The sequence below is a fragment of the Misgurnus anguillicaudatus genome, chromosome 19 (assembly GCF_027580225.2).
Source record: "Misgurnus anguillicaudatus chromosome 19, ASM2758022v2, whole genome shotgun sequence".
Taxonomy (NCBI): domain Eukaryota; kingdom Metazoa; phylum Chordata; class Actinopteri; order Cypriniformes; family Cobitidae; genus Misgurnus; species Misgurnus anguillicaudatus.
In genome coordinates this window covers 31,747,592-31,808,539 of record NC_073355.2, presented here as the reverse complement: position 1 = coordinate 31,808,539, position 60,948 = coordinate 31,747,592, and the positions used below count along the sequence as shown (strand labels likewise).

At 38.2% G+C, this 60,948-nt stretch overlaps 1 protein-coding gene across 2 annotated transcripts; it reads right to left on the bottom strand.

Moving 5' to 3' along the window:
• Nucleotides 1-2,708: 2,708 nt before the first annotated feature.
• On the bottom strand, nucleotides 2,709-39,581 carry LOC129436354 (neurexophilin-1). 2 transcript variants are annotated; one of them, XR_008641784.2, is made up of 3 exons: nucleotides 39,441-39,581; nucleotides 7,867-9,128; nucleotides 2,709-3,585 (listed from the first exon to the last, which is right to left on the bottom strand). XR_008641784.2 is itself a non-coding variant. In XM_055194447.2 (2 exons), the coding sequence occupies exons 1-2, from the start codon at nucleotides 39,492-39,494 to the stop codon at nucleotides 8,331-8,333; spliced, it is 852 nt and encodes a 283-aa protein (XP_055050422.1). In that variant the 5' UTR covers nucleotides 39,495-39,581; the 3' UTR covers nucleotides 2,709-8,330. The 2 variants fall into 2 exon arrangements, 1 of the variants encoding a protein (XP_055050422.1); XM_055194447.2 differs by having other exon boundaries at nucleotides 2,709-9,128.
• Nucleotides 39,582-60,948: the final 21,367 nt, after the last annotated feature.

Below are 60,948 nucleotides of genomic sequence, written 5' to 3'. Positions count from 1 at the left end.
TAATAAGATCCCTTGGAAGGGTCAGTGTGATAGCATGACAGAAGCTTGATCCTGTCATGTCAGAAAAAGCAACAGCCGGCAATTTTCCTTCACCCGAGGGCCTCTCGCGTCAATTATTAGATGTTGATGGCTTACGTTTCTTTCCCATCACAGAAAACCACCACAGGTTTGTCAATGCCATCAAAAGTATTATTTTGTTTTTGATTGTTTGTTGATCACGAATTACAAAGTAGATAAGAAAAACTAGGATTCTGTATTCAATGTGCCGCCATTGTTGTTTGCCAATTTGCCAATGCGTGGAATGGTGCGCTGTGATTGGTTAAGCGGATTTATTGCATTCTGCAGAGAAGGAAGGTTGGCGTTTATCACATTTTGGAAAAAAGGACAAAAGATGACATGATGGATATCGAATTTTGCATAAAATGAAGAATTTACTTTTAAATACTAACCTGATACAATACTGATTTTGGCTGTATACACATATATATATATATATATATATATATATATATATATATATATATATATATATATATATATATATATATATATATATATATATATATATATATATATACATATATATATATATATACATATATATATATACATCATCAAAATGTAGTAGTACCTTAAGAACATCTAAACCGGTAGACTAGTATAAACCTGAAATATTACCTGCTCGTATTCCTTTAAAAATGATTTTCTAAAACAATTTGCAATTTTATGATATCGGTAGCACAGTTTAATGGATTCATTTCACTCACAGTTTAACAGATCTTGTCTGGGTTTTCAGAAGCACTAAGGAGAACTTCACAATAGCACATAAGTCGTATTTAATGTCTACAACTCTTTTCCCAAAAGGATTACCTAAGACCTATATAAAATTTTTGAAAGTTTTAAAAGCCTCAGAACACTCGTAAGTTGATTTTGGAGACGAATAGATATAAAAAACAATAATAATTCAAGCCAATTTCCCAAAGCAACTCTGTATCTGAACTCATATCCAAAGCTTTATAATGTGCTCCTATAGCTCAGTGGTATATGTTAGCAGCACAAAAGGTCATGGAACACAGGGAACACACTGTTAAAAAATTGTAATGCACTGGAATTTGCTTTGGATAAAAGTGTCTGCCAAATGCATCAATTGTTATAAATAAATTGATATTTTGCTGATGCATGACACAAATAAACAAATTAAAACTTTATATGTAGACCTACTTTTACAGTACGGGAAAACTAAATAATAAAATGCCTGTTTATATTTATTTCACTAGACACCTGTGACCCTGCAATAGTTTTCGCACTTCATAAATATTAATGAGCACCTCCCACTCTCTCTCTCTTCCACATTAATCAATATCTGTATGCTACGATCTACGTTTGGGACACAGGTGTTAATCCATCTTAAAAAAATATAAAGTAAGTAGATATTCGGTGCGGGAAATTGCAATGTTATTGTGAAACCCAGAGAAAGTTTTTGCAAGTTTATGAATGAGTAGGCACATGCCTCTTATGCATATATGCCTATGAATTCAGCTGAGGGGGCTGTAGCCCATACTCTAAAAATGCTGGGTAATTTTCAATCCAAAATGCTGGGCTGTTTTAACTCTTTACACAATCAGATTGCTTTCCAATCAGAAAAATGCATAAAGTGACTGGACATATACCCCATTAAGAGGAAAAATGGATTGAATTGTATTGGATCCAGTTTAGCACATTTTCTAAAATATCTTACAAGCATTGAATAATCATTATATTACACACAAGTGAATGATATATATGGCAATTTATTAACTCGGGTGGCCTGTTAACATGCTTTTTGTCTAATAATTTTAATGAACTCCATCATTACCTCTTATTATTCACATTAAGCATTCACAGCCTTTGAGTCTTTTATGTGCTTTTCTGTCTGTTATATTCGCTCTCGCTGTGTGATGTGCGCTGTGTGAATACTCCGTTACCGTCGGGTTGAGAGGAAGCGCGCTTAAATTAGAGCAGCTTCATCACTATCTGCAAGGTTATCCCCAGGCAGGCTGTAGTGGAGGAGATAAGAGGAAGGGCGGGGGGTTAGGGACGGTAAAACAAAAAGACTGGGGGGGGCTGCTAAGGTTGCTGTCAGCTACAAGATTGTAATTGATCTGCTTTACGACGACATCATTCTTTGCCTATTTAAGCTCATCTGCATGCTATAGGAAGTCTAATTTAATTACGAATCTGGACAGATTTAATGTGAATTATGGGTATGAGACTATGTACGACAGGAGGAATAGAGAGAAACGCTATAAACTTTGGGAGAAATGGGAGGATGTAAAAAGAGATTAAAGAATGGGAAAAAATGTATAAGAAAGAAGCAGAAATTAATGCAAAGGAAGAAATGGAAAAACAAGGCAGCAACAAATGAAAAGATGAATGAAATAAAGAAACAAACAGTGTGATAAATCCTAACCATTATGCAGCAGTAGACAGTTTGAGTTCACGTTTGACAGTATGTTAAGAGCAGTTTATTGTATAGTAATGCAATGTTTCTGTAACTCTGCCATCTGTGTCTGTGTCCCCACGGACTGCCGTTTCCTATTTCCCCGCTTCTTGCCATGGGCACAGAGTATAAGTATGCAAATAGATAGATAACATAGACTTTCATGTCATGCTCATGTCACCCGCTGTGTCAATCACCAGTCAAAACAAGACGAGACCCGAGACGTCAGTTACTTCAACTCTGAGCTTGGAAGCCAAACTCAGTGCTTCCTTCTAATTTATTCAGTTTTTTGTCAGATGTCAGTAAACCACAATAAACGCCACCATTTTCATCCATACACTATATCAATATGACACACACACATAAAATAAACAATATAAAAAGAGAGAAATGAACAGATAAACCTCAGATGAAGTCCACTGTATGTCTGACAGACATGTAATACAGCTTCATACAGTTCCCAAGAGTTTGATTGATTATTGTATTTATCTGTATTCATATACATATATATATATTCATTTATATATATTTATCTATTTATATATTCATGTGCAGTATATGTCTATCCAGTACCAGGATTTGCTGCTTACAGAGCCCACTCGCTCACTTCTGGTTCTATTGACCAGGTGTCCGATGCTCTGTCCAAGCCCAACAGGCCATCCGAGGAGCCTGTCGCTATGACAACTGAAGAGTTCCTCCACTTCAACTTTTATCCTTGCCTTGGCAACGCCCAGCAGTGCGTGACAGTGTAGTCTACTTATCCCTCTATCTGCAGTCAGAGGGAGATTTCGGCGTTGTTTTGAAGGCATTTCCTTTGAATGTAATGTGTCTGTTCTTGTAGGGATTCTGCTGTATACAGGGATAAACAGATTGGCAGCCAGCTCTGTGGTTAAGTTGCTTGCGGTATGGTACTGCTACAACTGTTAAGTCGTTCAACCCTGTTGTGCTCAGCAGTTTATCATAGACGCACACTAATCAGCAAACTCCTGTTGTAGAGCGCCAGGGGAACACTTAATGTTTTGATGATAAGGCGAGGGGCGAGGGTGGTATTCATGTCGTTTTTGTGAACAGAGTGCTTGCGGTGTATGTTTCAGAGGATAAGAAAACTAAAAAAAAAATGAAAGTGAGTTAGACAAAACAATCAAATGAACAAGTGGCTAAACAAAACAAATAAAAGAACAAAACAAGTCGGTGAAACAAAACTAAAAACAGCATGAAAAATGAAAAAAAGATGATGAAAAATTAAACAAAAAATCCTACTTAAACAATTACACCATACACTTTCATAAATAAAGGTACAAAAGTTGCCACTAGGGCAGTATGGATGCATAACGATTAATCGTGATTAATCGCAATTAATCGCTAGCAGAATAAAAGTTTTTGTTTACATCATATATGTGTGTGTGAACTGTGTATAATAAATTTGTATAGATAAATGCACACAAATGTACGTATATATTTAAGAAATGTTTACATGTGTATATACATTTGTATATTTATGTATAATTTATATTATATATATAAAGATTTAATTTGTAAATATATATTTTTTCTTAAAATTATACATGAATGTGTACATATTTATACATACATAATTATAATACACAGTTCACACATATATGATGTAAACTTTTATTCTGCTGTAGATTAATCGCGATTAATCATTTTGCATCCCTAGGCAGTACCCATTCAAAAAGTACACCTTTGTACCTAAAGGATGCAAATTAGTACCTCAAAGGTACATATTTGTAGGGCTGTCACGGTTATGAAATTCGTCTGATGGTAATTGTGTAATAAATTATGACGACTCATTGCCTGTTTTAGGCTTTGAAGATTGTTATGAATAATTGTCTGGTTTATTGCTTTGACATTTAATTCTCATACAGTAAATTTTTTTTGTTTGTTCATGAAATAATTTTCATAGATTGTTGTGATTATTTAAATTAAACACAAAGTGTCTGAAAAATAACAGAAAAAAAGCTCAAAATCAAAATAAACTGACTATACCAGAACAGGCCTTAAATAGTAGCCAATACTAGACAACATGTCTGTAGTAGCTGCAAAAAATAACTGTCTTACAGATCCTTAAGAATAGCATCCCTCGCTAAATTTGGAATTGCTGTTTTGGAAATATATGTTTTACCTGCCAGTTCATACTGCAGCCTTTCATTAAATGAGAGCCATCTGATACTGTCTCATTTATACAGGCGCTGCATTGCCCCTTGTGTTTTCTAGAGAGATGTGCAATCATTGCGGTAATCTGAAGTCATCGCGATGAGGTAAAAAAAATGAGATTGAGAAATGAGACGATTATTTAATAATTGTGACAGCCTTACATATTGGTACCTCAAATTTACTGTCTGTGCCTAAATGGTACATATTAGGGACATTATAAAGGGTACCGTCCAAGTGACAGCTTTTGAACCTTTATTTCTATGATGCGCGTCTGTGAGAAAAGGTGTGTATATATGTGTGCATCTGTGAGCGAGAGTGTGTTTGTTTGTGCGTCTGTGAGTTCCTGCACGGGCACTGGTGTAGTTAGACTGCAGGAGATTAGGAGCTCAGTCCAGGCGGACACCTCAGGGAGAGGAGAGCAGAGAGCTATGAGCCGTACTGCACAGTTCAGCAGCGGGGCAGACTCACTGCACTTTCCAAAGCCTGGCAAAGGGGTTTATTTCCACGTGTTTGTATCGGTAAGAGAATATGTAGCCAGATTCATAAGACCAGGCTGGTCAAATGTGGTTGCATGTTTTAGCTGTTAGATCAGTCATTACATCCCTGAGTGACTCTTTCTCTACCTGCTTCAGAACCCAATGGGTCTCGTTCACTTTTGCTAAATTTCCTCCAGAATGACAACAGGTGTGTACAAATTGAAATTAGCTTTTTGTAATGTTGATGATTCTGGATTATTACAGTATAAATGAGACTTAGAATGCCCAATTCCATTTCTACCCCTTACTCCTACACTTTCCCTTACCCCTCCGCTTAGCGCGTTCATGTTAAGGGATGTCCCAATTCTCTTTTAGTTGCAGGGGTAGGTTCAAATAGCCCTTCAAACGAAGATTTTTCAGGACCCCACTTCAAACGAAGGGTCAACATGGCTGCTCATGTGAGTATAATTCAAGTCTTTTTTTAACATTAATAAAGTTTTTAATGACAAATAATCATTTGTTTTATGATACATTCAATATATTCATTGTGCATATTTACAGCCATGTTTTAAAAGAAATGTTCACAAAAAATCACTAAAGTTCGCTAACATATCCCGTATTTACTAATTGCACAATAGTACAGCAACACGTCAACAAATGTAACCTCCGGAGCGCGCGTCCTTGTTTCCCCATCTGATCGCGTCCTGCTCCCACTCCGGAGGCGGCACACCGGGGAAACTCCCGGTTCTTCAGATTCCCAGTCTACTACAGCGATTGCAAACAGACCGTGGAAAATACGGAGGAGAAAAGCATCTGATTCGCTAACAGAGGGGTGTTGCTTTTGGGCTTCCAGGGCCACTGTAACTAAACTTATATGACTGCAGGTGAAAGTGGCAATGTGATAAACATTGCATCTACTTTGATGTAGGACGATGTCATATGCCGGTGTAGTAGTGGAGTCCCATTTTTATGCTACGTACACACCAAACGCAGGGCATCGCGTTACTCGCTCTAGATTACTCGCGGGATTAAACTTTGTGTCATGCGAATTTTTCGCTCGAGTTGAATATTTCCAACTTGGGCAAAGACGCGTTTGAGACGAATAGTGCGTGTTTTCGCGGCCAACGCATCGGCCATATCATGTCATTCGCATCGCCCCACGCAAGGGATGAGTCTTGCATTGACATTGTATGTAATCTACTTGCGCAAATCATTGAATTCGCGTCTGGTGTAAACGCACAGTTAGGGGAATATATATTTCACTCTTGTTCAAGGGGCAAGGGGAAGTCTTGAGGGGTAGGGGTATATAATAGAATTGGAATTGGGCCTTAATGTCAGTAAGTAATTCAGATAAAGCACGGAAATCATGAACACATTTTATACAGGTATGACTTGCTGAATTGTTACCTGGAAGTAACTGAGACTTATTGTGATGTCACTCGTTATTCTATGAAATCATTATTTTTTTCTTATATTGAATAGTACGGTTCGTGAATGTACTCGGTGACAGTGGTGCACGGGGTATTGTCGATGTGTTATAGTGCTTTGATGGAAAGCAGAGGTGCAATGAAAAGGCTTTGTAGGAATTGTGTAATGAGCTTGTATGTAGAATAATGAATTTTAGATTAGAGGGGAATAAATAGTGCGTCTTTTAAGAACATGGATTAACAGATCTATCCCGAATATTTCCGTCCTCATAACTCACTAAATTACACGGAACCCCGCAGGGTAACATTCACTGTGCCGAATTTAACTTTAGGCAAAAGGTTTATTCATGGGCTCATAAAACGCTGCTTTCCTGTGAGACACTTTGATGTTTCATACTGTGCTTTTATGTTTCTCTATTTAGCAATGCGAGTTTGTTTTTCTGTCTTCTTTTGTATCTCTCCTCTGTGTCCTTTTCTCATCTGTGTTTCCTCATACATCCCCATGTGCGCGTTTGCTTATGCCGTGCGTCACCTGTTTTCCTTTCATATCCTCTTTTGCTCCATCACATACATATCCCCTGTTTCTGTCTTGCCCACCTGCTTGTCATTGCAGACGTCATGAACACCCACTGCTGTCTTTTACAGTACGTCCCATCATACTATTCCTTTTTCTCAATAGTCCCCATATGACTTCAGGTTACCCGTCCTGTTTCAATTTGTTCTAGAGCTGGCTTTTATTTAATTAGTTAATCATTATATAAATATTTTAGTGAATTACATTAATGATTGTTTTCCTTCGTTGTAATCACCGCTAAACTGTGTTTTCACTCAAGGTCAACTTGACTTCTGATTCTACCTGAACATCCAGAGAAGACCTGAGTCTAATCTTTAAATCTGCAATGTGATTAAATAATGCAAAATTAACATAAGATTTTTGTTTTGTCACAGACTGCAAGGACGAAGGAATCCTGCATTCAGCGAATCTATTATCACAGCACAAATTCAGGAATCCTAAGCCAACATAACGTCTTTTCTGCCCTTCTGTAACAATAGAGAGTTTGGCTCAATGCAGACTCAACATCTCTCCAGTTTTTTTAATTAAAATGCTTACTGTCCTGCTTTTGCTTTCTTTCTCTTTCATTTCTGTTGTTATCTTATTTTCAAATCTGGACATTTTGTTCTTGCACTTTTGTGTACTACCATTTTTTGTTTTTTAATATACAAAGGTGGAGACAGGTGTCGCTGCGGCATGCTGCATGTGTGTGTTAAGATAAAATAAGCCTCTATGTCAGCTGGGCCACCTTTTTACCTCTGCATAGTAGTCAGTGTGTTTTATTGTTTGCAGGCATTTATTAGATGACTGTGACACTGAGCACTGATGAGGGCAGCCAATCAGGGAGTCATTCCGACAGACAGGCCCCTCCCACCCTGAGCAGCAAAGACTGTTCACCTGGGCCTGACAATTTGGTTTTGCATATATGTTTTGCAGGTCACATTTGCCAGGTTGTTCAAGAGGTTCTTCAAGACAACAACTGCAGCACATCAAATACTGTACATTCACCTTTGTGGAACCACCTGTGAAGGCCACAGAAGAAGGTTCGGGTCATAATGGGGCATTCCCATGTCAGCTCAATGTCCCTTTAGAGTCTTTTCGATATATATATCCCCAAGAGATCTTTGCATTTATATTCATGTTCCCTTGTCCATTATTAAACTCTTTCTATACCCCTTGACCAGCCCTCATCACCCCTCTGGTTTAACGCCACCTAAGCGCTAACCAGAGGGTAGGTAGGGCATTTCGTTGTGGTAGTTATAATCTGGACAGACTTTCTGCACCAACCGGTAGTCTGTGCTGTAGAACGAAATGTAGATGCAAATGACCTTAAAGGGTTTGGAGCAGATCCAGGACACGTGGCTTTGTGTCTGCTCCTGGAAGCAGGTTTTGGAGGGGTCGTAGTTGCAGAGCGAGGTGCGTTTGCTGCGGTCCACCTTCTCGTAGTCTACGCGGCAGTTGAAGATCTTGGAGTCTTTGGGGTAGACCACGCTCTGGCGCTCTAAGTCAAACTCCACCGCCTTCACCGGAGGCACCAGGCTGACGGAGATGTTCCCCTGGCCGGTGGAGTTGTGACGGAAGTAGACGCTGAACGTTCCGTTTCCGTGATCCACAATCTTACCCGTGATGAGCAGATTGAGGCGCACCGTCTTGATGTTGGAGTAGAAGTCACCCCAGCCGAACATCTTCTTAAATTTGCCTGTTTTGACGATGGGAGGGCGACGCTTGACGCGGGAAGTCCCCAGGGCGTCTGTGTCCGATTTGAGGAGGTCGCTACCCAACATTTCCCAGAATTCCTGTTTGGAGAAGGGAACGGGTGAGCGGTAGGGCAACTCCATCGTTGAAGTGTTGGCAGCACGGCCACGGCTGTGCATTACCCAGCGGCTCAAAGGGGAAATAGAGCCCGGAGATCCCAGAACCCCTAGAGTTTTGGAGGAGTCTGAAGGGGGGGAGGACTTTGATGCAGATGAGGGAAAGGAAGAGGAGGAGGAGTGGGTATCTTTCTGTCCTAGAGCCAGCTGGAAGAAAGAAAACAGGAGTGAGACGGTAAGAGACAGCATAATAGAGAGGATGAAAAAATGTGACATTTAAAGTAGAGAAGAGGTTACACAGACAGGAATTTGAATAGAAACTAGATTTGCATTTCCTAAAGGAATACCAGTGCTTGCAAGGCAGAGAGAAAATGTTAAAGATTTTATGCTTTAGTTGTTTATTTTTTAGTTTTGTAGTTTTTTTGTACATCTGTGTATATGACAATCAGTATGTGAAGTGGGTGCTTTTGCAGATGTAACCATAAACATTACAAATCAAAAAATAAATGCAAGAGAGGACAACTGCGTTTCATTATGAAAAGATTAAAATGACATAATCGCTGTCTGAGTCTGCAAGTCCAAGGAAGACTTCTAAACTTAAATCAATGTTTTTTCAACGTTTATGAAAAACATAGATAGCATACCAAAGGCTGCAATGATCTGCAAAACAAAGTTTAAACGAAGTCTGTATGCCGAGAGGTTTGCGATAAATTAATTACAGAAGACTGTGGCGATGGAGCTACACGATATAAACAAATAGAATGTTTGAGGAATATCAATACATCGCTGCTTTATGAGCACTGTAATAAAAAGTACAGCAATTTCAAAACAGCACTTGCCTTGTAATAAGACATGATTTGCGTGACTCAATAAGAAAGAAAATGAACAAAGTGCTAAAAGAAAGCATCACAAGCATTTAAATGAACCCTCAGCAGCTTATCATGACACTTCACTCAAATGTCCAAACCACATTAGGCTCCCATCAACAGGAATTAATCTGTGCAGTCTGACCTGTCCTCCACACTTCACAGTTCATTATATTGCTTTTGATATTGCAGGGGAATGGTTGGATCCCTTTATGGCTTATCTGTTTTTACAGGAGATCCATATGACTCCCAGAGCTAATTTGACTAAGAGAGAGAGAATTAAAATCTCAGTGCTGTATCCTTAAGAAAAGAAACACAACAGCTTCATTCGAAAAACCTGGAGTGCTGCCTTGAAAGGCCATATACTAACACTCACAAAGCGTAATAAGTAAAAGTGTGACATGTTTGTCAAGTATGGAACTAGTACTTGAAATGTGACACGTGCTGCAAGTCGTGAACACACACACGCGCACACACACCTGGAGCAGTAGGCAGGTATTACTGCAGCACCCAGGGAGCAAAGGGTCATAGGTGCCTTGCTCAGGGGCACCTCAATCGCAGCCTTCCGGCTTTTAGACTCAATCTGGTGACCTTCAGGTTTCAAGTTAAGCTCTCTAATCACTATGCTACAACTGCCCCTAATAGGTAGACGATTTGGAATGCTCTATATTTGAAGCAACCCCATATTCTACACAATGAGCACTTTGAATGGAACTAACTCTAAATAGAGTTTAGCATTAGCACATTTCTGCAGTATGATAATGGATCTACTAAGGCTGCACGAGTATGACCTTTGGCCTGCAGTTGTGTGCACATCACAAACTATGAAAAATATAAAGTAGAATCTCTCCCAGCAAGATGCCTTTAAATTCGTGTGAATGCAAAAAGTGAACGAAACTGATATCAGTGATGACCTGCTGGCTTGGGGGCAAGATATTCTCTCTTATGGTCACTCAAGGTTGCAAAAAAGTATCAACCTGCACTATCAGATGGAAGTGCTACACTGTAAAAATGGGTGGATTATTTTTTCCCATAATAGGTAAATATTGGACAGAACACATGTTGGGTTAAAATTACCCCATGCTGGATTTAAAATGACCCAATGTTGGGTTGTTTTTATGCAACATGTGGTATAATCAGTGTTGGGGGTATTGCATTACAAGTAACGTGCATTATGTAATAATATTACTTTTCTGAAGTTACAAGTAAAATAACGCATTACACATTAATATTTGAGTATTTTTTTTTAAAGTAATGTGAGTTACTTTTTAGTTTAATTCATAATTTATATATATATTTTAAATCAAATGATGTATTAAATTAAACTGAACATAGGTAGAATTCCACATGCATGCGCGCCTGCGGGAACAGTTTAAGTCAGAAACGGAGATTGCTGTCCAAATCTTGAAATTTTTGCAATTGAAATATGCAATTTCTGAATGCAGAACTTCTCAGTCATAAAAAACACCTGCAAGGCCTGAAAGAGATCAACCCTCAGCCAAGTAAGAAAAAGTAACTCAAAAGTAACCAAGTAATGCAATTAGTTACTTTTTGGGGGAGTAACTTAATGCATTACTTTCAAAAGCAACTTTCCCCAACACTGGGTATATTAACCCAGCAGTTGGGTTAAAACAACCCAGCATTTGGTCAATTTTAACCCAGCTGTGTGTTCTGTCCAATATTTACCCATTATGGGTCAAAAATAACCCAGCCATTTTTAGACCATACAATAAATAAACACGCACATATAGGCACTGATCCCCTGGGTGCTCCGGGGCTCTGCTTAAGCACCCACCGAAATGGCCAAGCACATAATGCTTAATTGCTTTACATTTAGCATCTTAAACCACACAGAAAACGTGACCCCTTCGCTTTCTGTCTCTTCAAAGTGTTTGAGCGCTCCAGAGCGTCTGTCGTTGCGAAGTGACCTAAGCATTGCTTGACGTTGTGGCGAGCACCCACCGGCGGGAAAAAATCACCGCCTATGAACACGCACGTTTGTTAAGAAACGTTTATCTGATCCACGTCTACATTTGTATATATATGCATTATATATAAGACCTATATGCACCAATGTGTGTGTGCACATGCCCCCCCCACACACACAAACATTCTTTAACCACTGCGGTACATTGGTGCATTTCCATCGCAGTGGTAAAATACTGCCACCGCCACAGCCTTACTTGGCGGTTAATAAGCTTTACAATGAAGTTTTGAAATGTTTTAGCAGCTCCATGGTAAATTCTAAACATCCAAAACTAAATAGTATAATGTAAATAAGAAATAATTATGGAAGTTATGTTGTTCGTAAAAAAATCCAAAGTGAATGGCTAAAGGACACGTCAGCTTAACAATTTAAAAATCTGATTCACCACTGTTTTTGGTGCCCAAACATACTGCCGAAAAGCACAGAAACGAGCACAATTGGACAGATTATGTAATTGTTTCACCCATTATTGTAATCCTGATTAGTTTTTCGATTAATTTTGCAGCTCTGGGCTCTACTGTTGTGAGCATAGAAATGCACAGCACAGAAATATCAAGTATAATAATGCAGATTTCATGGCACGGCTATATGCATATTCCATTCATTAGTAATGAATGGAATATGCATATCTCAGTCTGTTAAATTCCAGCCAAATTCATTTTTTGTTATAATGTATGGTTTTGTACATGAAATCATATAATACAATGTAAAGAACATTCTGTGAAAATATAACCTTGATATCTTTGTTATTGACTGAGTAAGGAGATGTCCAAGATTAAAATCAAACTATCTCAAAAAAGATTTTGAGACTTTAGCCTGGATTTCACACGTCCATTTAATACATTTTTTTGTAAATCTGTATTAACAAAAGCATAAAACTTCAAGGAGAAAAAAACTGCGAAGGCGCGAGTCTAAAGTAAAGGAAGAAACAAATGCAAGAGGGGTGAAGAATTTTGTTAAGCATGCATATGAGTGTGTTTGTACATTTGGTGTGCGTCTCAGTGTTTCTACGCAGTTGCAGAGGTGGATGAGATGTCTCTCTGTGTGGGCTCATGTATGGGTGAAGAGCCCCAGAGTGGGTGTAATGGGTAATTACTATATGGTAATGATTTATTTGATACGCCGTATACAGACATAATCCAAGAGGAGCTCTAAACCAGATGTGACTCTTCATATGTTTGTGTGTTGTGGAGTGCCAGAGAACAATGCCACTTTGATGTATTGTTTATTATCTGATAGGCTTTAAATTCTGTTTGGTCTGTTTCTCTGAGCCCATGGACCTGAGGTGCAGTGTATCTGCACGGTCAGCTTCAAAGCTAGAATTCCCCAAATAGAAACTTTGCTGTATAGAAGCTTTCCAAATTAGCCAGATACTGGTTTGTGGTTTGCAGAAACCTTGCGAATTACAGCTACTTGGACAACAATCACAACATTAACGGCCACTGCCGATGGTTGAAGCTAGCTGACATCATCTCACACCCCCTATAGTTATGTGACCTCTTGTCTTTACCTCCATCTGTTTCAGGGACATGATAATGTAACCTGTGGAGTGCCACTTAATATGATTTGTGGTATTTCTATCCAACTGTATGACTAGATGATAGTACAGTATGTACGGTCTGGCTGTAACTTTTCAGCAAGTGTGATAAAGACATGTATGCTTTCAGAGAAATGTTAGAGGTGTGCTCCTAAACTGGCCCTTCCTAATTACTTTGTTTGATGATGAATGGAGAAATGTACAGGGACATTCTGGATAAAAATCTGCTGCCATCTACTGTACCAGAAAGCTGAAAATGAAAAGAGAAGGCCAAGGAAACAATTAAGTGGTTTCAAAGAAAGAAAATCAAGTTGCTTGAACGGCCCAGTCAATCACCTGACCTAAATCCCATAGAAAATCTATGGAGAGAACTGAAGATCAAAGTTCATAAAAGAGGCCTAAGAAACCTTCAAGATTTAAAGACCATTTGTGTGGAAGAATGGGACAGAATCACTCCTGAGCAATGCAGACAAAGTATTAAATAAAGTGTGTTCAATACCTATCATTTCACTTTATTTATTATGACTCAACTTGTATACTTAAATTTATTTGTATGAATTCAATATTTGGCTTGATGGCTACATCTGGTGGAAATTGTGTGTCAATAGCCCACTTAGAAATCCCCTTACTGATAAAAATGCTGATGTGTCAAATACTTATTTTCCCCGCTGTTTGCCAATCGACTTTCACAGAGTATGCATGCAATAGCTTGTGATTGAGGATTCTGTTCATATGTGTATGTATTTTCATACAGTGTTTAAGTGTCTGTGCTGTGTGTATATGAGCTTGTTCTCACTGTCAGGCTATGTCTTATCAACTGAACTTAAGGAGCTTTCTCTTCCATAATGCATGCTGCCCTGTCTCAACCCTGATCCTTCAGCCCACTCCGATGCTTCACGCCCATCTATCTCATCTCATGTTATGCAGGCTTATACTGGCTTAATAAGGCTTACTCATGCCCGATTCTTATTTTACTCCAAGCGTCTATCTCCAATCTTGATAAAACAAACTCCATTTTATACTGTATGGATTAGCGCTTACATGCACTTTCTAATTCAGTCTTACAAGTGCTTTTGTTCTTACTATGTCTGTTAAGGGGCACTACACTTTTCGCTTCGCTGCGTCCAAAGTTCAAGTCTGGTGAACTCTGACCTGCAAATTCATATCACGTGGAGACACGTGACCAGTAGTAAACCGGTATGTCACAGCATCCCCTTTCTCTCTATTGAAAATCAAAGATGGACAAAGAACTTCCAGCCCAAAATTGCAGGAATGGTCAGAAAAATATTTGCATGCTCAAAGTCTAGTGTGACCTCCCCTTCATTCGCTTTTCTTGGATCGTGCTTTGTTCTCTTTCAGCTTTTTTCACATTCGAGGCTCAGAGGTCTCCTTAAAAGAATGTGTGGATTAAAATCTGGCCTTGACGGGCATGTAACGCCGCCGTAGACTTAATAATTCTACATTAACACTGTTACAAATCTGCTAATCTACTCAGCAGTTATGCAGAGTGGGTCTTCCATCAATGTCATGATGGCTAATTGGAGGCATAAATATTAAATTATATTATTCTGCTTTGAAACACCTGTCTTGACAAGCTTTTGTATGCTATACACAATGTCGGCTGAAATTTGTACTGGGGATAAATAAGTGGCAAAACTTTTACATTTACCAATTTTATACCTTAACCTATAATAGGGCAGTTTCCCGGACAAGATTTAGATTAATCTAGGAGTAGGCGTAAATTATATTAGAACTTTTTATAAACATACCTTCAAAAAAAAAAGCAATGTCATTGCAAAGTGCTCATTTTAGTCAGAGATTAGACTTCTGGAAAATCTCCCGAATAAGTTTTAAAGCTTTTGAATAATATCATAAATTATTACTTTGTTTTCTGTAAAACTTGATTCCAATACTTTGTGGTTGTTTGTCTACAACACTAGTGTAGTTAATGTCTCTCTTCGTGTTCAATTATTTATCAAGATATATTTAGACAGTCATTAGCACGTTGGTGTCCTCATCAGCCAATCTGGGTTTGTGTTAATAACCAGCTGACTGTATATTATCTCACGTTGCCTGAGTTTTTTATGGCTTTATGGATTGCATTGTGTTGCTGACTACAACGTGGCTTTGATTTATATTACAATCACAATTCCTGGCTCTGGTTTATCTCGGTTCTGTTTGTAGGACTTGCTTGCACATGCTGGTTGCCTAAAATTTAAATCCTAAACTGGGTTAAAACAAAAGACACAGTGATATAAATGGCACACACGTCCTTATTTCTGTGTCAAATGATGCAATGTTATTTTCACCAACTAAAAGCTTAGCTCTTCATCTTTCTCTGAGCAGTAAACACTTCACAAAATGAACAATATTCTGTTCATTTTCAATTGACTGATGGGACTTTAAAGACTGTAGTATGTCGAGAATCGCTTGTACAATGAATTAATGAATCAATCCATTTATTACAATGAATACACTTCAAATTTATTTCAATTATTCTATGTTATATTATATTATATTATATATTCTGATGCTGCACTTACAAAAAATTCATATGTGTACACAGTACTGTGCAAACGTCTTAGGCCACCATGCTAACCACCATTAGATTTGTTGTTTTTGCAATTGTATAGTGATCATATATAATTATTTCTCAGTCTCTTTATAAAAATCCAACCAGAAAATACAGGAAATGTGTATGTAGTATTAAAAACAGTATACAAGTATAACTGAATTGTCAAGTATTTAGGGTAAACTCCCCTTTCACTTGACCAAAAGCAGGCAGCTGCAGGATCTTTTAAACATGAATGAAATTAAATCCTAATTTCTTATTCTAATCAAATGACTTCTGGACTTCAGACAGTCTCCTCAAGCTCAAGATGTGTTTAGTGCCAAGAGAGGTCACACTAAATACTGACTGATGCCTGAAGAAGACATTTAGTACTGAAAATCTTTTTTTGTGTGTGTACATATTTCCTGTATTTTCTGTTTGTATCTTAAAAAAGAGTGAAAAATAAATATGGTTGGACATTAAAACTTTGCTTAAACAACAAAGCTGGGGATGTTGGCCTAAGACTTTTGCACAGTACTGTATTTTTAACAATTCGTCATTCAAAAACCCTTTACACAAAACAGGGTTTGCTTCTAACTGCATCTGCCAATCTCTTTTCAGATCAAATTCTTCATCTCTTTTTCTATCCATCTACTGTTTCATGTGCCCATTTTTCTTCAGCCTTCTAATCCACTTCTGAAACGGCACGAGGGAGAGCCTGCACGTAAACCCCATTTCTCCCATATGTCCCTGGAGAAGCATCGTACCCCCAGATTAATAATGAACAAAAATATAAAGCAGGTAGACATATTGATTTTAATCTATTCAGACTTGACTCTAATTTTCTTTTTCTCTTATTTTTTTCGCACAGAAGAGAGGATGAATTTAAAGCTGTTTCAAGAAGAAAGGGGTGAAGAGGACAAACCGCACCATTACCCTCTGCTCCTATAACTTGATCTCAATTTCACTCTCTCTTTCTGTACCTCCCATATGCTTGAAGATAGCTGACTTCTCACATTGATCTATGGCCAGTTTTTCTACAAACTAAGTCTTGACCTTATCAAGAAAAAGACGATCCAAAAAGGATAAGATTTGTCACATGTAACATAATCACGTATGCTCATTTGCCATCTTTGCTTGTGGACACAGACATTTTATCAGCGCTTAGTACTTACTTTCACTGCACCGCCCTTTATTCATTGATTGAATGAGGCGACTGAATGAAACTTCATTTCAAGTATTCTGTTGAGGAATTTCCATCCATAAGTATAAAGCAGTAGGGGATTGAAAGAATATTCTAATCTGCTCTCTGAATCAAGTGTCAAAATGAAAGAATCGCTGAATGAAATGAACTGGATTTTATACCAGTTTTTGTCTTGCATCTAAAATTAAGGACACGATTCACTCAATATCACTGTAATTTTCTCCACCTCTACAGGGATATTACTCTCCCTTTCATTAATAAGGTCTGTAACTAAATCAACCGTTTCATCACAAAGGCGACTCGATATTGACTTCATTCGCTTGCTCATAACACTTGAAGTCAACAGCGACGGCGGCACGGCCATGCTAAAACGGTGCAGGTCAAATAACATAATATGGGAAAGAAAGCACACAGTTGGACTGAAAGTGTAATACAGTAGGTATTTAAACTGACCAGGCTCTAGTCTTCGCTCACCTTTCATTTTGATTATAATAGGCTGAGAAAGTACTGTTATAAACATGGGAAGACAGGACAATAAGGAAGAAAAATAGCTCTGCTGTGAGGCTCAATTAGAGGAGAGAGAAGTCTCTTAAATATAACAATGTGATGTTGGCTTGAGCCCGGTAAATCCCATTTATTCATGGTGTATTAATTTGTATGAGTTCTTTACGCACTACTGACTTGTTTATAAGATTTAGAGAAAAATGTGCACTTAAATGAGTACATGCCGATGATACATGGTGGGAGTTGCGAAACTTATTGGAAAAGAACTCTGAATCGATATACAAAGGGCACAGACTAAACATTAATACACCAAAATAAATGTTAACACATAATGGGCACTGATGCAGGGAATACAAGGGAATAATAACAGAATAGCTGGAGCTGTGGGGTTAGTGTACTGGGCGTTTCATCATATTGAGCTGTGGTGCTCATGTGGGCAGCGACGGTTTGAGTCCAGTTACATTATATCAGTTTCTGTTTTCCCCATTATTTTCTGTCCTTCCTCTACTATAAATGCAGCCAAAATATAATGTAAAAATCATTGATTAAAAGTTGAGGCTATTGAACACCAACCCTCACAGCACACATTTGGGGAACATAACAAATAGTTTTAATAGTTTTAAAAATGAATACATGGCAGCTAGCAGAATGAGAAGGTTGTAATAGGCTGTTTAATGGGGCGTTGGCACATACAGTACAATGATTTTATAGCCGTGATTTTATTACAGTTATTTTATTTGACTCTTAGTGGATGAATTGAGTTGGTTTTGGTGGAAGTTTCTACTGCAGTGGCTGCAATGTTCTGTACTTTTGAGCAACTGCCATTAAAATGGTATTAAAAAAAGGTACCGTGTAGTTTTCTCCATGTACTAGTACAGCTCTAGTTATGAATGAGCAGATGAATGAATGAAGATTCAGAGTCTTAGAACAGGATGTCTGCTTTTGTCTCTTTAGTGCCACTGGCAATGTAAACGTCTGGCCAGTCGGTGTGTTTAAGGATACCTTACTTGAAGATCCGCAGGGTGATAAAACAAAAAAGGACAAGAGCACCGCTTTAGGCAGCAGATGGCAAATAGCTGTGCAGAAGAAGGAAAAAGAGCAAAAGAGGGATCTGTGAAACTTGGCTACATAGCTGAAGGATGCATAATGAAGGAGGGAAACGAGAGAGTCGTGCGTGAGCTTCAGTGGAGATGAGCCCACGTGGGCTTTGTAACGTTTCACAGGAAGAAACAATCACAAATCTTTCTTCAAGACAGCTATTTTAAATGAAGATTACAGCGAGAGCACACAAAGAATTTTTCTTACTTTATACAGTATGTACTAAATACATTATATTTTTGCATCAACTTCTCTTGCCATCTACAGTGCATTGATTTTATTGCCTTGTAGTTTTACTGTATTTCTACAGTCGTCTTATCTGTGTCCTAGGTGTGTGATTTTATTAAACCTAAAGAATCAGAGTAACATCCGGGACAAAGTGCTGATGCGTAAATGAAACAACAGGAAATGTAAGTCTCCTGAGGTTTGGAACAGCAATCTCTGAACAATACATTTTTAGGGGGTGTCTCAGTTCAGCCAGGACTCACTGTTAAAGAGCACCTATTGTCCTATTCACGTTTTTACATTTCCTTTGGTGTGTAAGTGTGTATTAGTACATGCTAACAATATGCAAAAGGTACAAACCCCAATGCCCCGATACAAATGACCCGAGTTATCGTCTCCGACGTAAATCTCTTTTCTTGTACTACAACAAACACACGGATTGTAGGCAACAGTTTACTTCCTGGGATTGGTGATGTAGAAAAGACCGACATTATCATGATTCCTCCTGCTTCAGACTCACAACTTGTAAGTTAACTCCTGTTAGCATTGCATTGTGAGCGAATCTTTTAAACATGGTAAGGAGCGTCACATTTCCGGCTGAGTTATTTAGACCAATCACAACGTAGAGATTAGCTGACCAATCAGGGACACAGAGCTTTTCAAATACGTGCGTTTCAGGAAGAGAGCGTTAAAATCTGGAGCTTTAAAAATGTACGGTATGTGGAAAATAATGTGTTTTTTAACCCTAAACTGTGCGAACACACGGCATTATACCAAATACACAAATAACATTGTTTTTTTAGCAATTAAATAATATTTAGTAATAATTCATAACTTTTAAAAAGACAAAACATACTTTTGTTGTATGTTTAAATCGATGCTGAAGCGAACAATGTAGACATATTTGCAACATTTAATGGCAGCATTATGTTTTAACAGCTACAAGAACTTTAAACATTTATAAATATTTCATACCATAAAGATTGCAGTATAATTTCCCTTTAACCATTTTATCGATAATGTTACCTTACGTAATCTATTCTTTTTATATTCTGCAACGTGATGGACAGAAATATGTAGGAAAATTTTAGTAAAAATATAGCATTTAAAAGATATTTTACACCGCTAATACAATCCCACCCAAACAGTTTATTAAAATCATATACCTTTAAAAAATTAAAAGCATGGCAGACAGACAAGTGTAATCTTTTAATATTTTGTAATTCTCTAATGAACATTTCATTGGGTAAATTAGTAAACTGTCTTAAATAAATAAAATATGACTGAAAACACGTCATTGACATGAGTAAGAAACGTGCCAATGCCCGCAACTTTAATATTTATGAATAGAAATTCGTACAAATCTGTACGTCTGTAAAGCTGTTAATACGTAAATGATTAACTTATTAGTCCTGTCAATACATTGATATTATACATTTCAGTGTGTATGAATACGTAAGTAAATGAACGTGTTGTACAACCACACATTTTACGTAAAAATACACACGCATTATCATATTGCTCAGTTTGAAAGGATCTGCTGTAAAACAGACGCCCAGAACCGGACTCGGAATCTACAAAGAACAGATTTATCCAAGGTCAAAAACACCATAAGGTTTAACATCACATAACGCTCTGTACATGAACAGTTAGGGTTTACAGTATATGAAAAAAAAACTGGTGTGTGTGAGGATGGGGTGGTAGATCGGGGTGTTTGCTGTTGTGCGATTTGTGACAGAATTATTGAGCACAGGCCTTAGGTGCTCCAGGCAATATCAAGATAGAAAAAGCATGTTAGTTGGGGGGTTTAGTCAAAATAATTTGAAAGAAGTGAATGAGGGAACAGAATACTGACATATTGCAAACTTTATGGTCCATGCAATCTAAAAAACATTTTTAATTGAGTGAAAATTACAGTAAATAAACAACATGTCTATCATTGCCAGTACATTTTTAATAAAGAAGATTATCGGCAAAAAATCTATGTTATGAATTTCAGTATACAGAATTGCTCTGGTGGTCATTTTAAGAGATTTGGCAGGTTAGGTTGGTCGAAAAATAAAGCATTCCCGTGAAACATTGATTTCTTAACCAATCAGAATAAAGCATTCAACACCTAGTGGTATAATGTTGTATATTTCAACAAATGTGGCCCTGCCTGTGAAATCCAGGCTAAATACGGTAGGTCTAACATTTAATTATGATAGTAGGAGCATTAAAGTTTAATTTTAATCACAGATTTTACTTTAAATTCAATCTTTTACATGTCCTTACTCAGTTAATATTATATTAAGGTTATATTTTCACAGAATGTTCTTTAAATTATTTAGAATGATTTTATGTAGACAATAGCAATAGCAAATGGGTTTTCACAGGCATCCACAAAATTTGCATACTGTAGTATAGAAGTATGTTGTTCTGAAGACAGCCAGAGGGACAATAAAAGAAGAATGGATAAGAAAGACAACATCCACTTTGATAATAAAGATGGGACATGAATAGCAAACTTGCAGAAAACGTTCAAAGCCTGCTTGAGATAGACAGGACGTTAAAGAGAGTGGAAACTGGGAGATAGAGAGCAATACAGGCAGTTTAAAAAGAGTAGGGAGATGACCGGTGTGGGTCTGTCAGCTCCAGAGGCAATAAACAGGCATTTAAAGAGACAGGTACACAGTTTCACCCAAGCCAATTAAAAATAGAGATTGGCACAGCTTTCTACCTGAGTCTCTTAAAGGGACAGTTACAGTGCTCTACTGAGGCCAATTAAAGCGACGACAGCGCCATTTTACCCGCCAGACCTCAAACAACAGCAACAGGGAATATCACTGAACCTGCTGATTTAATCTGTGACTGTCCTCAGTGCCTTGAGGAACAGTGATTCCATGAGCTCTTGTCCTAAAAATGTTGCATAATGGCTTTAATAATTCCATTATGGAGTAGTGACTTTTCTTTTAGTTTTCCTAATGAATACGTGTTGATGGTGTCACAGGCAGTATGTGCTGATAGACAACACTATCATCGATCGACGAAAGTCAGACATATGGCCGATAGCGCTAGCCTTAATGTTCCCTGGCATGCAACAAATTTCAGAGCGCCAGGACATCAATGATGGCTACGGATTCAGGGCTCCAGACTAACTTTTTTCACTAGGAGCACAGTGGCCCCCAACTGAAAATTTTAGGGGCGCAACCAGAAAATTTAGGGGCACACACCGTAAATCAACATCCTAACCAAATATTCACATTTCTACTAATTTCCACTTTATTACTAATAAATATGTTAATGATAGATGCAGAAAGTACAATGTGCTGTTTTCAAATTCTGTGTCACATCACAAAAAAAGTCAAAAGGTCAAATTTACTGGTCGCACATGTGCGACTGGATGTAAAATTCAGTGGCATACTCTCAAATTTTGGTGGCAAAATGCCACCATTTGGTGGCAGTCTAGAGCCCTGGGATTAATGGCATCATGTTTATAAGGTTGCTGTCAGTATCTTCTTTTTTCTACCAATCCATCTGCTTTACATAAATGAGTAAAAAAGGAACAAATAAATAAATCCGATACTATTGTGTATCGTCGATCTCACAAGCTGACGAAAGGACAATCTCGCTATGGGGCATATAGCCCAACATTTGGCTGTAGTGCCTAAATAATGCTTTAATCTGGTACAAAAAAGAAATAATGAATGTGAACTAAAGAGGTACCACACACCTACAAATTTAGGGTTGTAGATGACCATATTAAAATAAAACAAAAGCCATGTGCATTATAGTGATTGTACTACTATTGATCTTAAAGGAATAGTTTCCCCCGAAATTAAAGCCCATAATTTACTCACCCTTATGCCATCCTGGGTGTATATGCCTCTCTTTCTTTAGCTAAACATAATTAAAGTCATATTAAATAATATCCTGGCTCTTGAACTCCTTTGTAATGGCTTTGAATAATGACCAGAATCTTAAAGCATCCATCAATCATCCATACGACTCCAGGGGGTTAATATATGTCTTCTGAAGAGAACAGTATGAACACGGATAGTGTTTTAAGCTCATTTAGAGAGCAAAAAGACACGTTTAAATGTAAATAACATGATAAGCTGTGTTTGATATAAAATGGTGGCAACGTAGACTTCATGGAGCTCAGTTCGGTTATTGCTTCCAATGATTGTTAGTGAATTATCAGTCATTTTCAATATTGGGTGACTATTCCTTTAAAGGGGACATATCAAGAAAATCTGACTTTTTCATGTATAAGTGCAATAATTACCACCTTGGGTCCCCAGTGCTTTTATCAACCTAAAAAAACTTTTCAAAGAACAACCCAGTAACTCAGTTTTGGTAAACCATTCTCTGCAAGCATTTGAAAAATAGGTCATTGAAATTAGAATAGTATAGAACTATCCAACCACGCAATGCCATTTAGTGCAGAGATCAGCTTATTTACATTTTAAAATATCAAAATTAAGTCACAACCTCGAACTTCGAATTAAAAAATGGGATCGTCGATGCTGCCACGCCCCCATGTCACGTCTGGTCGGCTTGCCAACGGGGGAAAATTTTTTTTTGCTTAATAATCTAAAAAAATCTGTTTTAATCAATATTCAATTAGTCTATAGGCTGTTTACAGTTGTACCAACCTGAGTAAGTTGAGCATTTATCTACATATATTTTACAACAGACTTCAGTCAGAACTATCCTTTAAATACACATGATTAAACACGAGCCAATGGATTTCAAATTCTTTCTCATTTGCCGCCTAACATAACAATAATATTGCTTGAGGTTCTAATTTTCTCAATGCTGCATCGTTTTTTATTTTTCTTGTGAAATACTACCGGTAAATCTTTTTTTTTATTAAATGTGAGTGCTTGATTTCATATTGTTATGAGAAGTCTTTGTTCGAAACAAAAAAACAAAAACACCTGCATATAATAACTTGTCGTCTTTGAAGTGAAATTTTCCATGTGGATTTAAATTAAGCTCCTATCAACTGTAGGATTGCAGTCTGCAATGGCTAACCTTTTAAAACAGCAACCTTACGGCCTCACAGGGCTGAAATCTTCCATAACGAGTGTGTGCGAGCGTGTAGACAGCTCCAGCCCTTTGAATCACATCTCCCCTGGCAATACTATAGAACAGACAGATACACTATTACAACGTTTCAGACTGATAGCAGTGGAGAAAGAGGGACATATTTTTGCTAAGCTGTTTAAAGAAACAGGCACTGCAATTAATGTCAACCTTTTTAAAGGGTAAATTTACTAGCTGAGATCTAAGTCACACTGTTTTGCACCGTTCTCAAAGAAGTACACTTAGGAGAATCTAAAGACAACGTTAAATACTTTTTACATTTGGCAGAAACTTTTATCCAAAGTTGACTTGCAGTACATTCTGTCTATGCATTTTGTTATGTGGATCGAACCTTTGATCTTTGTGTGGCTGACACAACAGCTATAGGATACTAATGATGTGCATAGAATATCTTTCATTATACCACAGGTCTGTTGAATGCTGTATTCTGATTGGTTGAGAAATGTTCCACAGGTATTTTTCGATAATCGCACACCTAACTTGTCAAATATCTTAAAAATAGTCACCAGGGCAATGTTTATGGTAACTGTGGTATAAGCGGAATAATTGACCCTTTGGTATTCATTATTTTCTTATAATTCAATGGCCCATCGTCAATTATTCCTTACATAACAACTAATTTTAATTTAAAGTCACAATAAAATAGAAGTACTGTAGCGATTTTCTTATTTTTCCCATCATGTAGTATATGCAGATGAAACGGCTTTTAAAATGAGGGAAAAAAAGGTAGGGCGGGACTTGAATTCGTCCATCAAGAACTAATTGGATCTTTGGGATTTGTGTCATGTTGCTAATTGCTTATAATCTTTTCCCGGGCCCCGCCCTTGTGCCATTCCTCATGACCGGAAGTAAAGAGAGATTGTTTCAAGGAGGGGAGAAGATAAGTGTTTTTATTTAACTTTTCCCCCGCCAGAGTTTTTTTAAAAAGTTGCCAGCCAGAGGCAGCATTTTTACGTTTTCACAAAAGTTTTATGCCTTCCAGAAAATTTTCTTATTTAAATATATAAACATACAATATATCAAATAAAAAACAGATCCTCTGCTTTAAAAAAAAAACTGTTTCATCCTACCTTAATTTGTTCTCTTTTTATCATCTCTCAAATGTGGGTAGGTTTCATAAAAAATTCCAAATTTTGAGCAAAATTGCGTTTTTGTGAAAGACTTCTGATAGAAATCCGATTCAGAGCGATGATCAAAACATACACTGAGTTTAAACTGTTTGACATGAGGGGTTGTTTCTGGGTTGTATAAGTTGGGTAAGACATCTGGTGGGTAATAGCGGAAATATGGATTGCCGGAAAAGCTTGTCATTTGCAGGGAAGCATTTTCTCTTAATTGACAAGTTAACTCGCGTTGTGAGTTAAATCGTTAATGGCGGGGAAAGAGTTAAAGATCATGAGGGCACATACATTTTTTTCATGAATAATGAAGCTCACAGAAAAGTCATTTGTAAAAATACCACAATATACCCAAAAAAAATAAGTTTTTATTTTCAATTTCATTGTGACTTGAATGTATTAATTTTTCTGCTTTTTTATTAATTTGTTTTTGCAACACTTACTTTTCATAATGTATTTTTCTCTTTCTACAAAATATTTACTGTAGGTTTGTGAAGCCTAATGATTTTTAAAGGACAAACTATAGGTTCCTATTCAAGTGCTTTTCCAATGTAGGGCAAAGTTGAAGAGGTTAAGGACAATTGCCAATCGTAAAGGCTAATGCTAGCCTGCGCTAACATATAAAACCCATTAGACAGAAAGAATGATATTGACAAGACAGGTGTATGCCCTTCACAAATATCCCAGGAGAATGCTAGAAAATTAACCAAGGTTACTGACATGTGAATCTTAAAATCTGTCAATACGGCTGACATCATGTCTTTCATTTTCAGCTACCTCTGATGAGAACCTAGTCTTAGCCTCTGAGTACCCTGCACATAGACCAGTGGTTCTCAAACTGGAGAGCGTGAGATGATCTACCGTATCTCACGGCAAGTCGTGTTATAGTCACAAAATATTTGACAATGCGACAAAAAAATGCGAAAAAACTATTTATAGAAATTTGTGCTGAGTGACACGAAAAACACATTCGTGCTCCAGTGGCACGAAAAACAGCGGAAATTTGTGTCAACAGCACGAATATATTAATCAAATATTTTGTGACTATAACACAAATTTCCGTTAGATTGGGTTGGAGATGATAGCCCCAGTTTTAGGACATTATATCCACCTTATTTTTAAACGTGTGATGTGAGTGATGTGACGTATTTCCCTTCTTTCTGCGCGAGATCTGTTTCAATAGCCAGCTGGTAAAAAACAGTGTAGTGGGAGCACGCATAAAACATGATTTAAACAGTTATGGTAAATATATTTACTACACCTGTCATGTATGAAACAGTGTGAGGAATAAATTAAGAAGTGGCCTGATATATTGTATGAAGATATATTCAATCATTTTGTGTTGTTGATCAGAGGTGACGGGTCTTCAATGCGCTTTTGTCATTAAGATGCGATTGTTTTGAAAAAAAGCGCGCTCTCTTAACACTGGAACCCACCGTAATGATAAGTCTGCATGTTTTTTATTCGGAGTCGTTTGGTGCGCGATTACAGACAGCCCTCTCACATGTCATCATATTGCTTAGTTGATCTGTCACGTGTGCAGCTCGGACATTCACGTAACCCCGCTACGTGCCCGAGTGTGGTTTGGTTTGGATAGTGTGAGTACACCCTAAGCTTCATGGTCCGACAGTCAGCAGCATTTTTCTCATTCAACACATTGTAAGTTACATGAACAAACTATTAATAAACATATTAAACTACTATTACATGTATTCAGTATTGTTTTATGAAAATTATATTGCTTGTTACGCACTAGATGGAGACATAAGCTTATGAAATTATTTGCTTATTTTTAAATTATTACAAAAGTAAGCACAAACACATTATGAACTATTAAAAACATTAACTAAGCAGATTATGTCATATTTATAAAACGGTTAGTTCCAAACCTTGATTCTGATTGGTCAATAGGTGTGCTTTATTCACGATAAAACACTGCTATGACCGCTTCACCCAACAGTTCTATTTAATATCACTGCACCCTTAGCAACACCCTTAGCAACACATAAACATATAATGAGACAAAGTTTGAGAACAGTTTGTTGTTTTTATTTGAGCTTTCATGTTATTGTTCGCAGTCAGGGACTATTTTTTCTAGCGGAAGGAATGCTTTTATTGATTTAAGTTCATGAAAGTTGCACTCATTTTTTTTTACTTTAATATTGTGTAGTAACCGTTTTATAAAAGCAATAAGGTACTCGAGGCAAGCGCTGCACCGTGAATAAGCAACGGCCGAAGGGGTTGCAGCTCCGCTTCGCGTCGAGCCTAACAACGCCCTTCAGCCGCTACTCACCCACGACACAGCACAGCCTCTTGTACCTTATTGCTTACATATATTCTGTACCGTAATCGCATTTTTGTAACAATATATAGTAGCAGCATATTTTTATCAGCATAATATTAGTTGTTTTTAAACAATTATTGTATTTATTTTTTTACGGGCAGTTTCTATGAAAGGTTTTACTGGATGGATTTGTAAATACAGATCATGATTGCATGTGCGCCACATACACATTCAGTTCTTATTGGTGGGTTATGGTCAAAACAATGGTTTGTAGAGATTTACTGTGTTTGTATCAGCTACAGTATTATGGCAACCCCTTGCTGCACAAATTATGCCAGTCTTCCTGGATTTAATAAACATTAACTAGCCAGTCAAAACGGCACACTCGTGTCCCTTGCAATACGACTACACCAGAAGTCAAAGGAGCCCAAAATGGCGGCGCCCACATTTACTTCAAAAACAAGGTGGATAAAATACATGAATTCATGATGTGTTTTTAAACCTCAGAAAAATAAGGCTGCTAACCAACAGCACTACTTGTTTTGTTAATTTTTTTGTTTAACTTTAATTTTTGGGGGGAATGGAGGCGCATGCTCATAAGTTTGAGACACAGACAGACACACACACATGGTACACATGCTTAAGTCTCAGTGGAAAGACATTGTGCCGTTAACCTGAGTCTCAAATGAAGTTTGAATATCATGCTGAAAACAATATGTATGAGATGAGATTTTCATTTTCTAAATCACCCTACATAATTGTGGAAGAGTATGAGAAGTAGACAGGGTGCAATGAAAACTAACCCTCCCATTTCTCTCTCTCTCTTTCTCCGTGTATGTCTCTCTCTCAATAAGAGCTATGTGAGCTTCTGTATTTCCTCAGGCTGTTGGATTGAAATCTCCATCTCTAATATGACATCAATTTTTAATTAAAGGCCCCAGATCCCACTCAGATTTCGGAGTGTTCGCCGACACGTTTATTTCTCTCACTCGCTGCAGCAGACCTCATCCGCTCACGCTGGGAGATTTCTCCTTCTGTTACATGATTAAAATCTGAAAACGGCTCTGCCCTTAGAACTAATTATTCCACACCAAGGCAAGAGACACAAGGGAGAGAGAAAACACAAAGGGGAGAGAAAGGTAATTTCACAAGAAACAAGCCATTTGACTCTTAATGAATAATTTATGCCAGCTTCGCGAGGGTCACAAGAGCCCAATATGCAGACCCTTACACCCACCCTCCACCTCACCCCTGGCTAGTGAACAAACATAAGGCCCTTCATTCCTCCACCACTTTTTTCCAAATAGATGGCTCAAGAATAAGATTTTTTATACAGCATATGCCCTGTTACAGTATGTAACACTTTAAATAGGATTAGCAGTAATAGTTGATAGAAGCTAAAATTCATACTCTTTAGATGGAAGTCAATGGCAGTCTGTGAAATCCAGTCTGAAGTCTCATGATCTAATCATGCGATGCGGAGCATTAAGTTTAATTTCAATCATTGATTTCACTTTTATTTAAATTTTTGACCAGCCTCACTCAGTCAGTATTAAATATATCTATAATATATTTTAAAAAAACGTTCTAGACATTATGTATATGACTTTATGTAGAAAACAGTAAATCACACAAAAAAATAGTTTAGCTAGGTAAAAAGACAGGGTCATGTTTCATACTTTCTAGACATGACCACAAGTCGCTTGCATAAACAGCGCCTGGATAACAGAAGGTAAATAACAGGTTAAGTGACAGCTTTATCAGCAACGCCGGCAACTCTCACACTGACAGGGATATCGGGACAGCCTTTTTCTTTAGACAGTCTCAAAATATTTGGTTGGATTCAGTTCAGCGATGCCCACTGGACCCAGAGCTAATTCAGTATTCACCCGGAGACAGTGCTGTCTGAATTGGCTATCAAATTTTGCATTATGCCGTATTGACACAGTGAACGTGCACATGGGTGCAAATCAGCGCAATCCGGTTTGAGTTGGGTGAATTTCTGCAGGGCATGCGGATAGAGAGTGCTATCAGGGTCGTCCATGAGGTGGTAGCTGGGGGATTTAGAGGTCTACTTGTGAATTTTTTCCTTAACTTCCTTATGAACTACTGTATAGTGACCTGAAAATAACGTAGGGTGAGACAGGTTAAAATAGAAAGACAAAAAAAAAGATTATGTGCGGTGGGCTGAATTTGGTGTACAAAACAGGTTTGATGGGGGAGTTTTGATTCTCTCTCATCTACACAAACACTTTCCTAAACTACATCTGTTATCCCTCGCTCCCATCTTCCACGGCCGAAAGCACAGCTGATGCACGGAGTAATGGGATTCTCCATGCCACTATAGCACAGGCTTTAACAGGCAGTTTTGATCGCATCTATTTGACCTGGTTTGCACTTGTTAGGAACATTCGTGGAAAGCTGAGAGAGAGAGAGAGAGAGAGAGAGAGCAGGTGGATAGGTGGTGGTACTGACTCTTTTGATAAATTCTGAAGCAGGAAAGTGATGTCTGGTATTAAGTAATGTCTGGCTGCTATAACACTCTTGGAGTGATAACATTTCAGAGGAGAGGTACCATGAACATGATCGATTTAGTCCTGCTACGCTAATGTTCTGCATCATTTAGGAAAACCTGAAAATACTAACTGCGTTCTCCTGGCGGGCCCATATCTGTATGTCTGGTAGCAAAAGCCAAAGTCAAAATCCAGTTGTTCAGTCCCTGATCTTCATTGTAAAACAATAAGGAGACTCCCTCTTTATATTGTAATTTATAATAATATTACTCCATTATAACAATAATGTTCAACAGTGGCGACTTGTGACTGCTCATTCAAGGTGCGCAAATTCAAAATAAGTGTTCGGAGTGTCATGTGTGTTGCTCGTGTTTTCAAAATATGTATTTGTTGCGTCATGTGAACCATGTGCATCACGCGTCAAAACCATTTATGTTAAAGAGACGCTCACGTACGCAAAATACACGCAAGACACTCCCTAACAGTAAAATGTGATTACGCATGAGATTATGCGAGTATCTGGCTAACTTGAGCTTCTTTTTTTATCATAAACCCTTTAGACGAACCCAGCAGGCACTTATTTTGACAAAACACGTTATGCACAGAGGTTCACTCGACGCGCCCGAACACATATTTTGAAATGACGAACCACACACATGATGGGCTACATACATGAGCTGCAACTAATGACTATTTCTTCTGTCGACTAATCTAGCGATTATTTTTCCGATTAGTCGACTACTCTAACGATTATTTTTTATTATTAATAAAGTGTTCTTTTTTGATTAGCTATTTAATCTGTTGGATAATCTGTTTTCTACTCTCTGTCTGATCTGACAGTCACTGTTTGTTTTATTGTATTTTAACAAAACTGAATGCTATTTTCACATATTATCTGTTCTGTTGTCAGACATATAGGGGCGGTTTCCCAGACAGGGATCAAGACTAGTCCTCGACTAAAATAAATATAAGAGCTGTCCAAACTGAAAACATCTTGCACTGACATATCTTAAAATACATCAGTGCCCTTAGTTTGGCCTCAAAATGCACACAAGTAATGTTTTTAGTAAGGCATGTTTGTTTAAACTAATTATATTTCCTAATTAAACTAAGGTCTAGTCCTGGCTTAAGCTAATCTTTGCCAGGAAACCACCCCAAAGACTATTAAAATAGTGACTAAACATGATCCAATAACCTTGTGTTTAATCCAACCAGCTGTTACTTTAACTACTAAGTTACTAAAATCTTGAATTATAAACGCGACATCGCAGACAATTCGGCGCAAATTAAAACATTGCCATTACACAGAGTTACTACAGAAGGCATGCGAGGGCATAGGAAAGAGAGAGCTCGCGCACAAGCACATAGAGAACCAGTGTGTGTGGGAAAACTCTGCTAACCTTTCATGATAAACTCGAATTAGTCGTCTTCTCTGTCAGTAACATCTGACGTTTACGTGAAAATGCAAGTACACAGAGGAATCCTCATGGAAAACACAGCCAACTTTTAATTCTTTCACTCTGTGTCATGTATGAGAGGCGCTGTCTAGGGGCTTCACGCAGAGAAAGAGAGAGAGCGCGCGTGCACAAGAGAGGCACCACCGAGCGCTCACAACAATAAATGAAGCCGTTTTAAATGAAATAAAAATGTAAATGTTGCGACCATTGTTGATTTTGTGGCGCACACAAACAAATCAATGTATGGAAAACACTGCCAGGAGCAGAAGCCGCCATTACGCGAGATGAATGTAAACAGCGTGGCGCGTCGCCGCGTTTTACGCATGTCGACGTATTTTCGTAGTCAACGTAATCGATGACGTCGGCGCGTCGTTGCAGCACTACATGATGACTTTGATGACATCATGTAGTGCAGACTTTAGAGACCCTTGATGCGAGTCCACGTGGGTGTACCGGAGTCGTATTTTGGGATAAACTCAAGCGTCACGCCGGAAATAGGAAGAGAAGTTGCCCGTCAGTGTGAACTCCTCCCTTCCATCGTCTGATTGGTCTGATTGCTCTTTCGCAAGGACTTCTGGGGTTGGTAAAGTGCGCAAAGCCTACTGCAGTGCGAAGACCGCATCAAGGAGAAAAGGGGGCGCTGATGAGCACACTTCAAAGCGTAAAAATGACAGATGGCACACCCTATGGACTCGTAGACTAAGCGAGCACGCGCAATTTAAGGCCACAAGACCGAAAGTCCACATGAAGTGCGCCATTTGGGACAGGGCCGTTTTGACAAACTTCGCATCGTGTGCCCTCGAAAAAAGAAGTCACCGGCCGCCACTGATGTTTAACTATTAAACTTAATGTTTCAAATAGGATTTTTTTCTGAGCTAATTCTTCAGTTGCTCGCTGTAGTGTAATTGAGGTAATTTTTTTCTTTTTTTTGGCCATTTTTGCCTTTATTTAACAGGGAATGAGGAGAGGACATGAAAATGCAGGGAGGAGAAAGGGGTATGGGATCGGCAAATGACCACGAGCCAGCAATCGAACTCGGGTGTATACACTGTAAGTATACACTTAGGGGCAACATTTAGACAAGACAATATGACTCTATTTGCATCCAGCCTTGAAGGTTTCGCCAGCAGATGCCTATGTCACACCCTAATGATGTCAGCAGATGCCTTCGTCACACACTGATGAGGTCATTGCAATGCTCTGATAGTACAATAACCATCTGTCTGCTTTCACAGATGGTGACAGATGTCTGTGCTTCAGTTAAAGTGGATGTGACACTGCGTTCAAGAGGAAACTCATTTTTGTCTCTCTTGCTGTGTACAAATGAGTTTCTGCATGGAAAAGCTATTTGAAGTCCAAACCCTCATCAGACACCAACAAATCTGTCCTTATGTGACTAACTGATAGAGAAGTGCAATTGCTTTATTTGAAAAGTAATTATTTGTTTACTGATTAAAAGGCTTGCTGGAGGTAAAACTTTAGGTGTAATTTGAAGATGTTTTTTTTCAAATAAAAGACAGAAGCTTATTGTTTTTTTAAAGCATAAAAATGCAAAAATAGACCTGTGAGCTGACTTGCCAACACATTCTCATTAAACGTCTTCATGTTATAAATCACTTTGTATACATAAATATACACATGCATGCACACAGAAAAAGCCTTTAATGAATAAATTATAATAGTATAATATGCAAATCAATTTGAATAGACACACTTATTCCCATACACACATTTATCCTAATTTTACAGTCTAACTCGTAACATGGCATACATGCACATTACATTCTCAATGTTCCCACAAGGGGTGCTAAAGCAAACATTAAACTGTCTGCACCAGCTTTTCCTCAATGTCAGCTCATGAAGAGCAACAGTTCAAAGGGAATCTTGCTAAGCAAGTAAATTAAAACTGATGTATTTAAAGCAAGCTACTTGAGGAATACCAATCTCGGATATTGGCACAGACATTTGAGACTCTGTCGCCCCCTTGAGTACTGTGCTCTGGTACCACCATGGTAAAGCAAGGGTGCGTATCATGCACACCACACCCAGAATGCACGTCAATGTGGTGGCCAAACATATGCACCTGCTTTTATGGACTTGTATTGAACATGTTTCTGGCCTTGCAGTCAAGACCCTTGTTCCAGAAGAGAGAGGCTTGTCAAAAAGGGTCACTACAAAATTCACCTCCAAGCTTGGTGTAGTGTGAACTTGGTCAGTAACATAATACTCTGTGTTCATCTCAATTAAGCCTGCCTAGAGTATTTATTTAACCGCAATTTAATTAAAGGGACCGAAACCCATTTACAGTGCTGACAAGAGCGCTTAACAATCTATGCATAGAAGCAGGACCATTTTAATGTCTTGTGCATTTCTCTAGCTTGATCTGTTATCTCCAAAAGGGAAATCCTGCTCGTGAGAGTCATGCCAATGACACCTGTCTCAGGAATGGAGCTGGGTGGGAGTCTGGGAGACCTACATGTGCTGCACCAGGGGTCAGCCGGGCTGTGCTTATGCATTAAATCAGCAGCGTTTAACACACACTACACAAGCACACAAAACAACTGTGTTTAATGAAACCAAAGTCTACAGTGTAGGTAAGAGTTGTATAGTTATAAAACTATTCTTTGACCTTTACTTCAGTACAGTGTGTCATTTTTCCGTCTCAGGATGAGCTGCAGGTTAAAGGGACATTTCTCTGAATGTTTCTTTACAGTAAATCTAGGCAGACAAGGCGTCAGAGCGCGAGGGGAGGGGAGGATAGGTCTCGTCGAAATGGTGAGTCACAAAACATCTGACAGCTTACTGCACGCAAACTGTGATTTTGAAGAGCCTCTAACCAAGTGATTGTAGACTTATGCATAAAGAACATTAGATCTGGACAATAGTCCCTTTAACACATTGTCTTTACTGGTAAATTGCAGTTAACAGATCATGTGTGAACAGACCTTTTCTGGTAAATCAGTGCTACCAGTTTACCAGTAAGAGAGGTTGTAAGATTACCAGTAATTTACTGATAAAAGTGCAATGTGTGAACGGAGAACAAAGATTACAAGCATTTAGAACGGACGACTTTGGAACACAGACAGCTTCGGGGCCAATCATACCCTTTAAATACAGATGACGTTTACCTCTTCACTGTTTACAGACATTTCTACATCTGAAGTTAACGTCCACATCTCTTCACCAACATTGTTTAAAGAGCACCTATTGTCCGATTCACGTTTTTACATTTCCTTTGGTGTGTAAGTGTAGCCTGGAAATACCATCTTCTGCTAATTCGCTACGCTTCAGTCTGGCTGGGCATAATTGACATTCGTTTTCCTTCTCGTGGGAGGGGCTTGTTTGAAGTTTAAAATCATTGGTGTTAACATAAGCCAATCACATAACGTTTGGTTATGATGTGCTTTATGCGTGGCTCAGCCGCATCGAATTTCTGCTGTAAAACACAAGTATGATGTGAAAACAAAACCATCGAGCGAAATAGCGGAGTGAACATGGCTGTGAACGAATTTTGCAGATTATGTAAAGTAAATCGGGCCAGAGCTAGTTGAACACTATCCTTACGGTGTCTTTCCACTCACGTCTAAGTGAAGGAACGCCCCTCTCTCCTCTCAAACCCTTCCACCAGACAGCCCTAACCATAAATAACCATAAATGTAAATTAAATCTTCCCAACTTATTTTCTGGTTAATCAGGAACGTCACCAAAGAATGTTTAACCACGCGTTCTCCACCATTAACTGTGAAAAATTTAATTCCCCTACATGATTTCTCAATCATTTTGCACGCCAAGCTGTGCTGCACACAGTTTCTCACTGACGATCGGTAATAGATGATAAATTAAACTTTTTCCAAAACCTGTCGGGAGTAGGGCAACAACATCATCTCCATTTAAAATGTTTAACAAACACTCTTCTTGTTCGGGCTTAAGTTGGCAAGTGCCGGTTCTTCACAACAGAGCGAATAGCTTTCTGTGCCTCCATGTCCGCCGTAAACTACAATCTTACATTCGGCGCCTAACATCTACGTCACGGCTCTCAGCCCGCCCTCTGTTTGTTGATTGGGCCGTCTGTCTTAAAGCCAGAGGAAAACGGTTAGAATGGGAGATATCTCAGACTTAGTACAGAAGCGTAATGGAATTTAGCGGAAGTTCAAAGTCTGACTTAGTCAGGCTAGTGTAAGTGTGTATTAGTACAACGATATGCAAAAGGTACAAATCCCAAAGTAAACAATGACGCGAGTTATCGTCTCCAACGTAAATCTCTTTTCTTGGACTACACAAACACACAAATTGTTGGCAACACTTTACTTCCTGGGATTGATGATGTAGACAAGACCGACATTATCATAATTCCTCCCTCTTGGACTCACAGTCTGTAAGTTAACTCCTGTTAGTATTGCATTGTTACCAAATCTTTCAAACATGGTAAGAAGCGTCACATTTCATTTGACGTCGGAGATGTTCGGGCCAATCACAACGTACAGATTAGCTTGCCAATCAGGGACACAGAACTTTTCAAATTTGTGTTTTTCAGGAAGTGAGGGAAATCTGGAGCTACAAAAATCTACAGTATGTGGAAAATAATATGTTTTTTTAACCATAAACCACGTGAATATACCAAATAACGTTGCTTTTTTGCAATGTAATAGGTGCTCTTTAAAACAGCTTACCATCTATTTGCCGAATTGCCCATGTCTATCGCACAGTCTCGGTGAAGCCTATGTGTAAACATTACTGCTGTTCAAGATGCAGGTTGCAACTCTTTCCCAGTTCAGTTCCATTTGAAGTCCCCTAATACAATGTTTGGTCACGAGCAACTGTGTGACTGTCAGCGTTTGCCACAGAAGTAAAAACAACGAAATACGGACTGTGGATAAGAAGTCATAACCTGCCATTGTTTACAAATACAACACTGAGCATCGCAAGGAAGTTTAGAGGTAACTTCCGTTTCTCACAGAGTTTATCCGTATTTTGTAACTCATGTGTGAATGTTATCTTACTGGTAAAAAGACAGAACGTCACTCCATGTGTGAACATTTGCTGGAAAATTCATCCTAGTAAATTCATGGTAATTTACAGAAATTACTGTGTGAAAGAGGCTATAGTCAGGATAAACATTTACACCGTGTTGAACTCTCGTGAATGACTGCAAGTCTATTCTGCTCATCCTATAAACCGTCAGCGTTTTTCAATGCTTTTATTAGTGTTTTGCACACACACACTTTAATAAGCAGGTGTCTTTTCTTACAATATTTCTGTTTGGCAAACCCAAGCACACACACAGATGGACTGAAGCTTGTCTGATGTTGATGCTGTTGTTCAGTTTATTTTCCCTCATGACTGTGTAGAAAGTGGACTGCTGGCTCTGAAAAATTACATCTTGTAACTGTATTAATTTAATGAGCTCGTAATGAGAATGATGCTGGGCCAATATCATCAGCATAAACACGTTTAACGCGGTAATTGCCTGCAATAAGCTTTTGACTGTGTGACATTGTTCTGTGGAGAAATCACCTAAATCATCGCAATAGAAGAAAAAGGGAGAATTGAAAGTTTTTTTTGCTTTATAACATTTAGATTGATATAACAGAAAGGTGCTGGTTGTAGCGATAAACAGGTCTGGACATTTTGTTATTTTTGATTAATGATCTATAAGCTACCAAAACATTGCTAAGGATATCAACAAGCAAACCATCTTGATTATGGAGAGATTATTAATGTTTATAAAATACATTTTCATGAGCATAAACTGATCAATGGATTTATTACTGACTAAATTCAGTCAGTTCATGGCCTAAGGCACACGTTTTCGGAAAGCTCCACAAATGCTTGAAGGCTTTATTAAAGCTGGCCCTTAATTCCAACAACACAGCTGAAAATTAAAGTTGATTATTAATGTGCTTTACATGTCTATTAATAATCTCTGCTTAATAGTGTTTAATACAGGATAATTCACAGATTACTCTGTAATTTATCACTGTTACGCAGCAAATGAATTACCCATGACGCCCAATTAGGTTGTGTGAACGTATAAGCCTTTTCTCACGACTCGCTCTTCTTCAGGTTTAAGTAATGTGGCAGACAAATGACCAAAATGCCGTAAGCTAAATAGGATAATTACATTATTAGTGTGTCTTCCTGATTTAAAGGATAGTTATATATCTTAAGGTATGTATGACAGCACTCTACATTAGACATGAGATAAACTGTATACAGTATAACTAAACACTCTACATGCCCTCACCTTTAGTTTTCTTTGCAATATTCTCACTTTTCATGATATTAAATATCCTTTATTTTATACTTGCATCTCTATTTTCTGCCTCCAAGATATAACTGACCCTCAACAGAATCCCAAATTGAGATTCAGATTTAAAGGAATGTGACCTTATTAAATTATCTCTCACTGGCAACCCATTCAGTTCATTAGATGCTGGAAAGTTTTTACAAAAATCTAGGGAAGATTTGTTATCATTATTAATTGTCCACCCGTCTCTAAGTGATTCCTAGTGGACAGACACCAGTAGTCAAATGTTAGGCTTTACACCTGAGAAGCAGGATTTGCAACATCCCACCAATGTCACTTTACTTGGATAAAACTCCACAAAACAAATATGTTTTGTTGTTTAGATTTCAGAATCCGAAATTCCTTTCATTTTAATGACAGCGTTTTGTATCCCTGAAGAATACAAGGGTATTAAAATGTGTCAAGAAGAAGTCATGAATTATTCCAACTACACAGCGGATAATTGTAACACAGAGGTTGCTAGACGGGGATTAAATTTAGACTGCGGGTGTTAAGCTATAATACTCTCACAGCAGGTGCATAAAAAACAGGCAGCGGTACACAACCTGTGCTCTAAAGTTAATCTGTGGGCACTCATGGCATATTTACTCATTGATATCATTTACTGGTACACCAAGGGAGTGCAAGGCTGTGCACAGTGTACCAAAAACACCAAAGGGCTCTGCACAATGTACCAGAATTTAAGACAGTTTGCTTGCCAGCTCTTACAGGTATTCCTTTATTTAAATGTTTGCTTTAGACTTGCTCTAAAATAGCCCAGAACGTTGTGCTATTCAAATAATAATTGAAAACAGTTTATAAGTTGCACGAGTTTCAAAATGACAAAGGTAAAAGAATTTAAGAAATCTCCAGAATGCAGAAATCTCCAATTCACAGATCTTATCTATTCACAGCTTTCCAGTTTAGTTTAGCCATTGTTATGAAATAAAACCACACACCTACTTTACCAAGTCACACAGTCTTAAAAATATAGGTTCTGAAAGGGTCCTTCACAGCAATGCCACAACAGAAACATTTCTGCTTCTCCAACGGGCTTTTCATGTCAACGTTTTTTTTAAAGAACAATTTCTTTCAGTCTGTAAAACCTTTTTTTACTATAACCCTTTGTGAAACAGGAACCATACATCAAAAAAATATATATATATTTGGGTGGAATCGCTTAGCACCTTTATTTTTCAAATTGTATTTATTTCCTCAGACATATATGCCATAAATTGCACTATTAAAAGTTTTTTAAAGTATTATACTAATTTCTACAGCCCAATTTCCTCGATTGGTTATGCCCACTTCTAAAAATAAAGGTTCTTGGTTGGCCAGTTTGGTTCCGTAAAGAACACTTAACATTAGGTTGTTCAGAACATAAAAAAGGTTTTAAAAAAATGAGTGCATGTTGCAAAGTAAGCCTGGGCCATCGCAGATTCCCCCTTTAAAAATTACAGTTACTCCCTTCATTTTTCTTAACGTATCTCTCTTTTCCCTCCACTTTCACTCAAGCACACAAAGCACACAGTAAGCAAGGGAACCCTTGCGCGTGAGGCGAACCGTGACGTTAAAGGAACCGTTCAAACTCGCACCCTAAACTCCCGCCCTTACGTGTGAAGTGGACCGTTGGAGCACGAGCGCGCGGCGGGAAAACATTTAACGGTCACCCATTTGCGCGCAGGTGACGTACAGGTATGACTACCTGAAGTGCGGCACTCAACGCCCGGATCAGTTTAAAATACGCAGTATTAAAACTTCATATCGCCCTTAACCCATCTCAACCCCCTCAGCTTACCAAGCACACTGTCCCGTTGAGGAGCAGCAGAATGAAGCCGTGGTCGGAGCGCATCTCGTCGGTCTCCTACAGACTCTCCGTTCAAGAAGACGCTGTTCCTCCGGTACCGTATCCAAAACAGCCGAGACCCGGTCCCATGTCCAACAAAAGTCTCCTGTGAGTGGAATCCCACCTGCTTTCTGTCACGGAAAACTCACGCTACTTTGAGAGATTACCGGAGCGGGTGACATCCAAAGGCGCGTGGAGACTGAGGGAACACTTCATCTTTGCGCTGCGATAAAAGAGGAGACGACAGCGTCCACTTTACTCCGTTTAGTGTTGGAATGTGAGTAAAATCATCTCCGTTATCCGCGATTTTATCTGTTTGTGATGGTTAGGATCCTTTTACGCGAGGCTGACTGGAGCGCAAACTCCGCGTGCGTCGCGCATGTCAGTACTAGCAGACTGGCAGCAGGTCTCCTTCACGCACTGACGTTTTTAAACCCCTCTCTCTCTCTCTTTCTCTCTCCTTCGTCAGAGCCCCAAATTGTACTTATTCACTCTTTTCATCTTTCTTATGCACCTCGTCTCTCTCTCTCTCTCTCTCTCTCTCTCTCTCTCTCTCTCTCTCTCTCTCTCTCTCTCTCTCTCTCATATTTCCCTCTCCCCCTCTCACTGTGTCTGTCTGTCTTTCTCTATTGCCAAATCCATCAATGAATTTTTCATCACTCTCTCCTTTATTCCCTTACCTGCCATATTGTCCCCATGTGACAAACATTAACATTGGAGGCTCAGTTGCTATACGTACAGTTGAATTACGTGGATCACCATCATTTGCTGTTTCTAAAACATTTCTGTCACCCAATTTACGTTTAGGTTAAAGTTTATAGGGCTTTGGCCGGTTAAAGGCGGGGTGCACGATCTCTGAAAGCCAGTGTTGACATTTGAAATCACCTAAACAAATCTTCTTTTGATAGACCAGACCCACACATATGCAACCCAGGCAATGATGTCGGTTAGTAGACATGCCCCTTATTGCTGATTGGCTACAAGTGTGTTTTGGTACTCGGCCCGACTCCCTTTTTCAAAGCATTTCTCACAAATTATGCACCTCACTTTTAAGTGCAGTAGGTATGTTGTTTTAGGAACATGGCCTACTCACAATGTGCTAAGACAGGGAGCATCACAGGTTATTATTTAAAGATACACCACCGGCACAAGACAAGGGCTATTTGTATTGGTTTGTCTGCATTGACATATATTGTTATTTGTTCTGGTTTATTCAGCTGTTTCTTTTCTATCCATGGTACTCTCCCCTGCACATAACTGGTAATTGGCCCTAGGAGAGCCCTACTGTGTGTGTATTGAAATGCAATTTGTTTAGCTTTATTGATCTGAAATGGTATCCTCTGCCTCACAATGCGAGTATAATATGAAATCAGTTTACTTACACTTGAGCTGATTATGGATATTTGCCATACTTTGTTATGAGCCATAATGTATTTTTGAGACTCAAGAGTGATAATTTCCCTCTTTTTATGCTCCCCCTCTCGCTTTTTCCATCAATTCCTCTGTTGCTTTGATCTTTACATTCTTTTGTCATTTTCTCTAGGGTTTCAATCAGAGCATTTGACCCTGTGACCCCCCTCCACACACACACACACCAAGCTAACAGACTTTCGCTTAATAATGTGCACACACAGTTTTAATGACAAATATAAATATTTGATAAGGGATGCAGTGACCTCAGAGGGTCTAAGGTCACTTCAGGTGCTTCTGTCCTTTCCTAGGCACACACATATAGACACAGAGCAATCAAACCTAAAATGAGCTATTACTTTCATTATATGGTACAGAGTAGCACACTAAAATAAATCAATTAATAAATCTGCCAAGATCATGTCCAGGTCATAGTTATGACCATTAACACGTTTTTTTAAGCATTGTCAAGTTAATTTGATAAAAAGTAAGCTCTCCCTCCCATAATCTCATTATCAAATACATGATTATATTGTTGATTATATTGCAGATGGTCTTTTTATTGTAAATCAGTAAACAATTGTAACAAATTTAATAAAGTTTATTGACATTTCATATGAATTACAATATGAAGTACTATGAAAAGACACATTTTCTGGACATGTTTTCATGCGCTTTATTATTCTATATGACCAACTGAACCCCTTCGGCTGCATTCAGAACAAGACTTGTGTAAAGATAAAGATGCAGTTCACACAGACTGCGTGTCTCAGTTAGACAGTTGTGTTTGTCTCTAGGTATGTGTGCATTTATTAGCACAGAGATCAGGACCGTGAGTGTAAGTGGGATTTTTTATTCACAAAGATAATATAATTTGAGTGAGTTGGAGAGTTTTAATCCAATGGGAAGAATCTGTGCCTGTAAGATATTAACGTTACAAAGGTCTTTACCTCCATCTAGAGGTGATGGGTTTTACTACAGCTATGCTGATCAAAAGTAAAGACACAGTACTTGTATATGTGGTTTATGGTTTATATGTGGACAAAAAGGTTTTTGTACAAACTGTATATTCCATTCTCTCCTCCTAAACCAACCCCAATATGTTTAACAAATGTATTAGACCACCACCCAATGTAAGATTTATGCCACATCTACCATAAACTAAAGGAGGTCGCACACCGGACGCGCATCTCAGCGCCAGGTCGAGGTATCTTACACCGGAAGTGCACATTAAATAGCACAAGCTTAGTCAGATAGCATCTACTTCAAAATGCAAAATATACGTCAGCAGCCAATGTTAATCGTTAATGATTTGGAACAAATATGATGTTATTTAATGTTAAACTACGTGAGTGGCACTCCATGGCGTGCCAGAGATTTGAGCAACTTCCTGAGTCGTAGCTGGGCGCCGCGGACAGGCGCCAACTATCGGCGCCGGTGTGTGTATACTCATAGAAAACAATGTGTTAGATTTTTTTTAGAACGGCACTGCGTGGCGCTGAGCTGCGTGTCCGGTGTGCGACCCCCTTAACAGTATTATAATTTTTATATTATTAAGCCTAAATATATAAAAGTAATGTTTGAATTACCTGTTTTACAAGAAAGGCAGAAAAAAACTGCAAAGCACGTCATTATTTTTTTATTCAAATGAACAAATAAGTACATGCAGTCTTAACAGAAAATTAGGTTTTAATGGTTGAAGGTTAGTTTCTGACTTCTGAGGCAAGTTGAATGTGCCACCGCCGGCTCAAATTTGGGCGTAAGTCTTGAATTCAGTTTAATAAAATGTGGTAATAAATAAACTATTTGACATTCCTATCTCCTGTTAAGAATGGTGAAATGTCAAGGACATTCTGAAAAAAAGCCAGCTATAAAACTTCACAATGCTGTACTGTAAAAAATAATTGTTCCACCTAAATTTTTACATTTAATCAATTTGAAATTAAATTAAATTAATTTCCACTTTATTGACTATTGGGGAGTTGCTATAAATTAAAAATAAAGTTGAAATAACGTAAGCTAATTAAAACTTTATTTTCATATTATGTAAAACTTGTGAAAAATAAGTTGATTAAACTTAACATTTTTAGATTTTTTTTAGAATGTCGATTGTCTTTGAGACAAATACAGGTGCTCTTATAAATTTGCTAAGCATTGTATTTATGTTGGTTCCAAAAAAGATTTTTTTTCAAAATTTAGTTTTTTGATTTTGCATTCCAATTAATATCAATCAAACTGTAGGTGGTTTGTTTTGATTACAGCCTTTATAACTAAAAAATACAGCTAAGTAGCACAATAAAACACAAACATGATAACATAATAATAGCATAATAATACACATGTTATAAACAAGAGTTATCTTGTTTTGAAATCAAACTCATCATATGCAATATATTTGCATACATTTATTCAAATTATATTAATTTCATCTTAGCGACTTACAAATGAGAAACACCACAAGCATTTTATTTTAAAAGCCAACAATATTTGTAGTAAATAAGCAAGCAAGAATCCTTGTTTTATTTTAAGAGAGAATGGTTTAACCTTGTTGGATAAGTTGCGCTTTACTCACAGCACCTAAAGAGGGCACCATTGCTTTAAAAAATATACTTTTTTTGTACTTTGTTGTATAAGTACTTTATTCACAGCAAGTGCTTTTTTTAAGGTGGTTTACATTTAGAATTCTTTACATTGTATGTGAATGACCTTTACTCAGTTTATTCAGCTCAAACGATCCTCACCAGATAATTATAAATGATTTGACTTCTCTCCCACTGATGTCACCCCTATGTTTCTTTTTTTAAGGAGGAGAGAGCCAAAGAATGAGGTACCAAAGCTCAGAGAAACCGTATATAAATGAGGAAAGCAACTCGTCTCTGCGAAACCGGGTGGCCGAACAGTCATCAGTGCCAACAAACGCAATCACAGCTGCTTCTTACTGGTCAGTGCCGTTTAGTTTAATATCATCACCACATCTACAGTCTTGCACACTCATTATGAAAGTAAACTGAAACATGAGAAGAGGAGGAAAATGGGGATCACAAAACGTAAACATAATCACAGTGGGGGAAAAAGCAATGCATATGGTTGGTGTTTGTTTTACGTTGTGACAAATTGTGCCGAAAAATGCGATACAACCGAAACCCAACCGCCCCCTACTCACTAACTCTACATGATACCAGCATTTACTCGGCTTGAATGATGTTTATGAAAATGTCACAATTACATTTAAGACCTCAGAGAAATGCAGGATAAAATAAGTCACATCAAAGAAGGGGACAGAAAAAGTGAAATCAAACCCTAAGCAAAAAAAACCTGCAAGATGAAGGAGATGCAGTTACAGAGGAGAGCAGTAAAGGAGGAGTGACTGCAGAGGTCGAGCACATTTCCCTTTGAGTTCTGGTGAATCAGGCATCATTAGTGGCTGATTCAGCCCTCCTCGTTTCATCCGCTGCCCTTTTCAGACGAATGGCACCGAATGAATCCTATTTTTGAATAACTCTTTTTGCAAATACTGTAGTTCAATAGAGGCTGATTCATTTTGTTTCTTGTAATGGAAATGCACAATGGACAGGCTAAATGCAGGTATGAAAGGGGTAATTGTTAGGTGATAATGATAGTCGAAATGATATGTCTGAGACTCTACGTGCATTATCAGATTTTTTTTCTTTTTAAATTCAAGATCATCCCCTTCTGAGGCTTGTGAGAATAGCGAATAGAAAGGCGTTCTATCTTCTATTTTCAAGTGCCTTGGCGTTTTGAGTTTTTTGATCGGCCCTTCTGTTTGTTTTATGGTGGCTGTCATTTAAAGAAAACCAAACAACTTAATCAATATAAGAATGAGACATTAGCCTTCAGCTTTTATTCCAGTGAATGTTAGTTAGTCGAGACAGAATCCAGCTGTGGGTTACATGATAGGATGAGGCCAGGGGGGCAGGTCTGTCCTTTATGGCCTCTATTGATCTGAACCTGAAATGGACTTCATTAGACTGCATCAGCATGCTAAATATAAGCTCATATGTACCTATGGATGCAACTAAAAGATATAAAACATAGTGATAAAGCTGAAAAGTCGCTATAGAGATTACATTTGTGTCTGCCTCTTTTATTCTCGCTCTTTTTTCTCTTGTTGCTGATATTGGATTAATGTAAAAAAATGCAGCATGTTAAAACAACTTGCTTTTGCAAGTCAATTCAATCTACTATTTTAAGTTTTGGCTTGTGAAAAGTTGACATAACTTATAAAATAAACATGAAATTGTTTCACTTAATTTTTTTAAGTAAAATGAATTGACAAAAATGCTGCGTATTTTTTTCAATGGGATTGTTCATGCTTTAGTCTGTTTATACTCGTTCTCTCAGTTTCACTATCTCATGTACTTGAGAGAGAAGCATTTGAGTTATCTAACAATGAGATCTGTCATCTTGTCCACCTCTGCCCTCCTCGAATGAACTTGGTTCTTGATATTGGAGGAGGGAGAACTGCTGCGTGGGCCTTTTATGCTTTGTTCTGTTGTCATTCAACAGTAAAGAGTACTGGATAAAGCCTCTCACTGTTTTTAAGTTCAAAACTCCATTCATTTTAGCACAAGCATATATAAAAACATTTAGCTTGTGTTTTGTAAGCTTTTTGGTTGGTACTCAGATCGAAATATCAAAAAAGGATCTCTGTAGGGGAAAGCGAGGCAGACACACAGGCTACAGGTGTTTTGCTATGTTAACAGAGATATACTTTACTTTGTTGAAAGAAGATGAGAATCCTTTGATAAAGGTGAATGTAAAGCCTATTGAAACAGTGCTGACCCCTGCCACAAACACACATGCCCTGCAAGGCCTCAGGGGAATTGTAATTTAAGAGGGGACCTTGTAAGCGTATGCGCGTATTGCTCCTGCAACCTCATTTTACCCCAGATGATCCGTTTGAGAGGGGAAGCAGTCATGACCTTCTAAAAATGGTTAGACACAACCTAAAATGATGACAATTAAATTAGTGTGTGCACATATGTGGCAAAATCAGAAATGGTGGTGGTTGCACACATATACCAGTCTGATCTCACTAGAATTCATACATATTTTACGAGTTGGCTAATTCGTATGAATTCGTACGAGTTTATAGTTCAAAAACGTACGATTCCAATGAAAAAATAATAATGAAACCCAGCCCCTAACCCCGCACCTATCTCCAATGTCACAGGGGTCAAGGCAAATAGTACAAAAATCTTCGAATGTGGTCATATTAATTAATACGAATTTGCCAACTCATAAAATATGTCAAATTCTTGTGAGATAGCGTTGCATATACAGTATTGTGCAAAAGTCTTAGGCCAGCATACCACCGTTAGATTAGTTGTTTTTGGGAAAGTATAGGCTATAATTTGCAAAACAAATGCAAAAATTTAAGAAAGAAATTGGAATGCAATAGTGGTGAGCGAGGCACAAACTAACGCAGGGTTAATTGTAACATGGCACTTACATATTTATACAGGGCTGAGCAATCTGTGCTTTTGGTCTTTTTCTCTTACTGTCAGAAGATGATCTCCTGTGAATTTGTGAAAAGTTTTGATGTGTTTTCGTTAAAATTTTGAACAAAGACTGTTCTGGAGGCATAAAAGTTCTTCATTTTTTGATTTCTGAGTTGAATGTGTAAGTCACCAGATCCAACCTTATATTATTTTAATCACTGTCTTGCTACCTAAAGCATAACACCACAACTCCTAGTAACTGATAGCTGGGGTTGAAAACATTTTTACACAGTGGGGTTAGTAGTAAAAGTGTTACAATTAAGCCTTATGCTGCGTTTACATCAGCCCCTAACCCCGCACCTAACCCCAATGTCAAGCGCGAGTGATTTCAATGTTAAGTCAATGTAAAGATGTGTTTACGGACGTCTGGAGGTCTCGCGGTGCAAATGAGGCGTTTAGCGCGGAATCACACCAAACGTGGTAGAGGCGGCAAAAACGCGCTATTCGCACGTTGTTGGAGTCTTGAACATTTTGAGTTTACATGCTTCATTCGAGTGTGAAAGCCGCGCGTGAAATTGTAGTCATTCGAGGCATTCACGCGGAAATTCGAGTCATGGAAGGGGCTTCTACGACTCCGCTCGCTTTCTGTAATCATGTTACTAGTAGAGCAAGTTCCTGATTGGTTAACACGGCACAATTTTCCCCCAAAGTTCGGATTTTTCAACTTGCGCGTTTCCCGTGGCAACGCTCAATTTACATTAAAGTTCAGACTTTTCAACTTGCGCATTTCCCGCAGCAACGCTCAATTCACATCCGCCTGATTCGCACGTCTAGTTCGCGTGAATGACGCAAATTGACGCGCGAATCGGACGGATTCGAAGTCTTAACGTGCCACACTAAAAGCCAGAAATTCAGACCTCCAGACATGCGTAATAAAGCAATAAACCCCAAGAAGCAGTGGGTTACCAGTGCATTTTATAACAGCTAAGGGGCGTTGTTAGGCAAGACACGAAGTGGATTGCCTAAATCCCCCTTAGCTGTTATAAAATGCACTGGTAACCCAACACTTCGAGGGGTTTATTGCGGTTATAAAACGGTTACTTCATATGCATAACGTTAGTGTGATTTTACAAAATAAAACACAAATAAGTTGTAATTATATTAGTACAAATATTACTCTTCCGCCAAACAAAGTAGTTCCTCAGAATCAAGTGTGACTGAAACAGAGCGCAGTTCCCAACCAAAAGAGATGCAGCAAAGACACAATAAAATATGATTTAAGATTGTGGTGTTTATTTTATAAATCACCATTCATCTAATTTATACATTAACACTTATATCGTGCAACTGTTGAAGTGATGATTAAATATGCTTGGAAGCATGGTGAACTCTTTCCCCGTCTGTGTTTTTTTTTTTAAGTTGCCACCCAGTTTTAGTTTAATGCCTTGCAGAAAAATTATCTTCTTTAAATAAACATAAAATATCAAATAAAAGAACAGACCATCCGCTTTCAAACAAAAACAACCTACCTTCATTTGTTCTCTTATCACCTCTCAAATTTTTTAGCTAAAAGCGGAGATAATTCCATTTTTGTGAAGAACTTTAGTAAGAGATCAGATTCAGAGCCTGATGAAAACACGCTGTTTTCAGTGTTGAGTGAGTGAATGGATCAGTGTTTAAATTGGGTAAAAATCGACACCCAGTGGATAATAGCGGAAGTATGAACTTGAGTTATAAACTCCTCAGACAACGTTTTCTCTTTATCGACGAGATGACTCAACAATATTTATTGAACCGTGAGGTTACCGGGTATTTTATCACGGCATAGAACGGCTTAAACAACATTTTCTAGCGGTTGTTACAACAAACCCTCTGCTTTTTACAATTAACCCCTATGGGGTAAATTGTAACGTTTGCAGTCATGAGATGTGATAGAGCCAAAGCCAAAAAGCGTTACTTTGTTCCCTGCTCTCCCCTATTTATAAAACAGAACAATATTGTAAGCTAAAGTGTCAATATTTAATGTTGGTTTTTGTTACATTTTGTGTTCACATTTCCTTTATTTTCTGAATAAATAAGAATCGTATATCTTGTACCTTAATAAAGAGAGCAAAAAATTAATATTGATGGTCATTTAATAAGCATCCACTACAAAATTCCAGAGCCCAATCATTTTCTCCTGATTTTTTTAAAACTTAGATAATCTCTTTTCTTGAATCTGTTATACTGTCAAAGACACAATAGCCCTCATTAATAGAAGAGTGATGCATGTTTAATGTCTGTGGAGGAGGATAAATGGTTTTAAGAGACTTTGGTTAAAGTCGAGCGAATACACTTCATATAAAAATCAATAACCCAGCCACTTATCTCCATCTAATGTGACGGATGTGCAATGAACAATGTGCAAGGGCGATGGAGCCTCTTGTTTTTGTTATCTCTAAACCAGCGTTTCCCAAACTTTCTACAATGACGTACCCATCCAAACAGTAAACATTCTTCCGTGTACCACATCTTACTGGACAAACAAATTACAGTCAAACAATGTATACTGTATTAAAATAGCATATTTTGGACACCATTATACTGTGCATAGTATATTCATATTAAAACCATTCAAAGATTTAACTTTGTAGAAAAAAACACACATTTTTATCTAGAGCTCACAAAATTTAGACTATTCATTTTAAACTTTAGGAACAAAAGACTGAAGTGACTTGTGTTGTTTAAGAGAGTCTGAGACTCATGTAATTTTCCAAACACAGTTTATCCATCATTAGTATCACTTATCCTTGTTTGGGTTGCGGGAAGTGCTTGAGCCTCAGCTGTCTCGAGCAGGGAGACAAGCTGGACAGGTGGACAGTCCATCCCAAAGCAATGCACAAGATTATGTTTGTTTTTATTAAATACCCAGAAACCTCTTCAATGCCCTATACTCTTTAGTAAGGGTGTCACGATTTCGATTTTAAATCGAAATCGATCGACATTAAGTCACAGCTTCGAACTTCGAATTAAAAAATGGGATCGTCGATGCTGCCACGCCCCCATTTCACGTCCGGTCGGCTTGCCAAGCGAGGAAAAAAACTCTCAGAGATGCCTTTAAAAACATCTGTCCAGCGGAACGCGATCATATTTTAAACACGAGGGATGCTACAACTCCTTAAAATGCATATCATAAACAGGATTACTACCTAGTGATCTGACTTTAGACAGAGCGCAGCTCTCTGCATGTGCGCGATAGTGAGGGAGGCGCAACTATGCAGCGGGTCATATTTTAAACAAAATGATACTTTGCCTCAGCTCGCATGAAACGCATAAAACTGAACACATACATAAGGATTACTACTTTAGTTTATGTTCAGACTTCGGACAGATGCGAGAGCGCCTGCACGTGAGACAGAGAGAAGCGCAGCTGCTTATAATGCTGGATTTATTTCAGATGCTATGAGTCCAAGACACGCGCATTAAGTCCATGTTAGAGATGCGCGGATGGACTATTATTTCATCCGCAACCGCATAACAAAACTCATCATCCGTCCACCATCCATCCGCACCAACGTTTCTGACCAGTTTTCAAAACCGCACCTGCCCGCCATCCGCTGACTGGGCGATGCAAGACGCTGCTGATGACAGCCGCGAGACTAGAAACCTCTTGAATATCAGCAGTAAACTCCGTCTCCGATCGGAGCACAGCGACAAAAATAAATAAATAAATAGCCTCAATTTAACGCACAAATTACATAGTCTGCACTGGTGTCATCCTGATTTACCACTTTGTAAAACTCATTCCAGGCAACCCTTTTCTGACATTCTATTTCCTTTGTTTTTAATTTTCATTTTTTTGAGTTTGCCACGTATACCTCCTTCGCCAGCGTTGATAAGAGCTGTGTCAAAATGCGTCCTCATTTCTCCGCGCTGTTAAACGATAGAACGAATGGATCCAGCCGAGGATATCCCAAACAATTAAAAGCTTTATTAAATAAAAGTGTGTATTTATTAGAAAACTTTTTCTTGTCACTGTTTTAGTATTATAAATTATGTTTTGTGTTAATATTATTCTGTTTATGTTGCGTATATTTCTAGGTTGATTATTTGATATGCTGTTGAATAGATTAATCTACATCAATGTGTCATATGTTCTGAAATAAATTAATATTTTTCTGATTACATATTTATTTTAATAAGTCAGAAATGTCTCCGCTGTTTTCTGCTGACAGGCGCGGTGGGCGTGTGCAGCAGGTGACGCAAATTTTGGGTCCTCAGAAGGCTAGACCGTCTCATTTCAGTTCTTTTCTTGAACTTCTGAGGCTGCCACTATGAAAGACAGAGATGTCGCATGCTTAGAAGGACACAGCTAATAATAAAAAGTCGATCCGGCACCCGCCCGAATTTAATTAAAATATTACTTTTCGTCACGTCATCCGCCCGATCCATGTAACTGCTAACCGCGCATCTCTAGTCCATGTGCGTGCAAAAAGGAATCCTCTCTCTACAAGCTCTCGCGTTAAGTGAAGCCCACAAACCCCCATGCGAGTTGTGCAATGTGCATGTTAATGTTAAAGTATTATAATCATAATAATAAATAATGGCATATAATTTTTGTCTAAATTATATGCCATATAAAAAATATGTAAAAATCGAGAATCGGATCGAATCGTGACCTTAGAATCGAAAATGTAATCGAATCGAGGATTTGGAGAATCGTGACACCCCTACTCTTTAGGTTGCTTTGTATTGATTGAATGTAATGGCGCTTTTCCATTGCATAGTACCCCACGGTTTAGTTTAGTTTGGGTCGGGTCAGCTCACCTCACTTTGGCGTGGTTAGCTTTTCCATTGAGTTTAGTATCACTTCGCAGTGGGAGGAATTATAGGCGTGTCGTAATATTTGCGCTGCATAAGGCTGTGACATCATACAAGAGAGAGCGTCCTTGTACATTCCCATACATTTATTTATTTATCAGTCCGCCACAAAATTAAAATTGGCCACCACAAATACGTAGATGTTTACTTTGAACATTGCGTTTATAACTACCTCTGTCTCACATGACAGTTTCTGTTCAAACACCCGTGGCGTCAGTCAACAGCTCCGCTGAGCCTCAATGAAGTTGCATTAAAGCATAAATAATACTGACGTGCACGTCGCGAATGTGCCGCCACAAAATTAAAATTGGCCACCACAAATAGAAGTTTACTTTGCACATCGCGTTTATAACTACCTCTGTCTCACATAACAGTTTCTGTTCAAACACCCGTGGTGTCTGTCGACGGCGCTCCGCTGAGCCTCAATGAAGTTGCATTAAAGCATAAATAATACTGACTTGCACGTCGCGAATGTGCCGCCACAAAATTAAAATTGGCCACCACAAATAGAAGTTTACTTTGCACATCGCGTTTATAACTACCTCTGTCTCACATAACAGTTTCTGTTCAAACACCCGTGGCGTCTGTCGACGGCGCTCCGCTGAGCCTCAATGAAGTTGCATTAAAGCATAAATAATACTGACATGCACGTCGCAAATGTGCCGCCACAAAATTAAAAATGGCCACCACAAACCCCACTGTACTTTGCACCTCGCGTTTATAACTACCTCTGTCTCACATAACAGTTTCTGTTCAAACACCCGTGGCGTCTGTCGACGGCGCTCCGCTGAGCCTCAATGAAGTTGCATTAAAGCATACTGACGTGCACGTCGCGAATGTGCCGCCACAAACTGCAAGTCTGGAAAAAACTTTTATGTGTTCCTGATTCACAACCTGTGGATGTTTTAAAACGCTAAAAGGGTGTTTGGAGACTTAAAACAGAGCACAGATGACAACATGTTTGCTCGAGACAGCGCAAGCTAGCAGCAAGCTTAAGCTAAAGCTAATATTTTACATAATAGGATGACGGCGCCGATGACGATTCTCTCAGACCAATCAGTGATTTACAGTGTTTACGCGTCACGTTTGGTATCAGCTCGGGTCGCTTGGAACCCCAACCGAGGTGGTACGAAAAAAAGTATCGGGTACTACGAAGTGATCCCAATGGAAAAGCTCCCAAAAGTAAGCTGACCCGACCCAAACTAAACCAAACCGTGGGGTACTATGCAATGGAAAAGCGCCATATGATTCAAATCTGTCTTAATATGCACACGGTCGGCTTTGGAGTATGTGTGTGTCTTTTGGAGTGTGGAAGGTGCGAAAGAGAGAGCGAGAGAAAGACTAATGGAATTCATAATTGAAAAAGCTTTTACTGCTGGGAGTGTCACTAAGGTTGAGTGATCAGGTTGAGTGATAAGGCCATTTCACGCACACACATAGGATGTACAGTACAATAAATATGAAATCATTGTACTGTATGTACGGACATAATAAGAGAAGAGTTTCTAATGCAATTGTTTTTGCTTGCCATTACAATAGTCCTAATTAAATGTTTGATTGTCTATCTCTTTTTCTGACACCTATGCATGTGCTTATCATTTGTTTCATCATTCGTGCTTTTGGCTTCATACTGCATACCTCAGTTAATGGAAATTCTTGGCTTAAGTTCTAACAAATTTGCATCTTGTTTTGTGTTTGCGCTGGTGTGCGAGCTCTAGTCCACCTTGAGCTGTCCCTAACTACTTCAAAGTGTGTTCTGTGATGCAGCTGGGTTTTGGACAGAAGCGTTTCATGGTGTGCTGGTTTTGACTATTGTGTTTTTCTGCTTGGCACTATAGGTCCTGCGATTTGTCCTTGTCTATGCAGCTGCGATTTGTTGTGGTTTGTATTAGTGCACTAGCAATGTGAATGTTTGATTTATGTAAATCTTATTCCATCATCATAAAGTAAAGACCCTTTTTACCCTTTACTGATCAAAAAAACCATGGCATTAATATTTCTATCGATACATTCATATTTTTATATATCCCAGACAGTACAGTTGGGTAATTCTCGTGAAATTAGATTTATGAGGTGTCATGAAACATTTTGATAAAAAAGTAAATGCAAAGTAAGAATATCAAAATAACAAGCATTCAGTTACAAACATCTCTTCTTGTACTATTTTGCACATGATTTCAAATGACATCATACAAACCAATTTTGTTATTTTTTCCACATTTAAGGGGAAAACTTTCTTTACCGCAATGTGTCCATGACTGGATTTGGGTTCTTTGACATGAAAAACGTATAATTAAAAAATCAAAAAAAATAAAAACCTTCAGTGCATGTTATACTATAAACATTTACAGTAAAGAAACACGTGGTAGTGATCATTGGTAAATGTAGAGACAATAACAAGGAATATTAATGTGTCCAAAACCAATTTTCTCATCCTCCGCAACAATTTTCAATCATTGTTTAAGCCCTCAATGAACTAACATTTTCAAAAAAAAAAAAAAAAAAATTGTAAGGGACATAATTGACTGTGACACTCAAGATGGCTACCAGGTAAGCAGTTCTTATTTTTTTTCTCCAGATAAAAGTTTTAGTTTAGTTCTCATTACTGAAACATGAGTTTGTAAATGCATAAATTTATTTTAATATCATGTTGCGGTAATGATAATTTTTGATAATGATAATCTAAAAAATGTAAATAATTCTATAGAAAATATGTTTTAAATCCTCTAAAAATAATGCTTATAGTAAGTTCAGACCTTAATCTTATATGTGCAAAAAAATTGGCTTCAAGGGCTTTTTAAAAAATCTGATGCTGGACAGCTTCTTATAATCTGGATTTCGTGAGAATCACCCAGTTTGGTATGTTTGGGGGCAAGTATTTACAGTACTTGAGAGTATGCATGTAATAAGTACCTCATTACCATATGCATGTAATGTTAAGTGGAATTATTCCAGTTTTGCCCCACTATGGCGATCACAAAACAGGCAGTGGGGAAAGTCAATATTTTGCAAGGCCATGTGTGTGTTCTTGTGTATAATTGTTCTCTTGTTGTTAGAACACATTATCAGATGCCGGTTTAATTATTGCAACATTTGCCGGATTAACCTTTTGAAGGTACCACATCTGTTGTTCATGCAAGCAGCTGGTTTCCATATATGTATAGTTTCACACCACAAGCAAAATGCTGTTTAAACCCGTAGATGCTATTTTGCAAAAAATGTGCTTTAACCAGAAATATACAACACTACCAAAGAAATGTGAGACAGCTCCCGCATTTAAGTTTACAAGATTTCACTCCTAGGCCCCCTTTAACTGAAATCCTAGAATCACCCGGCTTCTTACCCTTAAGTACTAACAAGCCATCGTCCCAATCTGACCTGATCCAAACATTTTTCTCAGCTAATTTAAAGCCACTTACATCAAATCACAATTGCTGTCCAAGGTTAATATGTAACTAAGCATAGGGTCTTTCTACCGAGTCTCACATAATTTTTTTCACTGTAATTTCACATGGGCATATTCTTTGTATGGCAAGGGTCAGAGGGACAATCAAGTTACTCTAAGAAATGCATTGAATTGCAAAACTTTTGTTGTTATTTCAGTGTAGCTTTGCATTGCATTGCTGATATCTTCTTTCACAGTAAAAATCTTAATACCAGAGCATCACACCGTTAATGTTGGCCATGTGCCATAAGATGGTTTTCTCTTGTTTAGTGCTATTGTTGATGTCCCTTTTCTCTCCCCGGTAATACCAAGGCCACCTCTGCTGAACGTCTCTGTGACTGCGCTTACCAGTAAAGAATTGTGTGAGTTTTTGATACATTCTAATGACTTTGATATGCTGTAATATCTGTTTTGCTTTGTTTTATATTCATACATTGCTTGGTAATTATGTTTTTCCGGTTACAAGTAACTGGTTACAGCTGGGTATGTGATCTCATATATTAAAACTATTAGACATAGAAACAGAAATGTGCTGTGGAATACTGTAAATAAATCTGTCTACAACCTGCTATGTCATCTCTGACTATTTCCCATTTGGTCTAAACAACAGATGCCCCACAAACCTTCACCCACTTGATTCTTTGGGTATTGCAGAAACTTTGAATTTTGCCTTGATGAACCTCAAGAGGCACAGAGTTTAATGTGGCAAAACCCTCCATAGATAGAGGGACCTTGAAATTATTTTATGAAATTGTATATTGTGAGTTGTATAGAACATGATACAATGTGCATTCTGTACACAGTTCATTACATTTTTGTAATTCATTAATAAGTAGCTGAATGCGTTCATCATGCATAGCTGAGATCATACTCTTTGTTTGTGTTGGTGCATGTATGCATGCATGCATGCATATGGGTGTTTATTCGAGAGGTATCAGATGTGTATAGGCAGTGTGGTTATCATTAACAGACACTCTAACTCACCCAGGCTGTCAAAACATTCAAAACACTTTTCATTTCTTCCAGATGAGAATGACACACACACAAACGCATGTCGTTGCACACATTCTACCCACTGTAAAATGAAACAGAGGTACTCTCAGTGACCCAAATCACACATAGCAGACAAACTGCTTCGTCTTGCAGTGTTTTAACAGCACTAACAGTGCCCCAAACATTTTCCCAGCGGTTTCCATAACATCCAGAGCACACCGAAAGGGCCTTAGTAGCACTCCAGCGCAGCATGGTGTAAGGGAGAAGGGTTGATGTAAAGTTTAGAGGGGTATGGAAATGGTGAGACTTCTACCCTGGGTTAGGTTAGGGCTGGATCTATGGACCTCTCTGGGCCCTCTCCTGACTTCCCAAGGGTCATCTGATCGGCTGCCAGATTAGATTTTTAGTGAAAACAGAATTGACTGATGACTGGCTTCGCTCTAAGTGTCGAAACGGTTAACCTTCAAGAAACAAGCGTCACGAGGAAAGGTGGAAGATGAAATACGAACAAACGAAACCAGCTTTGCACTTTGATCTTTCTCTCCAGGCACTGAGTGGGAGACCTAAACCCTATGGTGAGGGGTCCTTAGGGGGTCTTTATAGGAAGAGGGGGTTTGGCTCAGGATCTGTGCAATTACTTTGTTTAGGTTTCAGAGGAGATATTTATTTATGTGCTCTTGACACAATTTTGTCAGCTCAAGCACTAAGAACTCTATGGAAAATACACCAAGGACAACTAAAACAGCAGTTAAAGAGGAAAAGATTGAGAGAGAGGAAGAGAAAGTGGATTTGCAGATATTTTACAACTATGGCTGCACGTGAGAAGAAAGTGAAAGCAAGCGAGAAATAGAATGAAAGGGTAAAAAATATTAGACGTAGTGTAAGGGAAAATGTCTGTATGCATCCATCATGTTGCAATACTGAAACTACTGTAGGTGTTTTAATGAGTTGCTTTGTTGAATAAGCTACATCTATTTGCCATTGAGTCTATATGCGTTCCCATTTTCCACGTTACTTTATTCATCCAAGCATGCATCACATGTTTCCTTTTGCTTGTTCTCCTTTGCCCTTGAGCTGCACTTAAAAAGCTCTAATGTAATACAGCTACAGTATGTCCACGTGCAAGACCTGTTCCCAATCTCACTTTCAGTATGATATAGAGATGCACTGAGGCAGACTCGTGGAGTTTAGATAACCTTTGCCACATTCAGATATATCTTTACTCAAGCTTTATATTGACATGCTGAAACATCTAGTTTAGATTTCCTTTCTCTCTCAAGGTAAAGACGCATTCAGATGTACTGTAGTATTTCAAACGGTGTCCATTGGGAGTTCACTACTATGAACACGTCTGATGTAGGATATTAAAGTAGCATGGTGGGCTAAGTCCAGCGTAACTATGGTCATCATGCTCTCGCAGATGATTCAAAGGGATAGAAGTGGATTATTGAGGGATTTCTACGGATGATATTTACAATATGACAAGGGCTAATTGTTGTATTGATTTTTTTCTTGCTCCATAAGCTACATGGGCTGCTTTTGACTTTATTCACTTGTGGCTGGGTTTATTCATCTTTCTGATGGATCACTCTTTCTGGTGCATTAGTTTCACTGTTGTGTGTTGAGTTTTAGCAGAAGTGTAGATTCATTCTGAAATGTTCAGAGGAACTCGGCAAACATTTGCTCCTTGTTTAACGTATGACAGGGTGCAGTGAGTTCCCTGTGATGTAAACCACAACACACACACTTCTAACAACATCATGCAATAGACATGATGAAGGTCCAGATGTGTTTAAAAACTTGATGTTTTTTTTTTTTTAACATCATTATTTCCTGTATATATATGGGCCTCCTAGAAAATATCCTATCTTAACCTTTTTTTTTTTTTGATAAGAGAATTTAAAGTGTCATTGTCAAAATTTGTTGTGACAGTTTCAAAATGACAATACAGAGAACAAAGCAAGGTTCTCTGTATTGTCATTTTGAAACTGTAACATAACAAATTTTGACAATGACACTTTAAATTCTTTTATCCCAAAATAGGCAAAATATGTTTTGCTGTGGGCTAATCCAGTAACTGTACAGCTTCACAAGAAAGAATAACAATTTTGACTTTACTAGTGTCAGGATTTGGACGGAAGAGAACCCAAGTGCAGACGATTAAGGGGTTAAACAAAAGACTTTAATGATAAACGAGACAAAACAAAGCCCACGTGGAGGCAAACAGCATAAAACACATATGACAGAGACTATACACTACACTTGACTAACAACTTGACATAAAATTAGACTAGATACTAGACTTGAATAACACGACTGGAATACACACAAACAGTACAAAACGAACCTGCACAGGACTAAGAACACAAGGGTATTAAATAAGAGAAACTAAACAAGATAACGAGGGGAGGACAGGTGACTGGAGTGAACTACTAATGAATGATTAACAGGGAGAACAAGGGGGCGGGGACTAGAGACGAGACACCAGAGGCACATGACCCGATATACAAGGCCATGAGCCTCCACATAGAACATGGGGCTGTCAGAACCCTGCCACAAGGAACTAGATACAAACATGAAACAAGACTTTTGGCAGGATCCTGACAACTAGCAAAACAATTTCTCACTCCAATTCTCTCTCCACCCTCCTCTCTACCTATTTGCACTGACAATTATCACACATAAGGATATTTTAATGTAAGAGACATTTTATAACTGTCTGTCAATGTATTTCTGAGGTGAAATCATTGCAAATTTTAGAGAAATGCTTATGGACAAAACATAGCTGCCTAATTAACTATTCTCACCTTCTTACTTCTGACATCTTAAAAAAATTAATCGTACATCCATCTATAAAAAAGGGATATGTGCAATGAGCAAGTTTTTCAAAGTTTTTATTCACTGTGATTAAATGTACTTTAAATATAACATTACCAATGACAGTGTGCAGCAGCAGAGCAGGCAGAATCGATCAGAGCGCTAACACATTAGCCGTTAGCCATGCAGATAATATATCAGTTGACGCTATTTAACATTATTTGCATCACATAACTATAAATATACACTTACAGTAATAACGAAGGCACTGTAATAATAAAGACACTTTCAAAATTGTGTACTGTGGGGAGATTCAGAATATTAATTTGCCTTCAACATGCATCTCTCATTCGTTTTCACTGGAGTGGGGGACCAGAGAGTTTAAAGCTGAATTCTACCACCTAGCGTACTGGATGAATTCATTTTACAGATCTGAAAAGATTTGGGGCTTTTGACAAAACATTCGGGGCTTTTGACAAAACATTCAGGGCTTGAGCCCCAGAAGCCACCCCCTTGCTCCGCCCACGATTGAAATGATCTTACCAACTATATAGTTTCATCTTCAACATTATTGCATCTCAATTTATCACATTGTGTTCTGTTGAGATTTTCTCTTTGACCTAGCCAGTCCAGGCAGTTTTGTCTACAAATGATCTAGGTACATTTAGCTTTAGGTTATCAGCTTTGAAAGGTGTGACTTGCATGTAAAATGGTAGCGACGACTGCCAGTTCTCCATTAATCAGAGAATCCCCCGTGGGGCAGATGATGAACAGCCAATGTTTCCATGATTGCGCTAATTTATTCCACCATTAGAGGGTATAATTTGATTTTTGTAATAATGAAAAATGATCAGCTTTGTCCGTTATGTAGCCCTTTCTGGTTTTACTCAACAGTTTAGAATTATTGCTTTTCCTTCATTTCTTAAAATTTTTCTTTATTCCTCCAGTCCTCGTACTGTACCCTTAGCCGACCTCTCCTGCCTTTACTTTGTATCAAATATACAATTATAGTAAGAGGTAAAAAACAGAATGAAGTGAAACTACTTTGATAAAAAGCAGGCCGTGTGTTCACCCTTCATGATTGAATACAGGCCCGTGCCACCCTCAAAGTCACACTTACAGCGACCAGGTTTATGCTGATTGCCACTTATTACTGCGGTGACAGATCGGTGGCAGAAATTGAAGAAGTAAAGGCATGTCCGTCTTAGATGAATTATGGGATTGAAGTTCACCTTGAACACATAAACAAATGCATCCTGCATTCCCTTTGGCTAGTAACGGGAGACATGAGTTCAGATTCAAAACATTTATTATACAGTACTGTAATTAGAAGACTTTTTAAAGACTTATAGTATTTGCCCTTGGCATAGGGGTGCACAGGGCAAAAACTAGAGCGGGGTTAGTTGTAACACGGACTGTTTACATTGTTGCACAATGTTGAGCCTTTTGGTTTTCCCGTATTTGTTTTCACGCTGCCAAAAGATGATCTCCCTTAAATGTTTTTCCAGAGAGTAATTGATGAATGAGTGTTTTGGTGGCATGTAAGTAAATTTTTTCATCATATGTTTTTTTCGGTTTCTAAGTTGGGTGTGTAAGATATCAAAGCCAATGTTATGTCATATTAATCAGTGTCTTGTTGACTAAAACATAGCATCGTTTTGAAATATGTCTGCAGCTCTTAGCAACTTTTTGGTGGCCTTGAAAATATTTTGACCCAGCTGGGTTAATTATAACGCTGTGTTACAACTAACCCCTCAGCACTATGAAAACCGCTTACGTAGCGTAATTCTTCCTGTTGTTTTAAATAGGCTACACACGAATTATTGCTGGCTGCCAACAAAATAAATGTGCCTGTCTTATCAAAAATTGTGTGTCAAATTTATTTTTGTTCATATCTTTAATATTGATTGAATAAGCTCAAGTCAAAGATTAAAATCATAATGAAATGAATGCCTAAAATCATACTTTGATGCTCATTATCTCAGAATTTGATTTTGAAACTGTAGTATATTACAAACTGGGTCACATAACCAAGGATAGTGCGGATATTTATAGGTGACAATGACAAGTCATAAACCATTATTTAAAATAGGAAATTCTCTGGATAAACAAATCCTTGGGAACTTTTGGGATTATTCTGCTTCATCTCTCAACAACCAGTATAACAGGTCTTCAAGCTGCAATAATTTTTGGTGTAACATTTGCACTGTTACCTAATTCCTGCTAAAATGCAGATTCTTACCAAATTTTCCCCATGCGACTTCTTTGATGGCAGCGATAAACTCCAATCAGCATATGTGTAAGAATACCCAAACTTTATTTACACAGTACTCTGTACCATTCTCCTCCTGTTACCCGCTGAGAGTTTTTGGGTGTCTGACAGTCCATTTGAGAGGGTGCCCTTACCTCATCTTACCTCACTTAGGTTCAAGCTTTCTCAACCTTTGCCCTTCAGTAAGATGGATATAGTTTT

What these genes read in the sequence shown, in the direction of transcription:
- LOC129436354 (XM_055194447.2), bottom strand. Translation starts at nt 39,494, where the DNA reads ATGCGCTCCGACCACGGCTTCATTCTGCTGCTCCTCAACGGGACAGTG. An exon ending in TCAACGGGACAGTGTGCTTG is followed by an intron (nt 9,129 to 39,440) that starts GTAAGCTGAGGG and finishes TCTTTCTTCCAG; the next exon opens with CTGGCTCTAGGACAGAAAGA.